At 36.6% G+C, this 72089-nt stretch overlaps 1 protein-coding gene across 1 annotated transcript; it reads left to right on the top strand.

Annotated features, from left to right (window-relative positions):
- Positions 1–38464: 38464 nt before the first annotated feature.
- Positions 38465–71726, top strand: LOC146141665 (uncharacterized). The gene is made up of 22 exons (XM_083390451.1): positions 38465–38475; positions 39234–39351; positions 47150–47304; positions 48185–48359; positions 50272–50480; positions 50912–51175; positions 52495–53058; positions 61752–61864; positions 63431–63544; positions 64140–64875; positions 65380–65624; positions 66245–66470; positions 67551–67791; positions 68409–68566; positions 68866–68947; positions 69100–69256; positions 69338–69491; positions 69710–69857; positions 70105–70269; positions 70535–70702; positions 70921–71151; positions 71580–71726. The coding sequence occupies exons 1-22, from the start codon at positions 38465–38467 to the stop codon at positions 71724–71726; spliced, it is 4581 nt and encodes a 1526-aa protein (XP_083246577.1).
- The last annotated feature ends 363 nt before the right edge of the window (positions 71727–72089 follow it).

Raw genomic sequence — 72089 nt, 5'->3', positions numbered from 1 at the left:
TTTTGAGCTCTTTTAAGGCTTGTTTTTCGTCCGGTTGGAGGTTGGGTTCGATTGTTTTGTGGGATTTTAAACCTGAAATAACTTTACCTCTTACCAGATTAGCTTCACCGGGGGGTAATCTCCAGAGCCCTCCTTCATTTGACGCTAAAATTTGTTGAGTAGGGTACCTTGGCAGGTGCTACGGCAAAATTTAAGCCAAGAGAGAGGACGTTCGTCTGGGCTGGAGTTAGCTGAGTGCTAGATACATTCTTAACCCAATTCTTAATACCTTGGTTGACAGGTCTATTTCTTGGGTCCATTTTAAGTTTTTGTAACTTGTCGTCATGTTGTTTTCTATACTTTTGATAGAGATTTTCCCGATTTACTTCCGCGTAATTAATACATTTTTGCAATGTATCCTGTGAAACAGAGTTTTAGAAAGGTCATTATTATTCGAAAAAACGGGTTCCGATGTGGGCAAAAATCAGCAAGGAAAGTATGGATAAGTTGTTTTGACCTTTCTAACTCTGTTATTTTCAAAAACTTGCCAATCACAAAAACATGAACCAAATTAACCTTTTTTCAGCCGCGCCCCCCTACGAAAATATTTCGACATTTTGCAATTGAGAAAACAGGAAAATAGAGAAAAGGGTGTTGAAACTGCAACCGAAGAGGCGTTTCGCATAGGGCACACAACAAATTGCGCGAGCTCGACACATTGATTTTATCGAGCTGATTTTGACAAACGTGTTGCGAGGGCTTTATACTTCACAGTTGTAAGAGTTATGATGTCAAGCGCAAATATTAAACATTGCGTTTGTTGCAATATAGTTTCGCGCAAAAAAAGTCATATATATAAAATATGAACGAAAAATAGTTCGAAAGGGCGATAGCTTTTATCGTTTCTATAACAGGGCTGCCGCACTCCCCCACTACTTGCTTACACTACGTCAAATAACAGTGATTCTTAGTTATTTAAGAACAACATCAACCTTGGAATAGGGCAAAAATAGGACTAATACTAGTCTTATTACAAGCAGGGCTGGGGAGCCACCGTAAAATAGCATTAGCTCCGGCTCCAGCTCCGGAGTCATCAGGCAATTAATGAATGGCTCCGGCTCCAGCTCCGGAGTCGTAAAACTCAATCCTTTGGCTCCGGCTCCAGCTCCGGAGTCGTAAATCTCAAACCTTTGGCTCCGGCTCCAGCTCCGGAGTCGTAAATCTCATATCCTTTGGACATAACTAACGTTGGAGATGGAACAAAATATAATTTCTTAGCTTTAGCACCACAAATTGAAAAATGGCTCCGGCTCCGGCTCCACAAAAATAATAAAAATGGCTCCGGCTCCGGCTCCGGCTCCAGCTCCACAAAAATAATAACAATGGCTCCGGCTCCGGCTCTGGCTCCAGAGAAAATGCTTATTAGCTCCGGGCTCCAGCTCCGGCTCCGGCTCCCCAGCCCTGATTACAAGACCTAAATGATCAGAACTATAAAACATTTCACAAGTGGTCTACAACACACTAACTCCCCTAATAATTTCAGTTTTTGGAAAGGCTCGGTTCGGGCAAGCGATAGAGAAGGGCACCCCGCTCGATTCAGGTCTTGCCTACCGTCACTTGTTAAAACAAACCAGGGCGGGTCGCGTGGGGAGGAGCTTAAAGAGCGCAGGTAATTAATTGTGATAGCGGGCAAAAGTTTGTTGTTAAAAAAAACGGCAGCAGCAGCCAGATGGAGCGCTTGTTACGTCACAAGGCCAGCCGATTGCCGCAATCCTCCTGGCCAAAAGGATCAGCTAAAAAAATTAATCGTACTTTTAGCCTTTATCGACTGTGTTGTTCGTGTTCGTATATTTTTCGCAGCGTGTGTTGTGTGTTGAAAGTTCCTTATAGAACAAGTGTATACAATTTTCTTTGAGTTGTGAATAGGAAAGAAGACACTTTATTCAGTTCAATTAAGCTAACAAGTTTGAATTTCAGAAAAATCCCATGCGTAACGAGCTCGCTAAGCTACGTGTAGTTTAGGAAATCATGAACCAACCAAGAATGTTCAAATGAGCTGTTGAACTTCGTAAAAATTAGCGCGGATTTCAACTGTTCTTTTGTATATGGAATAATGCCAATTTCTAGGTTCCGATGAGTATGTGCGTGATTGGTGCGTTGTCGCACTCTGGTTGGCTCAAGTTAATGCGTTAATAAATCACGGGGATTTGTACACTGAACTGTCGCTGTCATGCGCTGTGGTCTCAATTTTTTTAGTCTCTCTCAAATCTCAAAATCTTGCGATTGGCTGCTGTTCTTAAACCGATGAACAATTGCAACATCATTTCGCAGAAAAGTTGCAAACTGAGTCAAGCTCTCGATTAAACAAATTGCCGTGGCAGACTTACCTCAATAATCTGGAAAACATCGATTTGACTCGAAACATACAAGTGTATATGATCTCCTCCCTCCTTTAATACCAACTGACCTTTCCTGCCGAGCTAAATCGTCCCAACCCCATGTCATTCCAAAACCTTAGGTCCTCCCTCCCACTTATTTACACCGTATATTTTCTATTTTTGTTTGTTATTGTTTCCTTTTTTGCTTTTTTTCCTTTTGGCTCTCTTGTGGACTCCAGCCATAAGACCGAGATACGACCAACACCAACGTCAGAATAAAATACAATTCGGAATAAGGCCAAACTAGGACTAATAGCTCTAATGGTGTTAGAGTACCGTCTAAATCTGAAGAACTTATAAATGACTGATTTTGACTAAGACAACAAAGTCGACAGTTTGCATTGGCCATACGACAAGATATCCCCCTCAGAGCGTGAGCATGGAATACAAGCAGTGCCAACACTATCTACGTGTGAGAGAAAGAATAATTCTCCTTAAGCGTTGTTTACGTGAAAATGTGACCAACGCAGACGTTTGGATTTCGATCTTCTCCTAATTCAACAACAGAGGAAAATTACTAGACCATATTGGAACTGTAATCCATAAAACGTTCTCTTGCAACCTAAAGGCCAGGGGGGTTTATTCGAAAATTTAACCGCCTTCAAAACCAACAGAGGAATTTTGGTACCATTATGCTTACCGACAACAGCAATATTTTAAAGCAAAAGAACAAGAAAGAAACCAATCTGCCAATTTTACACCGCATCAAGCAGAAAAGCTCATGTTAACAAACAAACGATTGTCGTGCCCACGCCTATGGTCGTCAGATAAGATTGAAGACCAGGAATGGATAAACGCAATCCAACATTTTCGTCGGGTTGAATGGAAGTTTGTCTTGACGATTTAAATGACAACGTTATCAACCTCCCGGATAAGTTAAAAATTCCAAAATATTGGAGGTACTTGACGAAGGAACAATTGCGTACGGACAAAACTAGTTTTAGCTAAACTTTGGAATGTTGGACCTACAGTAAATGCCGTGATGGACCGCACGCGCAACAACCTTGGGCGCGATTTGAGACGTAGCGTAGTGAAACTTCGACATCTAACGTTCACACGCAAAATCGTTATTTGAAAAGCAAATTAAGGACGGGAGAAATCATCATCTTGTATCTAAAAATAATGAAAAAAGAACTTTCCCGATTTGAACAACTGCCGTTTAACACCGACACGTATTCTAAACACATCGCACAAGTGCGACAAAGGTGTAATCTTTGTATTTTGTTGCATAAAAAGGGCATAATTGACGATACGTATCTTTTGCATATTGTTGGTATCAAGCATAGTCCAGCGATAAGGCTTACACCACCATGTAACAGGAGCTAAAGCTAAATTATTTGTTTGCAACACCCTGCCTTACCCTTTTTTTAAGACACATAAAATGACGGCCGAACAATTTTGCCCAAGATAATGAGAATAACTGCATTTTTGGAGTATGTCTTTAAACCAGTGAGTGTTGCCTACTGCTCAAAAGGAGTTGCCGAGTATTGCAGGGACAGCTCGGAAAAACGAAAATGCTGCTACTACAATCGGTTCTAAACTATGCAAGTCCGATTTGTTTATTGTAACGGCAGATATCGCTTTATCCTAACTATTCGCACATAGCTGGTCAAATATTACACTTGAAAATAACATATTAAAATATGGTGTATGTTTTTCACACAAAAGCAAGGTCTCCACAGGTGTGATGACCACCATTTCGTTTCACTTGCCAATATTGCCATGCACTATGTTATTCTTCAGGCTGCCAGCGCCATTAATGGAATGGAAGTTTTTAAACGGTTTATTGACTGGAAATGTTATTAAAACGCTGAACGCCACCTTCAGTCTATATGGGCTTAAACTAACTAATACCCAAAGCATTGATAGTCAAGTAGTAATTTCTAGATGTGAAACATCAGATCACAGATTCCATGTTCCGTTTCAAGACCATCAACCACGTAAAGAAGACGGCGATTGGTCGGTGTTTCCTACATGGTTCGTATCCACCTTCGGTGATTAAAAGTCAATTGTTCATGGAGAAGCCGTCCGCATGAGACGACTTAACCACACTAACCAGGAGCAAACCGACTACAACATGAGCCTGCTTGACTTAAAGAATAAAGCTCGCAGGTCAGGGTTTCCTGATCCGATGACGGAAGAGGCATAATTGTTACGCCAAGTGGACCGAAAGATTTCAACCCAAAACCCGACAGAACAACGCTGTCTGGTCTACGAGTTTTGTAGACCTACTCAAACCGTCGCAAAAGGAGCGGTTGTTACTGACAGTAAGCCTCTACATGAGCGAAATAAGTGAGCTAGTGCGCTTGTCTGACACTTAAAATGACCCACGGCGACGTCGCCTCGCTTGACTGGTTTTAATCGTGCTAAAGCGCGTTAAGTATCTAGCACGCTCGTAAGAGGTAGGTTAGTCGCTTATTAAGTGTGTTAAGAAAGTTGCGATTTGTTTTACCTTTGCGATTTGTTGAAAGTCATTATTAAAAGTTTAAGATGAAAAAAAGTTTGTAGTTTGGAATGACGAGAATGCCATGATTCTAATCGATGTAATCGCAGAAAAATATATACTGCGACAAATCACAAAGAAATAAAATAATTTTTGATAATTTGGCAGAACAATTAAAAAATCAGCATGGTTTAAATTTCACTGGGTAAGAAGGCAAAAGGTCGTAGAATATATATATGTTTAATTTAGCCCTAATTTTCAAACTATACCAGGATTTATTAGCATATATATTTGAGAACTATATTTAGTTTTACTTGAAATAATGTTTCCATTTGCAACCCACCAAAGTCATTATGTTATGTTTTAACTTATTCAAGGTAGTGAGAACAACTATTTATTTATGAAAAGTTAGACTTGTTATCGATGTTTAGAACAATATTGACCTAGTTTATGAAATATGCAGAATTATTACAAGATGTTGGATAAGAATTCTTTGCATATCTTACATTATATGATGTAGAATACAAATAGGACAAAAGTGGAAAAATCTTAGAAAAGAAAGAATATAGAGAGAAATTATAACAAGACTTAAAGTTTCTGGGGCTGATACTGCTTTTTTACCATCGCCCTAATTAACTTCTTTATATATGAATTATTTCTGAGGTTTAGAAAATCACAACAAGTTTTAAAAGATTTAGTTTAATTTTAATATATTTACAATTGTTGTTTAGGCTATTGAAAGTGAAAGAGGCATTGCCGGAGCCCCAGAAAGCTGCTGGTCCTAGTATGTATTTCTTTTAATTTTGTTTAAAAATGAAATAGCTTTTGTTATTAAACATAGTACCGAACTGTTTGGTTAGCACTGCCGAAGGAGTGCAGCGTTTTTTATCATTATCATTTTTTAACATAGTTTTTTTTATTTAATATGGATGTTAATAACCTTATTATTATTAAAGTTGATATACTCAGAAATAAATAGCTGTAAGCTGCAATGAGCCACCATACAAGACTATATTACTGCTGTACCTGTGTGCATAAGAGTGGGCGCATCAGCTTTTTTGATTATTTACTTACACATAATAAAAATAATAATATGCATCACAAGTTTGCACTGGTGCACTGTCATTTGCCTTAAACATTACTTTAACATATATATTTACTATTGAATCCGGAAATTTCGGCAAGTTTGTCGAAGTTTACAATGAAAATTGTGAAAAAGACAGACAATTAATGAGAGAGGATCGGGCAATGATGAGGGAACTTCTGGATGAAATAAGAAATGAATTCAGGACTGCCATAACAGGACAGGGACCACCAGTATATGTTGTGCCCGAACAAGAGAAGAAGGAAAGATTTAGATTATTAATTAATTGTATTTTTTATTTGTGTTTTAGTTTTTTTACCTTATAGCAATTCATTATTTTGTTTTTAATTTTCGGGACATATCTCTTGTTTTTGCCGCTTTCGGGACATATCTTGTTTTTGCCGTTATTATATGGGCCGAAAATTTATTTTCGGGACATATCTTGTTTTTGCCGTTATTCTTTTTTGGTTTCCTATGGTTTGTTTCAGACCGAGTTTTGTCCGAAGCTTTATAGAAAAAGTAGACATCGTAGAACCTTCAAATTTTCAGACATGGCGTAGAGTGGTATGTAGGTGCTTTGTAAAAGTTTATGAGGCTGCACTCCCAGGGGCCTTTGCTTGGGGGGTAAAAACCTGAAATATTGCGTTTTAGCACTTTGTAGCTAACGACAGCCATCTAGCAGCAGAAAAACTTTCATACAGAATTCGTTCATATTCGCTTGCTTTGTCCAGCTCGCGTCGCGACGAGGCGGCTGCCGGCATCCCTGCTGCGCCCTATTGTCCCGCGCGTGCAACATTTGTGTTGGAAGTGGCTTGCCTAGTAAAACTATGCACATGCGACTTGCCTTTCATAAAGAGGCCTCTCTAAGTCAAAAAACCTATTGCTCTTACAACACAAAATATTTTACCACCGCAAATTTAAATGCGAATCCTACAGGCAGTGTACACATCTCTGTTAGCACATGTTGTAATTGTTGCACCATTCAAACATATCAACACCAGGTCTAAGCAAATATAATTATACAAGGGCCGCAACAACAAAAAGCTTAAGTTTAACGCATTCTTAACGACGACGTTACAAAGCTACGTCATAACATGGCGTCATAAATAAATAAATCTTGCGTTTATTGGATTTAAATTGGCAAAACTTTCAATATAAAACGTGGCTTATTAGGCACATAAACGTGTTTGCATATTGCTCTAAACTACAGATTTAAACTCTGTTTCAACAGTGATTGCTCAGACCAAGGCATGGTAAAAATTTACACAGTAAAAGTTGGAAAAAGTATAGCAAACCATAGACGTTAAATCATTTAGAGAGAATGAAAATATTGACTTTTTAAACATGCTAGCTGACCAAAATGTAATAACATGGCCGTAAGCATTATCTACGTAAATTTTTATTGATCAAATTTATGTTTCGATCATTTGCCAAAATCTACGACATATTTGAACCCCCTTCGCTTCAAAGCCATAAGTTATTATATTATTATACACAACTTATAATTGTGTGTAGATATGTTGGATTGGAGTAACATACAGAACAGGTGCAAATAGCAAATATTCTCCAAATACGATGTTTCCAATATTCTCCAAATCGTATTTCATCGTATTGTCGCGGTAATACACAAAGAGGTAAGGCCGTGAATAAAGTTTCACCCACCGTACAATTAACGGAGGGAAGCATTTCGAGTAGGGATGTTCAAGGCAGAATATCGGCGACACATTTATAATGCTTGCTTTAAATGCGGCGTCAGCATTTTTTGGGGAGACCAATTACTTCGCGATAAGCTTCGCCTAATAATCAAGTGTCAATAGAGTGTATTTACCGCCGCAAGTTTAAATGCGAAATCTTAAGGCAGTCTACGCCTCTCTGCTAGCACCTGTTGTGCATCTTGCTCCGACCAGCATACCAACATCAGGCCTAAACTTATCTAGCAAAACTTTCGATTTAATAGTTTGCGTATTAGGCACGCAATAGTGTTTTTCATATTGTTTAAAACGACAGATTTAAAGCCTGTTTTAACAGTGATTGCTCGGACCAAGCTATGGTAAAAAATTACCTAGTGAAAGTTTGCAAAAGTATAGCAAACCATAGGCGTTAAACCATTTTTAGTCTTTAAGAGAATGATAATATTTAATTTTCAAACACGTAAGCTGGTCAAAATTTAATAAAATAGCCATATGCATTATCTAAGTAAATTCTATTTATCAAATATATGTTTCGATCATTCCCCAAATTCTACGCCATATTTGAACCCCTTTCGCATCAAAGGCATATTTTAAGTGGGGAAGTTTTCGGCCCATATCTGTTTTTGCTTGCAGAAACAAGTTAAGGAAAATGAAAAACAAAATATATAATATAAAGTACACAATACAAAATATTAAAAAAAAAAATTAAAAAAAAAAAAATTAAAATAAAGTAAAAATTGAAAATAAACACTAAGCCCTGAAAATATATCCCCTGACAAAATATACAACAACCGCACCCCCGTCTAGTTCTTTTTTGGTTTCCTATGGTATGTTTCAGACCGATTTTTGTCCGAAGCTTTATAGAAAAAGTAGACATCGTAGAACCTTCAAATTTTCAGACATGGCGTAGAGTATTATGTAGGTGCTTTGTAAAAGTTTATGAGGCTGCACCCCCAGGGGCCTTTGCTTGGGGGGTAAAAACCTAAAATATTGCGTTTTAGCTCTTGATAGCTAACGACTGCCATCTAGCAGCAGAAAAACTTTCATACAGAATTCGTTCATATTCGCTTGCTTTGTCCAGCTTGTGAAGTGACGAAGCGACTCACCGCCTGCTGCGCTTTATTGTCCCGCGCGTGAGACTTTCATTGTGCGAAGTGGCACGTCCAAAATTGGGCTCGTGCGACTTTAAAAAAAAAAGAGGCTTCTCTTTAGTAAAATTACTTAATGGTCTTAAGAAACAACTTATTTTACCGCCGCAAATTTAAATGCGAAATCTGGTGGCAACTCCAATCCAATATATCAACACCAGGCCTACACAACTTAAAATTGTGTGTTGATATGTATATACTTGGTTTTTCAGTTTCCTTAACTGGTTTCTGCAAGCAAAAACAGATATGGGCCGAAAACTTCCCCACTTAACTTATGCCTTTGATGCGAAAGGGGTTCAAATATGGCGTATATTTTGGGTAATGATCGAAACATATATTTGATCAATAGAAATTACGTAGATAATGCGTATGGCCATTTTATTACATTTTGACCAGCTTACGTGTTTGAAAAGCAAATATTATCATTCTTTTAAAGACTTAAAATGGTTTAACGCCCATGGTTTGCTATACTTTTGTAAACTTTTACTCGGTAATTTTTTACCATGGCTTTGTAGCAATCACTGTTAAAACAGGCTTTAAATCTGTAGTTTCAAACAATATGAAAAACACTATTATGTGCCTAATACGCAAACTATTAAATCGAAAGTTCTGCTAGTTGTTTAGGCCTGATATTGGTATGTTGGTTGGAGCAACTTTTACAACAGGTGCTAACAGAGAGGCGTAGACTGCCTTAAGATTTCGCATTTAAATTTGCGGCAGTAAACACACCCTATTGACACTTGATTATTAGGCGAAGCTTATCGCGATGTAATTGGTCCCCCGAAAAAAAGCTGACGCCGCATTGAAAGCAAGCATTATAAATGAGTCGCCGATATTCTGCTTTGAACATTTCTACTCGCAATGCTTCTTCCCTCCGTTAATTGTACGGTGAGTGAAACTTTATTCACAGCCTTACCTCTTTGTGTATTACCGCGACAATACGATGAAGTGCAATTTGGAGAATATTTGAAAAAATCGTATTTGGAGAATATTTGCTATTTACACCTGTTCTGGTATGTTACTCCAATCCAACATATCAACACACAATTATAAGTTGTGTATAATAATATATAACTTATGGCTTTGAAGCGAAAGGGAAAAAATATGGCGTAGATTTTGGGAAATGATCGAAACATATATTTGATAAATAAAAATTTACGTAGATAATGCTTACGGACATGTTATTACATTTTGGTCAGCTAGCATGTTTAAAAAGCAAATCTGTTCATTCTCTCTAAATGATTTAACGTCTATGGTTTGCTATACTTTTTCCAACTTTTACTGGGTAAATTTTTACCATGCCTTGGTCTGAGCAATCACTGTTGAAACAGAGTTTAAATCTGTAATTATGAGCAATATGCAAACACGTTTATGTGCCTAATAAGCCACCTTTTATACTGAAAGTTTTGCCAATTTAAATCCAATAAACGCAATATTTATATATTTATGATGCCATGTTATGACGTACGTAGCTTTGTAACGTCGTCGTTAAGAATGCGTTAAACTTAAGCTTTTGTTGTTGCGGCCCTTGTATAATTATATTTGTTTAGGCCTGGTGTTGAAATGTTTAAATGGTGCAACAATTACAACAGGTGCTAACAGAAATGTGTCCACTGCCTCCAGGATTCGCATTTAAATTTGCGGTGGTAAAATATTTTTGTGTTGTAAGAGCAATAGGTTTTTTTACTTAGATAGGCCTCTTTATGAAAGGCAAGTCGCATGCGCCTAGTGTTACTAGGCAAGCCACTTCGAACAAAAACGTTGCACGCGCAGGACAATGAGGTACAGCAGGGATGCCAACGTTCATTGTTCGAACTGGCTGCGTTAGTAAAACTGGGCGCGTGCGACTTACATTTAAGAAAGAGGCTTTCCTTAGTAAAATAACTTGCTACTCTTACAAAACAACATATTTTACTGCCGCAAATATAAATGCGAAATCTGGTGGCAGTGTACACCTCTCCATTTGCACCTGTTGCGCATGTTACTGTAATCAAACATATCAACACCAGGCCTAAACAAATTAAAATTATATAAGGGCCGCAGCAAGCAAACCACAAAGTTGAATACATTATTAGGGAAGACGTTACAAAGCTACGTTATAACATGGCGTCCTACAAAAATAAATCTTAAGAACACTGCGTTTATTTGATTTAAATTGACAAAATTTTCGATTTAAAAGGTGGAGTATTAGGCTCATAAAAGAGTTTTGCATATTGCTCGAACAACAGAATTGTGCGGACCAAGCCAGGGTAAAACATTATCGAGTAAAATTGACAAAAAACCTAAAATATTGTGACGTCATCGTTTTAGCTCTCTGTAGTTATCGACTCCCATCTTGCGGTTGAAAAACGTCAGGACAGGATGCGTTCATATTTGCTTGCTTTGTTGAGTTTGCGAAGCACGAAGACAGACACCATGCTGCACCTCTTATTGTCACCGTGAAATAACTCGCGCGTGCGACTTGGCTTTCATAAAGAGGCTACATTTGGAAAATAAATTATTGCTGCTACAAAACGACATATTTTACCGCTGTAAATTTAAATGCGAAATGTGGTGGTAACGTAGACCTCTTGTTAACACCTGTCGTGCATGTTGCCTTAACCCACATATCAACACCAGGCCTAAACAACTAGCAAAACTTTAAATTAAGTAGGTTGCGCATAAGGCACATGAAAGTGTTTTGCATGTTGCTCGAAACTACAGATTTAAATTGTGCTTTAACAGTGATTACACGGACCAGGGTATGGCAAAATTCTGAAGAACTTCCATTCCCGGTTTTTAGTGTTTTTCGCTCATGTGAAAAGGAGAGCGCAAGTTAATAGTTAATATTATCCATGAGTTATTGTGCGGCAGTCAAACGCAACCCGACCTGTTCAGTCGACGCTACAATTGAAGTTGCTGAGCCTTGTGTAGCAGCCAAGCGCAGCCGCACGTGAACCTTACTATAACAAAGAGGGATAATATATTTTGTATGGGCTTGTCAAGGGATATATTTTTGGGGGATATTTTGTTCCCTTCGGCAGAGAATGAAATGAGACGCTATTCTGCGGAAGACAAACTTCATATTTGTCAACCCTAACTCGCCTGTGTGCTGACTCAATTTAGGTTAATTGTGTTTCGTACTTGCAGCTTTTGCAGGATAAATATTTATGATTTATGAACAACTCAGTTTAAATCTAGCGAATGTAGTTTGCTGTAGAATACGTTTTGTTTCTTCTTCTTATTTATATTCGAAGTTTGTCTAAACTAAACAGAAACAATTTCTATCTTTAAATTTAATTAGTACGAAATGTTTTCTAGTTACATTTAAACAGCAAACACTTTATTTGCAAACGTTAAGTTAGAACGATGTGAGTTTCATAGAGTAACTATGTAAACGCTAAGACATAGAAAGACAGGTTTAGTCGTTGGCGAAAAACAAATGGTAGAACAAAAATTCGCAGACGGTGTGTAATGTCTTTGGCAAATGTTATTTTGTTTGGGTTAGTGCTGATTGGAGAGCGCAAATAATAGGTAATATTAACCCTGGGTCAGAGGCGTAGCCAGGTATTTGGGGGCAAACTATTAAATTTTCGCCTCTCCTCCATGTTTAACCACATTTTCTATTACATTAACATAATATACTTCACGGGGGAAAAAATCAAATTTTAATGAAACAATTGTTTTTAAAGAAGGAGCAGTCTTATTTTGCCATTTGTAAGCCTTATTTTGGCGCCCCTATACCGTGGCGCTTGGGGATATATGTACCTAACCGACTCCGTAGCTACGCCTCTGTCCTGGGTTATAGTCCGGCAGTCAACCACAACCAGACCTGTTCAGTTTTCTCAATAATTGAATGGGCGCGGTTTATGGGTGATCTTAAATCAGTCAGACGTTATTAGATGACACCATGTGTGAATAGGGTTGTTGTGCAGCAGCCGAGCACAGCCAAACGTGAACTTTACCGTAACAAAGAAGAATAGGATATTTTGTAGGAGCTTGTCGAGGGATATATTTTCCTCTCGCTCGACCCTCGTGATATTTTGTTTCGCTCCGGCAGAGAATGAAAGGAGGAAATGTTCTGTGTAAGTTAAATTTAGTTCTGTAATTTCAGATAAGACAGAAGTAAATTTACGATTTGCTGTTAACTCGATTTAAATATACCGAATGTAGGAGACGGGGATACAAACGTTTTTTTGTACAATGTGCGCAAAAAAAGGCACGCGAAAATCTGCAAAACAATGTGCGCACTTTTTTTATAACGTGTGCACATTTTTTAATTAACAATTTTGGAAATAAAAATGTGAAAATGTGCGCACATTTTGAGATAGGTAATGCGGGCACAATTTGATAAGAAAACTGTTGGTTGTACTTTTAGATAAAAACAATGATCAAAATGTTTGGAGATTTTTGTGGTTTGGGTATTTTTTTTTTTATTAATAGGGTGAAAATAAATTGTTGTTTTCACTTGGTTTGAGGGGAAGGGAAGAGGTTAAAACAATAAGCGTTTTTTGAGTTTGCGAAGCACGAAGCGACAGACACTATGCTGCGCCTCTTATTGTCACCGTGAAATAACTTGCGCGTGCGACTTGGCTTTCAGAACGAGGCTTCATTTGGAAAATAACTTATTGGTGCTACAAAACGACATATTTTACCGCGCTGTAAATTTAAATGCGTAATTTGGTGGTAACGTAGACCTCTTTGTTAACACCTGTCGTGCATGTTGCCTTAACCAACATATCAACACCAGGCCTAAACAATTAGCAAAACTTTCGATTAAATAGGTTGCGCATTAGGCACATAAAAGTGTTTTGCATATTACTCGAAACTACAGATTTAAATTGTGCTTTAACAGTGATTACACAGACCAAGGTATGGTAAAAATTTACCTAGTAAAAGTTGGCAAAAGTATAGCAAATCATAGGCATTAAACTATTTTAAGAGAATGATAATATTTGTTTTTTAAACATGTTAGCTGGTCTAAATATAATAACATGGTCGTACGCATTATCTACGGAAGTTCAATTTATTTAATATATGTTTCGATTATCACCCAAATACCTTGCCGTATTTAAACACGTTTCGCATCTAAGCCATAAGTTAAATGGGAAGTTTTCGGCCCATATGTGTTTTTGCTTGCAGAAACAAGTTAAGGAATATAAAAAATAAACAAAATATAAAATAGACAATACAAAATATAACATGTTAAAAAAAATTAAATCAAGTAACAATATTAAAAAAATAATAAATTAAAAAAAATTAAAATAAAAAAATCACTAAGCCCTGAAAATATACACCCAGACAAAATATACAACAACCACACCCCCGTCTAGTTCTTTTTTGGTTTCCTATGGTTTCCTATGGTATGTTTCAGACCGAGTTTTGTCCGAAGCTTTATAGAAAAAGTAGACATCGTAGAACCTTCAAATTTTCAGACATGGCGTAGAGTGGTATGTAGGTGCTTTGTAAAAGTTTATGAGGCTGCACTCCCAGGGGCCTTTGCTTGGGGGGTAAAAACCTGAAATATTGCGTTTTAGCACTTTGTAGCTAACGACAGCCATCTAGCAGCAGAAAAACTTTCATACAGAATTCGTTCATATTCGCTTGCTTTGTCCAGCTCGCGTCGCGACGAGGCGGCTGCTGGCATCCCTGCTGCGCCCTATTGTCCCGCGCGTGCAACATTTGTGTTGGAAGTGGCTTGCCTAGTAAAACTATGCACATGCGACTTGCCTTTCATAAAGAGGCCTCTCTAAGTAAAAAAACCTATTGCTCTTACAACACAAAATATTTTACCACCGCAAATTTAAATGCGAATCCTACAGGCAGTGTACACATCTCTGTTAGCACATGTTGTTTGTAATTGTTGCACCATTCAAACATATCAACACCAGGTCTAAGCAAATATAATTATACAAGGGCCGCAACAACAAAAAGCTTAAGTTTAACGCATTCTTAACGACGACGTTACAAAGCTACGTCATAACATGGCGTCATAAATAAATAAATCTTGCGTTTATTGGATTTAAATTGGCAAAACTTTCAATATAAAACGTGGCTTATTAGGCACATAAACGTGTTTGCATATTGCTCAAAACTACAGATTTAAACTCTGTTTCAACAGTGATTGCTCAGACCAAGGCATGGTAAAAATTTACACAGTAAAAGTTGGAAAAAGTATAGCAAACCATGGACGTTAAATCATTTAGAGAGAATGAAAATATTGACTTTTTAAACATGCTAGCTGACCAAAATGTAATAACATGGCCGTAAGCATTATCTACGTAAATTTTTATTGATCAAATGTATGTTTCGATCATTTGCCAAAATCTACGCCATATTTGAACCCCCTTCGCTTCAAAGCCATAAGTTATTATATTATTATACACAACTTATAATTGTGTGTAGATATGTTGGATTGGAGTAACATACAGAACAGGTGCAAATAGCAAATATTCTCCAAATACGATGTTTCCAATATTCTCCAAATCGTATTTCATCGTATTGTCGCGGTAATACACAAAGAGGTCAGGCCGTGAATAAAGTTTCACCCACCGTACAATTAACGGAGGGAAGCATTTCGAGTAGGGATGTTCAAGGCAGAATATCGGCGACACATTTATAATGCTTGCTTTAAATGCGGCGTCAGCATTTTTTTGGGGCGACCAATTACTTAGCGATAAGCTTCGCCTAATAATTAAGTGTCAATAGGGTGTATTTACCGCCGCAAGTTTAAATGCGAAATCTTAAGGCAGTCTACGCCTCTCTGTTAGCACCTGTTGTGCATCTTGCTCCAACCAGCATACCAACATCAGGCCTAAACTTATCTAGCAAAACTTTCGATTTAATAGTTTGCGTATTACGCACGTAATAGTGTTTTTCATATTGTTTGAAACGACAGATTTAAAGCCTGTTTTAACAGTGATTGCTCGGACCAAGCTATGGTAAAAAATTACCTAGTGAAAGTTTGCAAAAGTATAGCAAACCATAGGCGTTAAACCATTTTTAGTCTTTAAGAGAATGATAATATTTGATTTTCAAACACGTAAGCTGGTCAAAATTTAATAAAATAGCCATATGCATTATCTAAGTAAATTCTATTTATCAAATATATGTTTCGATCATTCCCCAAATTCTACGCCATATTTGAACCCCTTTCGCATCAAAGGCATATTTTAAGTGGGGAAGTTTTCGGCCCATATCTGTTTTTGCTTGCAGAAACAAGTTAAGGAAAATGAAAAACAAAATATATAATATAAAGTACACAATACAAAATATTAAAAAAAAAATTAAAAAAAAAAAAAATTAAAATAAAGTAAAAATTGAAAATAAACACTAAGCCCTGAAAATATATCCCCTGACAAAATATACAACAACCGCACCCCCGTCTAGTTCTTTTTTGGTTTCCGATGGTTTCCTATGGTTTCCTATGGTATGTTTCAGACCGATTTTTGTCCGAAGCTTTATAGAAAAAGTAGACATCGTAGAACCTTCAAATTTTCAGACATGGCGTAGAGTGGTATGTAGGTGCTTTGTAAAAGTTTATGAGGCTGCACCCCCAGGGGCCTTTGCTTGGGGGGCAAAAACCTGAAATATTGCGTTTTAGCACTTTGTAGCTAATGACTGCCATCTAGCAGCAGAAAAACTTTCATACAGAATTTGTTCATATTCGCTTGCTTTGTCCAGCTTGTGAAGTGACGAAGCGGCTTACCGCCTGCTGGGCTTTATTGTCCCGCGCGTGAGACTTTCATTGTGCGAAGTGGCACGTCCTAAACTGGGCTCGTGCGACTTGCATTTTAAAACGAGGCTTCTCTTTAGTAAAATTACTTAATGCTGTTAAGAAACAACTTACTTTACCGCCGCAAATTTAAATGCGAAATCTGGTGGCAACTCTAATCCAACATATCAACACCAGGCCTACACAACTTAAAATTGTGTGTCGATATGTTGGATTGGAGTAACATACTATACAGGTGCAAATAGCAAATATTCTCCAAATACGATTTTTCCAATATTCTTCAAATCGTATTTCATCGTATTGTCGCGGTAATACACAATAAGGCCGTGAATAAAATTTCACCCACCGTACAATTAACGGAGGGAAGCATTGCGAGTAGAGATGTTCAAAGCAGAATATCGGCGAATCATTTATAATGCTTGCTTTCAATGCGGCGTTAGTTTTTTTTCGGGCGACCAATTACTTCGCGATAATCTTCGCCTAATAATTAAGTGTGAATAGGGTGTATTTACCGCCGCAAGTTTAAATGCGAAATCTTAAGGCAGTCTACGCCTCTCTCTTAGCACCTGTCGTGCATCTTGCTCCAACCAGCATACTACCAACATCAGGCCTAAACATCTAGAGCAAAACTTTCGATTTAATAGTTTGCGTATTGAGAACATAATAGTGTTTTTCATATTGTTTAAAACTACAGTTTTAAAGCCTGTTTTAACAGTGATTGCTCGGACCAAGCCATGGTAAAAAATTACCGAGTAAAAGTTTGCAAAAGTATAGCAAACCGTAGGCGTTAAACCATTTTTAGTCTTTAAGAGAATAATAATATTTCTGGTCAAAATTTATTAAAATGACCATACGCATTATCTACGTAAATTCTATTTATCAAATATATGTTTCGATCATTCCCCGAATTCTACGCCATATTTGAACCCCTTTCGCATCAAAGGCATAAGTTAAGTGGGGAAGTTTTCGGCCCATATCTGTTTTTGCTTGCAGAAACAAGTTAAGGAAAATAAAAAACAAAATATATAATATAAAGTACACAATACAAAATATTAAAAAAAAAATAAATAAAATGAAATAAAAAAAATAAAATAAAGTAAAAATTGAAAATAATCACTAAGCCCTGAAAATATACCCCCTGGCTCGTGCGACTTGCATTTTAAACAGAGGCTTCTCTTTAGTAAAATTACTTCATACTCTTAAGAAACAACATATTTTACCGCCGCAAATTTAAATGCGAGATCTGGTAGCAACTCCAATCCAACATATCAACACCAGGCCTACACAACTTAAAATTGTGTGTTGATATGTTGGATTGGAATAACATACGAAACAGGTGCATATAGCAAATATTCTCCAAATACGATTTTTTCAAATATTCCCCAAATCGTATTTCATCGTATTGTCGCGGTAATACACAAAGAGGTAAGGCCGTGAATAAACTTTCACCCACCGTACAATTAACGCAGGGAAGCGTTGCGAGTAGAGATGTTCAAAGCAGAATATCAGCGACTCATTTATAATGCTTGATTTAAATGCGGTGTCACCGTTTTTTCGGGCGACCAATTACTTCGCGAAAAGCTTCGCCTAATAATCAAGTGTGAATAGGGTGTATTTACCGCCGCAAATTTAAATGCGAAATCTTGAGGCAGTCTACGCCTCTGTTAGCACCTGTTGCACATCTTGCTCCAACCAGCATACCAACATCAGGCCTAAACATCTAGCAAAACTTTCGATTTAATAGTTTGCGTACTGAGCACATAATAGTGTTTCTCATATTGTTTGAAACTACAGATTTAAAGCCTGTTTTAACAGTGATTGCTCGGACCAAGCCATGGTAAAAAATTACCGAGTAAAAGTTTGCAAAAGCATAGCAAACCATAGGCGTTAAACCATTTTTAGTCTTTAAGAGAATGAGAAAATATTTGATTTTCAAACACGTAATCTGGTCAAAATTTAATAAAATAGCCATATGCATTATCTAAGTAAATTCTATTTATCAAATATATGTTTCGATCATTCCCCAAATTCTACGCCATATTTGAACCCCTTTCGCATCAAAGGCATATTTTAAGCGGGGAAGTTTTCGGCCCATATCTGTTTTTGCTTGCAGAAACAAGTTAAGGAAAATGAAAAACAAAATATATAATATAAAGTACACAATACAAAATATTAAAAAAAAAAAAATTAAAATAAAGTAAAAATTGAAAATAAACACTAAGCCCTGAAAATATATCCCCTGACAAAATATACAACAACCGCACCCCCGTCTAGTCTTATTTGGTTTTTATGGTTTGCTTGGTATGTTTCAGACCGATTTTTGTCCAGAGCGTTATAGAAAAAGTGAACATCGTACAACTTTCAAATTTTCAGACATGGCGTAGACTGGTATGAAGGTGCTATGTAGAGGTTTATGCGCGACCTGCTGGCATCCCTGCTGTGCCTTTTATTAGTAAGACTCTGAAAAGATCATCCCGACACCAATAAATGAAGCAGTCGAAAAAAAAACAAATGCATATATACCAGGAAGTAAACTATATCAAATACTAATGCTAAAGAAAAAACAAATATTACTGGAGTAGTGAAATAGCAAGTTAGAATAATTTTAAATTGGTGAAATGACAACGATTTTAAGTTGATATCAATATTTCCCCATACCACTGGTCCTCGATATCCAAGTGATCTCTGCCCTAGTGATGTGTTTGTGCGAGGTAAAAATAATTGCCTAGTATCCTTTAATCTAGTTTAATGATTATTATGTATATCAGAAATTTTAGTAAAGTAAAGGCTAAATGTGGGAGTCAAAAAACAAAACCTATTGCTCTTACAACACAAAATATTTATCACCGCAAATTTAAATGCGAATCCTTGAGGCAGTGGACACATCATCTCTCTGTTAGCACCTGTTGTAATTGATGCACCATTCCAACATATCAACACCAGGCCTAAACAAATATATACAAGGGCCGCAACAACAAAAAGCTTAAGTTTAACACATTCTTAACGACGACGTTACAAAGCTACGTCATAACATGGCGTCATAAATGAATAAATATTGCGTTTATTGGATTTAATGAAAAACTTTCAATATAAAACGTGGCTTATTAGGCACAAACGTGTTTGCATATTGCTCAAAACTATAAAAATATAAAGATTACTGTGCAATATTTACAACTTTAAATCAGGGAGTCGAACCGTAACCGAACCTTCATGAACCGGTGTTGGGCTATTTTTTCCCGAACCGTGGAGTCGAACCGAAACTGAACCGTAAATTTGGAAACAACTCGAACCTTAACCGAACCCAATCAATAAAGCGGTTCGCTCCAGTATATGTTTTTCATATTTGGTTTGCCCAAAGTCATATATTGTTTCTATGTCGCAATTCCTCCTACTATGACATCATAAAGGTTAAGAGAAAATTCAGAAGAGATCGTTGTTTAAATAAGATGGGGACTTAAGCTAGATGCGGAAAGAGTTTTTCGGGACTGGACTTTAAATCCCAACACAGTTTCGTCCAGGGGTTCTCATATTGTTAACATTAGTTGAGTTAGGGTGATTCTTACATATTTATATGCCTTCTTGCTATTTTAACTTTGGAAACTCGTGTCGTTACTGTTAATATAAATATACCGGTAGTAGGACCATGGAAAATAACGTTGAAATGTTTTAGATTAGTAGCCTAAAAATATACAGTGATGGTGCACTGACTTGTTATAGACAACAAGTCTGTTTGTAAATTGCGAAAATGTCTCAAGCTGCCATTAACAAACCCGGATCTTTATATAGAAGAATCTGACTGGAACACGTTTTCTTCTTTCAGTTTTGGAGCCTGCAAAAATTGCCAAAAAAGAAAAAGAAAAAAAAAATTGCCACGAAATCGTTACAGTGTGAGCAGCTTATATTTGGTGACTTTTTGGGAATTTTGGTAAACTGCAAATTACAAATTGCAAAATTAAGAACTTCGCCTCTCGCACAATTGTTGCTGTCTGCCATGGAAAAAAAGAGAAGTTGACCTACTAAAGAATTGTATTTTTTTGGGTTCCCTGTACACTATTAGACCCAAGGTACAAAATGTTCCTTTCAGAAAGCGAACAAAGTGTTGCGACTCAGCATTTGCAAAGAGCATGAGATATCGTCTAAAATTCTGTGCAGCAAGAGCCTACCGTAGATTTGACTAGGTTAGAAACAGATTCGTCTGAAACATCAAGTGCCGATGACGATTTAGACTTGCTTATTAAGGCTCGGAAGAAAGAAGCAGAACAGCGTCGAGGAGAATTTAACAAAAATAAAACAGGACAAGCCTCAATTGCTGCGCTGCTCACCTCCTATCTCAACGAACCAAGACTTAAAAAACGAAGACATACTGCAATACTGGAAATCATCTAAAGATAACAAGCCAGAACTGTACCAGCTTTCACAAGTATTTATGGCAGTTCCAGCAACCCCAGTCAGCGTGGAGAGAGCATTTTCTGTTTTAGAAATTTGCGATACAGACTAAAATCGAATTTGCGATACAGACTAAAATCGATGCGCAAAATGTGTCTAAATGCGCTCCGCTTTTTCTTTCAGTCTTCACAGAGTTTGCTAACGTCGATATCACGTTCGCGGCAGTTGACCTATCGGCACATCTTTGTATAGCAATTTATTTTAATAACCGTTTACACATGACATCTGTATAGACGTTTCTATAAAAGTTGGCAGACGATAAATTATAAGTACACAAACGTTGTTGTTTGCTGTTGTAAAATGCATATTAATATGACCATTCGTTGATTTTATAAAATTCTCTTGCCTGCATACACTTGCTCGTCCTGCCAATTTATTACTTTGGTTGAATACCTTGGTAAAGTTTTGTGGGAGAGAACCGTGCTGTAGCGGAGTTGAAGAAAGATGGGGTTACGGTGGGTGGTCGCCGGTATTTTATTAGTCTGTACGAAGTGAGGAGTCTCACGATCATTTTTTACTTTGATTTCAGTGCAAAAATATTAGCATAACGAACGCAGAGAAAAAAACAAAGGCCATTCCACAAACTCGTTTTTCAAATATAGGCTTCCAACTGACGCAAATCGTTTGTTGCGCGGTGTTTATATCGCGTTAACATTTAGGGATGGATTTGTGAAAACAAACCCTTTGCCGACATTCTCTTGAAAAATGCTTTTTACCCTGCATACCTGTTGATTCTATAATTTTTGAATTTATTTTGAACCTACTTTTTATCGCAGATAAACTAATAGAAATTAAACTTAGTGTATTTACAAATTAAGTGTTGAATACATACATAAAAACAGTTTATCTGATATTTTTGTAAGTATTCGACTTAGGAAGATTCACACATTTTTTAATTGCAGTTTGTACTGATAATAAACAAAACAAACTAAAACAAAAAAGTAAATACTGTATCTGTATCTCACTTTCTAAACCTTTATTGATACAAGATCAACGTAACCAATAACCATATATTTTATTTTTCTCATTAGACAAGAAAGCCCTAACAATAGCAACGATCAATAATGGAAACGAACAACGAGGCAATAGTTTAAAGGTACAGTATCGCATATTCACACAAACAAAGGTTCTTGAACAAATGTTGCAAAGAAACAAAAACAATTCCTGATGAATTTTCCTAAATATTTACAATGTGAATTTGAACATTTTACAGTTTAATTATCATGCGATAATCGAGACTTGACAGGCTATAACTTTTTTTCCTTTTCCACGATTTTCCTAAAAATTACTGTTAAACTACCTAGTTAGTCACTAACTCATGCCATTAAGATTTTTGCAGAAAAATAACTTTTTCGAAGGCCTCTCTACGAAAACAATGCTATAATTTACGTGCGAAACCTCCCAGATTGTCGGGTTATAACTTTTTTCCCTGCCCATGATTTTCCTAAAAATTACTGTTAAATTACCTACTAATACAACACTTAATAACATAACGTTAGTCACCAACTCATGCCATTAAAAGATTTTTGCAGAAAAATAACTTTTTCGAAGGCTTCTCTACGAAAAAAATGCTATAATTTACGTGCGAAACCTCCCAGTTTGGCGGGTTATAACTTTTTTCCCTGCCCATGATTTTCCTAAAAATTACTGTTAAACTACCTACTAATACAACACTTAATAACATAACGTTAGTCACTAACTCATGCAATTAAAATTTTTGCAGAAAAAAACTTTTTCGAAGGCCTCTCTACGAACAAATTACTATATTTTACGTGCGAAACCTCCCAGTTTGGCGGGTTATAACTTTTTTTCCCTGCCCATGATTTTCCTAAAAATTACTGTTAAACTACCTAATACAATACTAAATAACATAACGTTAGTCTAACTCATGCCATTAAGATTTTTGCAGAAAAATAACTTTTTCGAAGGCCTCTCTACGAAAAAAATGCTATAATTTACGTGCGAAACCTCCCAGTTTGGCGGGTTATAACTTTTTTCCCTGCCCATGATTTTCCTAAAAAATACTGTTAAACTACCTAATACAACACTTAATAACATAACGTTAGTCACTAACTCATGCCATTAAGATTTTTGCAGAAAAATAACTTTTTCGAAGGCCTCTCTACGAAAACAATGCTATAATTTCGTGCGAAACCTCCCAGTTTGGCGGGTTATAACTTTTTTTCCCTGCCCATACATGATTTTCCTAAAAACTTCTGTTTAACTCATGCCATTAAGATTTTTGCCGGAAAATACCTTTTTCGAAGGCCTCTCTACGAAAAAAATACTATATTTTACGTGCGAAACCTCCCAGTTTGGCGGGTTATAACTTTTTTTCCCTGCTCATGGTTTTCCTAAAAATTACTGTTAAACTACCTAATACAATACTAAATAACATAACGTTAGTCACCGCTAACTCATGCCATTAAGATTTTTGCAGAAAAATAACTTTTTCGAAGGCCTCTCTACGAAAAAAATGCTATAATTTACGTGCGAAACCTCCCAGTTTGGGGGGTTATAACTTTTTTTTCCTGCCCATGATTTTCCTAAAAATTACTGTTAAACTACCTAATACAACACTTAATAACATAACGTTAGTCACTAACTCATGCCATTAAGATTTTTGCAGAAAAATGACTTTTTCGAAGGCCTCTCTACGAAGCATTTAATTAACTACAACGCTTGTTATTATATCGACGTTAAGCTGTTTATTTGCTTGTGTTTTTTAATTGTGTAGAATACAAACAAAATAAAGAGTTTATCATAATGAAAGAGATCGCAAGGTAATGAAGTTAATTTTGGAGCGGGTTGAAACCTAATTTCGGTAACATAAAAAGTATAACGAAAAAATAACAAATTCAACACAAAAATTGAAATAATATTGCCAGCGTATTTGCGTAAAAAGATTCTTTTAAGTTGGATCGAGTGTAATAGACTATTTTATTGCAATAAATTTCAACAGCCTTACTAGAGTACTAGAAAATTGTTACTGGACGAAACTGTAGGTTTTAAAGGCAAATATTTATAAATAAGCGGAACTTTCTAGATGGCGAGCTGGTTTAAAGTCTCTTAATATTATGGTATTTTTTCTACATTTCTACTTGGTTTTGCCAATTCAAAACAAGTAAACCGGATACTACATTATTTACGTCACAGTGGGCTTTCAACGGTTTGTAAACTTAAGGTTGCGCAATTAACACAACGTCGTACCATTAGTTACAAGTTGTTAGTTTAGTGCAGGGATGTTTCAGGCTTGTTGTTTCATGATATTTAGATGATATTTTCGATAAATTAGAGTTTAGTTGGAAAATAGAAAACTGTTTGCGTTTACTGTGAGTGAACTGACTTTTTAAAAACATGTCAATTTTGCATAAACACGTGTTTCTAGATCAAGGGTCGGTTAATTTTAAACTCCAAATAACCTTTTTAGCTAAGGGACCCATATAAGCCGAATATTCTTGGTTGTTTTTCCATAAAGAGCCATATAATACTTTTTTATCATCTAGTTAAAGCTTGGCAAAAAATAGTGAATTTAGCAGAGCCGTTTATTTAGTTCTAATTTAAAGGACATAACATGCTATGCACCAAAAATTAATTAGCTAATTGTGCGCAACTTTGATTACGGATTTCCGTTATAAGAATAGTTTTTTGGATATTAAGAGATTCCTTCAAACGGAATAGCAGTTTCGAAAAACAAATAGAATTCGCGCGAATTGCCGAAAATTAGTATGTTAAAAAGGGGAAAATAAAGTTAGGAGGAAAGCCACGAGTGCAATTTTAGTTTAGATCATGCTGAAAAATGTTAGCTTAGATTTTTCTGCAAGCAAGTCTTTTTCATCAATAGAGCCATATGGTGGTCACAGTCCCAATTTTTTGGCATTAATTGGCTGAGCGTTCTATGCTGTTTTATTTTCAACCCTAATCAAGGATAACTAGTTGTTTTCGCGTAAACTTTGGCAGAAAAAAATAAACATTAAAGCACCGGCCACCTGACAAAAAAAGATTTTATGGGATGAATAAAGTAATGCTGTTTGTCTTACATATTGGGTACACATATATTTATAAACTTTAAAAGAACAAAAAAACGAGTTTTATATTGTAAACTTAACTAATATTCTTTACATTTTGTGTTTGTTAATTTAGCATTGTCAATCGTCTTTTTGAATAATCTTAAAACATTGTGTACTGAATTTGTAAGTGAAACTAGACGTATATAATTACGGTTCAAAGCCTCGTTTTCTTTCAAAATAAGTATTTTCACGTTTTAGGTCAACGTAAGTATTTTGGTAAGTACACAGAGCGTTCCGCAAGTAATTGATTGACTTCATTAATAATATCAGGTTTTAGTCAGTCATTTCGGATCACTTGAAGATGCGGCGAGACAGAGGGTTCCGGACGAGAGCTGTCACCTACCCCGTCGGTGTGAGCAAGAAGACGACGTTCTACCTTCGTCCGAAGCCGTCCAGCCTGCCCACAGTCCTGCTCGTCACCGACAGCAATGGACGGAACATCGTTCATCCACAGGTAGACATAAAATGAAGCCAAAGCAAATATACAAATTATAAACATGGTCAAATAAAACCGATTATATACAAAAACTGTATGGAACTTTAGTCTTGCATAATTATTAAATGCTCTAGGCTCAAGGCCGCCTCTGTCACTATTAAACGAAATATATTATTTTTGAAAATATTGGATTAGTTCAGTGATCGGCAAACTTGTTTTGTCGCGGCCCAAAGTACTCTTATTAGAGCTATTAAAGGCCCACTATGTAAAACTAGTAGGAAAACAGTGGCGGATTCAGAATATTTGTTTGAAGGTAAAGTATTAAGCGGCGCCTTGATAGACAAAACACTGTCACTGCCATCATAATGTAAAACACACTATGAAACGAAAAATATACGCACCAAGCGCGAAAAATTTTACGTTTACTTATAGTTAATGTTGGTAAAAAAATATAGTTCGACAGGTTGACCTACTCACGACCACATTTGGCACGTGGGTCTGAACACTGAGACAATATAATTTTTTTAAGCCACATGTAATTTTAAAACATAGTGCAATGAATGTACGGCTATCACGCGGCCCACAACATATATTATAACACTAAGCTATTTAAAAGTATTAGGGCCGCGGCCAACAGTTTGCCGACCACTGGATTAGTTCATATATAGGTAAGGTTCTATTCATTTTCTTATTAACAAAAAAAATACCTAAACATAAACAGACAAAAATAATTTGGTCCACAGCATTACTTTTTTGTTCCTAATACTATGTTGACCTAATTCATTTTTCAGGTGGTTAAGTGCGCGAGCGAGGTGTTTTCTCTATCTGCGATTTCGATCCCAGGCGGGGGGATCGACCATGGTGCGATCGAGCTGGCTGATGGGACGCGGTTCGAGAACGTGAGCGCTACATCGTTCTTGCACTTGGCACCAACGAGTTCAGGAGGTGATGGGACAACGACATCGGTGCCAAGTGTAAGAACATCATCGATGTATGCCGGCACTGCTATCCCGGTTCCGAGGTTTGTTTCCTAAAGTAATGAAATCCAAATTACTAAAAAAATGTCCGATACACGTATGTGAATCTATATAAAAGTCATATTTGGAGATACAAAAAAGTGTATGTACATACGAACATCTCTACCTTGACGCAACATATAGCTATAATAATGCAGTAGTACTACACTTAACTTGCAAAATCATGTTACTTAGATCGTACTCGCTGAGATCCTCCCGCAGACCGGTCCCCATGCTGCGCACGTCGATGAGTACAACAACGTTCTTCGAAACGTTGCTCGTCGTGAAAATCTCTCTTTGCTTCACTTCGACATCGGCGAGGAGAGGGAGATGTGGAGCGATGACGTGCATCTCTCTCTGATGCTGGTCTACGGAGGTACATGACCAGCATCGAGGACCACATGGGCGCCCTCATCCAGGCTCGTGTGGTCCAGGAGATAAAGGACGGTTGTTACGGGAATGAAGGTGCGATTTACATTTGGTTTTAAAAAACTTAATATACAACTGTAGTAAAGACGTAAAAAAATATATGTATGCGTATACTGACAATAGTTATTACAGAGCCTTTCTGGGAAGGAAGTGCATCGACATCTGCAGCTCGCAGTGGCAAGCGGCTCAAGCGTTCCTATCGCCCACTCTTCTCTTTTGGATGCTCGGCGACCACCAAGCAAGATGAGCGCTCCACGCCTGCACGCCACCCAAGAACAACTTCTTCTATTTTATCCTCCTCTTCGTCCTCTACTCAGGGCCTTACTAAGAACCCTGATGTCCCTTTATCTTCTTGCTCTCACACTAAGGTCTTCTCTTCTGCCTCCACTGAGAGCCTTGGTAAGAGCCCCGATCTCCCTTTATCTTCTTGCTCTCCCACTAAGGTCCTTCTCTCTTCTTCCTCCACTGAGAGCCTTGGTAAGAGCCCCGATGTCCCTTTATCTGCTTGCTCTCCCACTAAGGTCCTTCTCTCTTCTTCCTCCACTGAGAGCCTTGGCAACAGCCCCGATGTCCCTTTATCTTCTTGCTCTCCCACTAAGGTCCTTCTCTCTTCTTCCTCCACTGAGAGCCTTGGCAAGAGCCCCGATCTCCCTTTATCTTCTTGCTCTCCCACTAAGGTCCTTCTCTCTTCTTCCTCCACTGAGAGCCTTGGTAACCCGATGTCCCTCTTTATCTTCTTGCTCTCCCACTAAGGTCATTCTCTCTTCTTCCTCCACTGAGAGCCTTGGTAAGAGCCCCGATGTCCCTTTATCTTCTTGCTCTCCAACTAAGGTCCTTCTCTCTTCTTCCTCCACTGGAGCCTTGGTAAGTTTTTTAACGTAAAAACAACGAAACCCTCCGTACGCTTCGAATTTACTTTTTATGAAAAAAAAATAAACCGGTGGCTAATAGGACCCAACCTGCATCATAGGTCCCGACTTTTCCCTACATATAATCTAGGAAAATATCTCTCTTATCACTTGGTTTCTAGAAACATTTCCAGCTACGCTGTCCGTCTTAATGACAACTGTTGCAACTTGGTCCTGAACAAATTCTTCATCAAGGATATCATTGTGCTCTTAATTGCCAAATTATGGAGACAGATTGCAGCTATAATAACCGCCAAGTTGTATCACGCCTCTCTGTTTAAAAACACCAAAGCTTCTTTCTATAATTCCCCTAGTTTTAATTTGGGATTTGTTGTATCTTTTTTCAGGCAGGTTTGATGGGCTCCTTAGTGGTGTAAGGAGATAAAGCCTGCATGGATATTCACCATCTCCCAACAGATAGCCATTTGCAGCGAATCAGACTTGTGTCAAAGATCTGTGCATCATGTTGTGTTGATCCTGGCCACCGAGCAACTACATCAGTTATTGACATTCCAGAATCACAAATACATTGTACATTTATTGAAAAATAACCTTTTCGATTTCGAAAAACTTCTGTTTGGTCGCCACCTGGAGATATAATGTATGTGGGTACAATCTAGGGCACCTACTATGCCTGGGAATCCTGCAATTTCTGCAAACTTTCTTTTTGTTTGAATTGTTTCTGATGTAGATTCAGGAAACTTTATAAACAATTTTTTTTACTTGCGATTATGGCGGTTATTTTCTCGACTATTCTACTAACACTTGGTTGACTGCAATTTAGTAGATCCCCATCACTCATTTGCAAATGCCCAATTGCTAAAAATCTAAGTGTAATCAGAAGTTGAGTTGCAGGAGGAATAGCATCCCAGCAAACACAAAACGTTATACAACCATTTTACAACGTTACCAATTTTGGTTGTAAAGTGGTAATACGTCGAAACACAACAGAGTAAATCTTATATATTGGTTTTTCCCGAACGTTGTTCTGTTTACCAAGCTAAAACTAATGTTCCAACGTTATTATAACGTAAACATGATGTTTTTAAAAACCGAAAAATACAAACGTTGATGTAACGTTAAAACAAGCGTTTAAAAATCGCCGTCCTGAACATTTTATTAGGACGTTAACGTTGCGTTTTTTATGACGTTATTGTTACTTTAATAGGCAACATTTAAATGCAAATTTTTTAACATTTTTTTTTAATATACAATATAGGGTGTATCTTTATAGAATCGAAAACCATCGGCGGCAGGTTTTAGCCAGTCGATCACTGCTCCGCTGACGCGTATATTTACAAGTAAAACTCATAGTTAAAAACATGAGTAAAAACAGGATCAGACGTTTTGTTTAAAGGAAAATATATTTCGCCAAAGTGGCATCATCAGTTCCTGTAAGAGTACAAATAAATAAAATCAGAGCGCAGCCATCAACAAACCAATACAAGCGTCGCCTACTCATTTATCCCAGTCGTGTTGCCTGCGAGGCTGTAGTGCTTTTCATTGCGTTTTTAGTCTATTATAATGTTTTAATATTTTATTGTTTACTTTTATTGGTTTGTTGATGGCTGCGCTCTGATTTTATTTATTTGTACTCTTACAGGAACTGATGATGCCACTTTGGCGAAATATATTTTCCTTTAAACAAAACGTCTGATCCTGTTTTTACTCATGTTTTTAACTATGAGTTTTACTTGTTAAACGTTTATATGTAACTTATACATTTATAAAATAAAGTCACGCTTATATAACGTTTTACTTAAGACCTTATTTTACGTATATCGTTCAACGTTAAAGTTTTGAAAAAAACGGACTTTGATCGAGTAATGTTATAAAATATAATATTATTTTAATTATAAATACGTTTAAAATCCGTACTCTTTCAACGGAGTTATTTAAACGTTTAAGTTGTCAATAAAATACCGTTAGCTAAACGTTTACATGAAATTTATAAATGTATAAAATAAAGTCACTTTTATATAACGTATTACTTGGACTTATTTTACGGATATTATTTTTTTAATTTTTTTGTGCCCGGCGGGAAACGGCGCTGTTTACTGAATATGATGAATTTTGTGATGTTTATGAAAATATTGCAACTAGATCTAACGTTTGAACCAAGCTTTATTATATCTGTGGAAAGTTTGCATATCTGGGATATTGACAATGGATATATCGGCAAAAAGTGTCATTAAATAGAGATTGTTCTGTGGAATTTGAAGACTCCTGGACATTTTCGTGTTCCTAATTAAGTCGGCTGCTAATCAAGGTAACGTTGTAATATTTTTTAATCTTCATTTACCTAAATAGCATACTTAATAAATTTAATTACATAACATGTGTGATTTTTATTCATTTTATATGGGCAACAGATTTTTAACACTTTTAATTGTGCCCAAACCGCTATTATAAGACACATGTTCATTGCCTTTCAGAATTTTGCACGTCCAAAATTCATTTTTAGTAACAGGCACAAAATCACCAGGATAGAAATCATGGGATGCCTTCACAAACTATGACAAATTACTTCAGTTAAAATATTTTTAATGTAAGCGTGAAGGATGCCACATTTGTTTAACTTTTACACACAAGTAAACATTAGGATTTTTGAATATTATATTTACATGCAGTTTAAATATTGAAAAATATACACATTAAAAGCAATTTTGTATTGCAATATATATTATAGATTTTAACTAAAATTTAAGGCAGATTTACAGGACTGCTTAGATTACGTTTCTTACCAAGCAGCACAAAAGGCTTAAACAAAAAAATGTGTTAATTGTGTTGTGTGGCACTGTCTGAATAGGACAAATTATAGTTGACAAAACCTAGTTATTTTTTTGTGTATTTATCAGATCATATGGCTTAAAACTGCATTTTAGTATTTTAACATTTATCCCCCCATTGACCCTATCATTTAACATTTTTTTCTAGGCAAATAAATCGTAATCATATAGAAATGTATATCTAAAAGATATATATTTCTGAATTTCGTTATTTTATTTGCATTATAACACAGAGTTATTTTTAGGAACATCAAGATGCCAGTATCCAGCAGCGAAATGCCATTGGATTTCGTTGGGCGAGATTTTCGATTCGTTGGGCGAGACTAATATTTTTTTAGTTTACGTCAGATGTCACCTAATATGCCATCCAAACACGAATAATACCTCGGGTTCTACTGTTTCGTTACTTTTCTCAACTTTGATTTGTAATAAAATTTTAAAGCAAACACAGCGTTGTGAGTACGTTTCTGGTAGTCTACAATTTACACATTACAACATTTTCGTACAACGTTATAGGAAAGTCAGTAATAAACGTTTGCGTTTCACGTTTGTAATATTTATCGTTTTACAAACGGTAGTTAGAGTCTACACAATTACATACAACATTTCCGTACAATGTTATAGGAAAGTCAGTAATAAATGTTTTTAGAAAGGTAGAATTGATATAAATTTATCGTTTTAGAAACGGTAATTAGCGTCTACACAATAACGACATTTTTGTGCAACGTTATAGGAAAGTCAGAATTGACGTAATATATGGCGTTTTAAAAACGGGGAACAACGTTATTGGTAGTTTAAATAGGTCAATAAAAAACGTTTTCGCAACGGTAAATTGTTTGCTGGGATGCTGTCGTTGATGGCCCATGTCAACTTTTAATATCGAGCAAAAAAGTAAACGTAACTTTTGTTAAACGAAATCTAGCCTTGAATTTCATCCTTAATTGTGCGGCGTGGTTGTAGCGTACTTATGTTGCTAGAAACCGTAATTATGACTTTGCCAAAATGTTTATTTGAGCTCGAGCCAATACTAGGAATTATTTGCGAATTTATTAAATTAGGTTACCAACTTGGCCAGAAATAGAATTGTTAGCGTGATGACTTTGCTAAATTGTGTTGCTTTTTGTGCTATATATTTGAGAACGATTCGGTTCTAATATGCCAGTTTTGATTCGTGGTTATTGCAGTAACATGTTATGATTTGACAATAATATTGTAAGTAGCTTTGTGTAATGCCGATATTAATGCGCTAACTCTTGTTCGTGATAGTTATTAACGCTCATCTTTTACACTTAATTATTCCTAAGGACAGAATAGAACTTATAATTACCCGGATAGGACTGGGAACACACAATAAGACCTAAAAAGCAACAATACATAAAGCCCAAAAAACTATAAAACCATAGTATTAAGACAAACGACATAATAAAGCCAAATACGCAGTAATATCCCGTACAGCATACGATCAAAATCGTCTGACTAAGACCTAAATCTGTCGGAATAAGGTCTAAATTCATCAGAATTAGTTCTAAATTCATCGGAATAAGGCCTAAATTCAACGGAATAAGGCCTAAATTCATCGGAATAAGTTCTAATTTCATCGGAATAAGGCCTAAATTCATCGAAAGAAGGCCTAAATGGCCAGAATAACGCCCGAACCTGTAAGTAGAGGGTATGGGACGATCGGGGGCCATCGGTCTGGCATCGGCCGTTTTGGTGACTACGTTTGGACGCCCTAGTCTGACCGGCGCCGTCAGGGCGCCGCTGTTTCGGCACCGGATTTTTTGTCCTGTTTGGGGTTATTGGTGGGTAATGGGTGGGGTTAGAAAATGGGTTAGTGTTGAAACTTTTAGGAGAGTTAGTGATGTACTTAGGGGTGGGGTTTGGGGTTAGTTAAAGTGCTGTTTAGGCCTGATTTAGGTCTTATTCCGACGGATTTAGGACTTATTACGATTTAGACGGTACTAATACCATAGGTATTATTCCTATTTTGGTCTTATTCCGAATTGTGTTTTATTCTGACGTTGGTGTTGTTCTTATCTTGGTCTTATGGCTGGAGTCCATAGGACTCACTAGCGACTTTAGGTTTTGTTACTTATTAAACGAATATAGGATACTACCATAAGTTTCTCAACATAACTAAAAAGTCGTTACAGTGGTATTGGAACACTTCCTTCGAATCTTTCCAACACCTCATCAATTAATCTTAGGGTAGGCAGTTGTGACATAGTAGCTAATATTTATTATGACCTGTAAGTCGTACTTAGGGCGCAGTATAAAGCAAAAAAAGTGTTTATCTGGCTGCAGTTTGAGCCGGTCAAAACGCACGTTAAAGCGTGAACATAGTAAGAAAATAGGGCCACCAGTGCAGGCTATTATTATTAAAGAGTAAACATCGCTAATATGACTAAAGCTTATCTATGACATTTTGTCGTGATTATTGTCTGATAAATACGTAAATTATATACCATTTGGCATTTTTTTGCCTTTAAGCTGCAGATCTGTACAATCAACGATTAAGCTTACAGACGCAATAAAACTACCGTAGGCTATACTTGAACACAAATATGTTTTTTGTCATTCCTGTCTAATTTGAACTGATACCGCTCTAATAATCACTAGGGTTAGGATCGCCCAATATCGGCCGATCAACAAATCAAATGAAAAGTGGTGATCGTAGTTCAAGGATCGCACGTAATCGGACTTTATGAAACAGAGGATATCCATGGATCAAGCTGATCCGAGATCGAGTGATCCACCGTTTTATCCGACTTTCTGAAAGCCAACAGTGGATCAGATCCGATCCGTGATCCGACTTTATGAATACCACCCTTAAAGAAAATTAGATTAGGGATATTGTAATATATATTCAATTATTCTTTAGTTTTGGTGTTAAGGAGTATTAACATTACACATTTTGGTACCAGTTTAGTGGATAGGGTTCGGTGAACACAAACTTAGTGTGTAATATTGTACATTTTAAAAAGGAAAGCACCAGATTATGCAGCTTTGTAATCTGTTGAAATTAAATGTAATAGTAAAACCTTTATTCTTTTACAACCAGTTATCCAATCAAGTTTAAACTGAATAAAGATATATATATTTAGGCTGTTTACAAGATGTCATTGTCACCTACTTCTATACATGGGCTTTGATATTCATTCAACTACAACCTCCAGCAGTTAAGCTCCAAACTTTTGTTATCAGCTATTAGGGAGAAAAGATGAGAAGAACTCAAGGTAAAAAATACTTTTTGGAAACTTAAATTGAAAATGACAAAAAATATCTATTTCAAACAGGGCTGCGGAGTCGGTTAAAAATAACCCGAGTCCGACTCCGGTTAAATGTGGCATCTCCGGCCCTGACTAAACACAGCCTGTATTCCGTCAATTTACGTAACCAAAATAACATGGATATTTAGCTATCCACTTATACGGGTGTCGTATAATTCACTCACTCATATACATGGTTGGAAAATATTCCACCACATGCTATTCCAAATTTACAATTTTCAGTTGGCGGTCATATTAGTTTACTGCGCATGTCAGACTCGGGACTCGGGTAGTTTTACATGGTCTTACCCGAGTAGGACTCTAGCAAAACAAACCGAATCCTCGAGGCCGACTCATCAGTCCTGATTTCAAACCTGTACAATATGCTACCTAGTTCTGTGTGGATTTTTTTATTTACTCTAGATTAAGCCACTATACTTTTAGAGTCTATAATTTATTTCCTGCAGACGCTGTTGACCAGGTACCACTACACAAAAGAATACAATACTGAAGTGGCCTCTGGAATCTGGAGTCAATAAAGAACTTAATTTATTCTTTAAATTGATTGATTCTTACCATGTTTAACCAAATAAATTTTAAATAAACATTATTTTGTTTTGCTTGCCTGAGTTTGCATATAAGGTGTACCAAGAAGTAGGAAAGTAATGCCACTTTTAACAAAAATTGATTACTTAAGGCAGGGTGGTCCAAAACCCAGACCCGACATCTTTGTTTGTGGCCCGCGAAGCATTGAATTATTGTAATGCGTACAGGGTTTATTTTAAAGAAATATAAGTGACCAACAATCAGCGAGTGTATGTGTCAGACAGGTTTGCGCATTGCGTCCTATATGGAACTTTCTAAAATGGCTGCTTTGCATTGCACGTTTATATTTGTGTTCACTTATAAATGCAGTCTTTTTCGAAATTAAGTATTGTCAAATATGCAATTTTGCGTGTTTGGATCGCACCATTCTGCCAGTCTGATTATTATCGCTCGATTTTATTTGTGCACAATTTGGTGATAGCAGAAAGTTTGTGCAGCTTATATATCTTTCGACAGTTACTTTTTAACAATGCTTTGTGCCGTCATCTTCAAACACTTCATGTTCCGACTAGGGTTCCTTTCCGGGAATGTTTCGACGGGAAATTCATTTTTTAACCCCGGTTATTCGGCAACATAGCAAAACTTTAAAAAAATTGTCGTTTTGGACTGATATAAAGAAAAAAATATTACCAACCCTGTTAAAGTCGTTGTGCCTGAGTTGCTTTATTTGCGCTTACCAGCGGAAAAACTTAATTAAATTTATTCTACCAAAAAAATGCGCTTTTTTTTAAATAAAAACAAAAAAGGGTGGAAAATTTTAAGGAATTTATTGTGTTTTACTCTTTAAATAATCTGCACATTCTGTGACCAGAACTTTTTAAGTGGGGGTTCCAAATCAGTTTTCCAACCTGTATAATAGAAAAATAGTGTAACATGCTACATTTAAAAAAAGATTTTAAATAAATAAATACTTAAAATATGCTAGGGCTGAATATAACTACAATATTGTTTCAACTAATTATGTGTAACAAAAAATGTTTTAAAAAATTCCTTAATCAATGATTAAAGTTATTTTGTTACAATAGATGAAGTGACTGAGATGTTAATATATATATATAGTAAAGTAACCATAAAACTTTTACAGTACTTCAAAAAAGTGATTTTAGATCTCAAGTAGTGCATGATTACTGGTTGAGCAAAATAAACTTCATATACCAGGTTTCATTTCATTCCACAAGGTTAAAACCAGTTGGTCAAAGGTATTTTTGGTCATTCTAAAATGAGCAATCCAGTCCCCGTCTGTGAAACTTAACATGTTTTTTTTCCCAGAAAAGTCTTGACCTTTAGAAAAAGCGTATAAACATAAAATACGTGTAATAAATATAATTTGATTTTATAAGGCAATACCTCTCTTTTATCCAAACTGTTCTCGTAGTTCTTCTTTGGTGAGATATCATTCTTATTGCCAACATTAGTTTTCTGTCACTTGCCCTCTTTTTAAAATACATTAATAAAAAAATAACTCTAATAAGGTACTTGTACAGCAGAATAAAATGACGCCAGTTCATATTTAATAATATCTGTAACAATGCTAACATATAAACAACCGTTATAATTGAGTAATAATAATATTGTGGAACAACTTCAACACAGTTAAATAGCATACATCTGTAACCCGCTTGTATGCGGGTTAAGTCCATGTGAATCGAAGCCCTTAGCGCGGATAGAAGAGAAATCCCGTTTTTCTTTTTTCATGCGCGTCAACCCGCATGACATAACCCGATAATGTAAAAAGGCTTAATAAGAAGCTAACAATTAACACCGCCATACAGTTGAGAGTTCGGCACCTTGAGATGTACAACAAAATAAGTGGTATTAATTTAATTTATAAGGCAATTCCTCACATAAATCTTAGCGCCTAAAAGTGGAAACCAAGGCGCTCCATCGATTTGGTACGTAGAAAGTAACGCAAAAAACGGTCAACAAATACCGCAACGCACATTATTTGGGTTACGGTGCGGGTTTGAGTTTGGGTTGGTAGAGCATTATTATTAATAATAAAGTAATGATGTGCGTTGCGTTATGCGGCATTTGTAGACCGTTTTTTGCGTTACTTTCTACGTGCCAAATGGAAAGAGCCCCGAAATCAACGACATAGCTCAATCGCACATTTTAACAGTAATACACCTTTCAAAAATGTCCAGTAGGGTCCTAATAAAGGGTCACGCAACTTGTGATAACCTTGCCTGTCCTACCAAGTCATTACGCCAAAAGCGTACATTTTTGCAACAGGCTTAATTGGGAAAAGATGATGTTTTATTGTGAATCAGACCGTGACGGCTGTCGAAAGTAGAATGCATTGCTTAAAGGCAAAAGTAAGAGTTTGTCATCATGGTTATACTCTTTGGTTGAATAATTGATCATTGCTGCGCACAGCAAAGCCATTTTTTTTTCGAATAAACAGATGAAGTCATTGTTTAAGATCAACATTTTTTTCAATAACTTTTAGATCTAAAAACTACTTTGCCGTCCGTTATCAGCAGCTAGTTGCCTTAAACATAGAAGACATGGATATCATCATTGTTTTCGCGGTGGTCATGTTTTTTGCAGCTGGCAGTGCTGGAGCTGAAAAAGAATATGCAGTCGTTACCATAAAAGACTAAGCACGTAAATTTCTATGGTAATTTAACCGTTGAACTTTTATCTTTCAGAAATCCACTTGAACTACTGCAGTTTTTAGATGGGTTTGTCAAAGAGGTGAGGGGGGGACATTTTAAACAACGACGCCTACAGGAAATGGTCTCTCTAAAAACACAGTTTTGAAGGTATTTTATGTGTTCGTTATAATTGCTCTTCTTGAGATGTCTCTTGTTGATATCTTTAAACTCGAGTAGATTTTATGTTACCTTCCTGAAAAAATAACTTACATGTTAGAAGAGTGTTAGACCTTGCCCTGGAACTTGCATATTTTCCCATACATTTTATCAGAATCGTGTAAATAACACTTTGATTAACAAACATTGTTTATAGCGAGAGGTTCATTAATATATTTTCTTCACTCGTTACGTTAGTTTGAATCGCCATACTTATTTATTTGCTGTACATACAATGAGTTACTCGTTAACTTTTGCTCGCCCCTGTTTCACCCAACTTGGCGGCTGTTCTTTGTTTACACCAGCTTTAGGTCTTACGAAACGCTTATAGTGGTTAGGATAAACAATTGACTGATGGAATTCGTGGTTTCCTTTGTTATGCTAAAAGTAGATTTATTATTTGGCCCAACAATGGTAAAAAACAAGCATTTCACAGCTCTTTTGATTCACAACTTCAAATACATTACAGGTATTTTAATTTAAGGCCGGAATATAGTTAGTGTATAATTTGTAACAGCTTTTACTGTGATACATTTTTTTTTGTTTTTACCGTAACTAATAATTCATTTTAAAAATTCGAGTTTGTGAGAAAAACACAGACCTTAAGTTGTTTCCAAAGCGGGTTTATTTTCATAAAAAACTATAATAATGAAGTTCTTGATGAACGGTCAATTATCAGGTAACTACGTTGGCGATCACGTGACAAATTAGTTTGTCGTAAAAATAACGATCCAATTTTATTCGCAAGTGTTCTCTCGAGAACAACAAGTGTTTTAAGATCAAGTTTTATGTCGTCACGTCATAGCGAGAAACATTATGACGTCATACCTCCAGAACTTTACATGTCCATTTTATAACGAATAAAGGCCATAAATGCTCTTGATAGAATGTTTTGACAAACATGTGCACGTCAAAAATATCGAACATCCGCAATCAATAATATTATTACTTCTCATATATTTTAGTCCAAAAACTAAGATTTTGTACGTCTGAGTTCTGTGTTAATTAGAACTGTTCAATATCACTCAGTCAGAGTTGGGGCGTGAAAATTACATGGCAAGCACATACAAAAAGACCCAAGTGCGTTGCTTATCGTGGTCCTAGAGACGAGAGGGAAAGCTTTGGTAAACACGGGAAAGCTTTGGTAAACACGATTCAGCGGTGATTGACAGATTCGTAAACACTATGGCAGCCAGGTATGATGATATATTGCAGAACCCCAAGCTTGTTGTTTGGGTTGCAGGTAATTACGAAACATGTGTGGAAATTACTTTTATTACTAATGTGGTTTGTGTTAATAGATATTGTTAAGGAGCATTCAGTACTCGCCTTTCTTATTCGGTTTTTGTATGAACAGACTCCAGCCTTTTTAAGTGTGTGTTCTGAACGTCGATAAGTAGGTCTCTAGTGACAGTAGTAAACCAATCTTGATAGAACAGTAAGACGCGTTTTAATAAGGAGGATTTCGTAAGTAATAGTACAGCCATGAAAATCTGTTTGATTAAATTTTATCTTAACAAAATAATGTGCATTTATGAATATTTTGAGTGCAAAAATTTATTTCCAAGTTTGCAACGTTGCAAAGAATTCAAGTTATATTTCTGGTGAATCCGCAAATTTTTGAGGATTCTATGCTATATAATATTTAGTTCTTTAACAATCACATTTAGGAACAAATATATTTTAGAGCAGTAAATTTTGTCCGTTAATGCCCGGTTCATTAATATTTGTACTTTAGCGAGTATATAGCTTTGCTTGATTTTATGTGCAAGTTCGTGTCAAGTGCCTTTTTGTAAATAATTTAAGTAATAAAAGTATCGTAAATCAACTTAAAGAATAGACAAACTATCCTATTTTGTTTCATATGTATTCCCATTCGCCAGGTAGGATATTATTTAAAGAAATTTAGTTTGAAATTGCTCTCAAAGGAAGTAAACGGAATCACTTTGTTCAGGTTTGCTACTGACGTAATCCACGCCGAAAACGAGCCAGAACAATGGAAGTCGCTGATGGTGGTTCCTCCGATTACGCTATCAACCACATTCAAGCAGCACAATCCTGGAAATCACAGGGTGAGTCTACTGCGTCAAAACATCCGAAAAATGTTGTTGCTTTTAATATTAACTGAGATAAACGTTCAAGTAAAATATTAAAATTTTTTAGTAGTGTCTTGCTGAAAAGTAATTATCACACTTAGCCAAGGCTACTTGATCACTGGCATTGCTTTAGGGCTTTGAATACGGACGAGGCGGCAATCCAACTCGCAAGTGTTTGGAGACCTGCGTGGCAGCCCTAGATGGCGGCAAGTGTGGTAAGCCCGTCAGTTAAACTTTATATTAAAACTCTACTTAAAAACCGTTTGTGAAAATTGTGAATGATATTCCTTTTTTGTAACTAAGATATATTTTTGTTTTATAATACATTTTAATTGAAATATAACTGTTTTAAATTGTTTTTTTTACCCAAGTAATCGCGTGTGTTTTGTACATATCAGATATAACATTCCGTTATTTTTATTATGTCGATATCCTTTTTTTTTATTTTAAACAGTTTGTTGCAGACTTGTCGCAGCAAAGTTAGGTCGTTAGCGTCCGTTAAAAACCGCCGCTCTCTGTATGCTCTGGCGCACTTTTATTAATCGCCATTCAGGTTCGTCGTTTTCGAAATAGATGGCCCTAACGACCAGTTTGCCAAGCCACAGGAATTCAGCCTTTCAATACACATTACTATTATTTATGCACGTTTAGTCATATAACTGTCGTAAAACTGAAAAGCTGATTTATGTACAACCTTATTTTGGGTGTAGTGGTATCCCGATTCTGTTCATTCAACACGTAACATAAGACGTTCTGCAAACGTGACCCCTTGCCGTCACCTAGCCGCGTACAATTACTCCCCGAGAAAAAACAAAAAATGCGGTCGACGAGCGAACTGTGGATGTGTAAAAAAACGTTCAGTAGTCGTTGATGTCGCGAATGCAAAATTGTTCGGCGACAAACTTCTGCGTCGGATTGAAGCGAAATTGTGGCGGCAAACCCTAAGTTCAGTCTACAGCTAATAAACACTACGCATTATTGCTAAGTTGTGGTAATATAATAGTTTTGTAAAAACAACTGAAGTCCGAGCCAAGTCATAATTAGAGTAAGGCAATTACAAGTCAAGTCATTGTCTTAAAAATTGAACATTAACCTAATAAATTAAGTAAACTAGTCCGAATATGAGCAATACCTTCCAAAAAAAATATATATGATTATTGAGAACACTTCATTACAACCCAAGTCATTTGTTTAAAAGACTTAAAAAGTCAAGTCATTCAAAAACAGTGACTTAAGTCATCACAACACTGTAAACTTCTGGTGACAGCATCACATTCGAAACCGTTTTCGCCCATCCGTGTTTACCAAAAATCAGCATTATCAGAAGAAAGTTGTGTCACGACAAGTAGGCAGCCCGTAATTATCTGTGAAAAAATATAATGACTTTTTGGTTACAATTAAGTTGTCTGGTTTTATGAAGTGCTGAGGAATTAGAATTGAAGTTGTTGAAGTTGTTTTTAAAGGGTCATTTCAGTTCATGTATATTCAACTCATCGTGTTTTTGTTGGAAAAAAACTTGCCTTGTGTGTTTACATTTATGTTCATCAAAACAAATGTTATATCTGTTTGGTAAGATAACATTCATATAAAAGGCCGTTAAAAACTCTGACTAAACACGCCATATATAAAAACGAGGTAGTTTGCCCACCAGACGCTTTTACGACCATCATAACGACGATATATGAGCCAAGGTACACATAAGTTGGCACAATGGAAGCCAACTGGAAACCATACGTATGTATTAAGGGGGCGGTTGTAGTATTGACAGAAGCATGTATTTAGCCGAGCTGGGAATGATGCCTCGGGCAGTTCAGTAAATGGAGCCTAACTGTGAGAAATTGGCAGTTCGATGTGTTTTATTATATGTTATTCTGAACTAACACGTATACCTGTAATATAATCTCTACTTAGGGTGGGCAACTTTTTTCCAGTCAATGGCTTCTACTTAGCGCGCGAGAATCCCAACGTGTTATCGTTGTTATTGTACTTTGAAGTAAAGATTTTTATTGAATAGAGGTTGGTTATAACTTCCACCAGATTTGTATATTTTTGCAGCGATCCTAAGGTCAGTTTTAGGAAGCGCTTCGGTATGAAAATTATTCGACTTTTACCCGTGGTTTTAAGGTATGAGAATTATTAGATGATCACGAAACAATAACCCACGTTACCTATATTCCGGTTGAACTGCTCTATATAAATTAGTTTTAAGTTATTTTTTTGACACTTTTAGGCTACTTGTATATATTAAAATGACAATTACCAAAATCCAGTTGGGTTTATTTTTTGTTCTTATTTGTTTAACCACTAATAGTAATGTGGTTCGCGTGAACCAGGGTCAGCCTGACATTTTAGAATTGGTTAATTTGGTTGGGTTGCTGACTGCAGCAGTTCACATGGTTAGATTTATTAATATCGGTTCTGAGAAGGATTTCTCGAAATTTGAGAAAATTACAAAACATGGCTTATTAATTAAATTCGAATTCATTGACTATGTTCGTCTTGTGTTTCGTTCGCGCACGAAAAGCTGAGTGAAGAGGAATAAGTCTCCAAAGATTCGCTGTTGTATTTACGCTTAGAATTCGAATCGCCGCCAAAAAGGGTTGAGAAACGCGGGCTTAAATCCACAGGTAGTTGTTTTTCACTAACTATAAAAAGGCCAAATATGAGGGAAAGTTTATCAAGTTGCACTTAAATAGGAAAATAAAGTTTTTGGTCACCAGAGGGCGGCAGGGCATTTTTTAAAATGACGTCATAATTGACGACATAAAACAAGTAAACTTAGAAAAACCGCTGTTTTGGTCCAACAATTATGATAACATTCGGTCGAAATCAGACCTGGATTAACCATTAAGCAAAATAAGCACGTATTTAGAGCAGGCTTGGACAACTAGATTTATTTTGGCTTCTCAAAATTAGACTAGAACTAGACGGGGGTGCGGTTGTTGTATATTTATACTTATTAGGATTGCTTTTAAATATTATTTATTTGACTTTGGTTTGTGGTGTAGTAGTATAAACGTTGCCTGTTCTTTTATTTCCTTAACTTCTGCAAGCAAAAACAGATATGAGCCGAAAATCACCCGCCTTAACTTATGTCTTACATACGAAAGGGGTACTTGCCAGGGTTTAATTTTCTTATACGTTAGTTTGGTAAAGACTATGCAAAATTAATTTTAGAATCATTTTGCCATCAAAATATTTTATTCATTTATTTTTTTTATTTTTGCCGCTTCAAAAAAAATTCCATTTCCAGAGACAGTGACAAACTGGCACTTGACGCCTGAAAGCTTTACTTTCAGGAACATTTTCAGGCTTTTTTAACTTATGATTCAATCTGGCGACCGAGTTCACGAACGTCATATAAATGAAGCTTCTAGCAATGCCTCCCTGCTTTACGATGGGTGAAAATTTATTTTATACTGGTCTTGCCTCTTTATGTAATACCGCGATAATAAATTAAAATACGACAAAGGAAAACTACATGCCCACCCATGCGTTCGACGCTCGCTCGCCCAATTACACCCTATTGACACTTGATTATTAGGCGAAGCTTATCGCGAAGTAATTGGTCGCCCGAAAAAATGCTGACGCCGCATTTAAAGCAAGCATTATAAACAAGTCGCCGATATTCTGCTTTGAACATCCCTACTCGCAATGCTTCCATGCGTTAATTGTACGGTGGGTTAAAGTTTATTCACGGCCTTACCTCTTTGTGTATTACCGCGACAATAAAAATGAAAATCGTATTTGGAGAATATTTGCTATTTGCACCTGTTTCGTATGTTACTCGATTCCAACATATCAATATACAATTTTAAGTTGTGTAGGCCTGGTGGTAATATGTTGGATTGGAGTAACAGGCGAAACAGAGAGGTGTATATTGCCACCAGATTTCGCATTTATATTTGCTGCAGTAAAATATGTTGTTTTGTAAGAGCATTAAGTAATTTTACTAAAGAGAAGCCTCTTTTTAAAATGCAAGTAGCACGCGCCCAGTGTTGGACGAGTCACGATGAAAGTCTCACGCGCGGGACAATAAAGCGCAGCAGGCGTCTAGTCGCTTCTTCACTTCACAAGCTGGACAAAGCAAGCGAATATGAACGAATTCTGTATGGAAGTATTTTTGCTGCTAGATGGCAGTCGTTAGCTAAAGAGATCAGGTTTTTGCCCCCCCCCCCCCCACCCCCAAACAAAGAGAGGAGCGAGTCGAGAAACAACCATACGCCAATGCTTGCTTCATCTGTTAGTACAAGCAACTTCATATTGAAGGGGATCCACTGTGTGATTTTGACTAAAAAATCAATACTTCTTATTTGTTTTTATATGTAAAGCCGTATAACTCGTTATTATGCGTAGCCATGCAAATAAATATGATTGTGGATATATTGACCAAGGAAACATAAGGCAAAATAATTATTACCAATTTCCGTTCTTATGCTTCCGTTATAGGTTCGGTGGGTTAGGGAGAGAACTAAGTCAACTTCAGAAGAGTAATGCAGGGTCCAGGCATCGATACATGCAGTCGCCTTGGATTATTACGAGTCGCATTGTTACTTGTTATTTGTGGCGGCCTCGGCGTTCTAGCTTTACTCTCGAAGAACTTAAATGTTTTAAAAATGGAACACAGCTTCGCTCGATTGCTACTTTTTAATTTCAGCAGCGTCCGTGACCTTGAGAAACACAATAGGACGACGGTCACTTGGTCAAACAGAACACATGTCAGTAGCAACGATGACCAAGTGAGCATGTACCCTACTACATCTGGTAAGTGAATAAAGTACATAATTGGCTCCTAAAACTTACATTTATTAGATGTACACTGTGTATGCTTCAGTTCCTCTTTTGAAAGCAACACGCGACTCGTAATTTAGTAATCCAGGGTTACTTTCTTGATTGGCATTAATAGAAATTTCTGGCGTAGATAGAAACTTTCTATAGTCATTTGGAAAACAATCGTCCAACTGAAGCCATTATACGGGCACAAGCAATACCTTTCAAGGTCGCCTGTGTTAAAATTTAACAATTTTCTTTTTCCTTCATGGCCTAGCATAAATTATTGCACGAAACGCAAATGTAGGCTGATAAAATCGGTTTTAGTATATACGACACATACTTGTTGGAGGCACCTGGTTTTCTGATAAACCAGGTCTATAGTTGGGAAACGCAAAGTTAGGCTACTGTTTGAATTTCGACAAATATGTTTGGTTAAAAAAAGTTTTAACAAGGCAAAAGAGGGTTATGACAGCAAACATGAATGACATTTTTTTAAATATTTTTTACCTATAGCAAAACACGAGCGCACTTAATTTAAGTGGACCTAAAAGCGTATATTTCATGGCAATTGCATTGTTTTAGGTTATTTTGCTTGGTGCTATTTCTAATGTTCAATGGTTCCGAAAGATATTTGTTAATTGGTAAACTTCCTACAATTCATTCTGTACGATCGGATTATGATAAAAAAATTGTCTTTTCCTACATTGTGTATAGAGTGGATTGTCCAGTTTCCTTTGTGACATTATAGTGAAAAAAAAATCTTGTAACGAAAACAAATTAGGAGTGTCGCAGTCGATCTACTATTTTCGAGGTTTGCCACAAGCCATAAAATGTTTAGAGCCACTGGCAAAGGAAGTAGTTCATCGTATAATAAAATAGTTCGTTTTATCCCCATGCACCAAATAACAAAGTAGGAAAGTCCGATGTATTTTAAACATTTTCTTACATTGGACGGAAACAAATTATCCCATCAAAGCCCCGAAAAGCGGAGGAACAAATACTACTATGACGTCACAAAATACACCGAGTTCCGCTCTATTGGGTCAACACAGGGAGGTATGTATCTGTTGTTTGCCTGGCGAATATCTACGACTAAAAAAATTAGCTCGGCCCATCACCGTGTTTTTGCTTGACAGCTGGTCACTGACTTAAGACTAGCGATGTCTGGTACTATGGTGTTCCGATACCCGATATTTTAGGCATAATGTATCGCGATACGATAACGATGACGTAATTATTGCTGTAAAAATAGAATTGATATTGACGCAAACGTAATGTTTTCCAGGTGCTAAGGTAAAACAAATGCTTAGATGGGGGCCCTATAGTTATTTTTGTTAACAGTTTTTTTAAAAACCTTTTAAAGTAGAAAACGCTCAGTTAGACCGCGAAGCAAAAAATCCTTAAATTACCTTAGAATCGGTTCGACACCGATAACACCATAGTATCGGACGAATACCGATAATCCTACCTGGCATACGGTATCGGCTCCAATCTGATATCATCGTACATCCCTTATTTAAAACACCACTTATACGGTAATAAAAAGTACAAAAGTAATTTATGACAGTTTCTGAATCATGTGCCTTTAAATACGGAGGTTGGGTGAAGTGTAATTGGAGATTTCAAGGCATAACGAGTCGGTCTGTTCAAATAAACTTCGTTTTTGTGTGACGTTTAATACCGTCCATTTATTCGGGAATTTTAGAATCATGGCGTCAAACCAGTTTTCAATGATTTACCAGCATCGTAAATCACTTGAATACATGGTTTACCGCATATTAAAGTTTATCGCATTTATAAATTGTTTTGTATTTACTGAGTGTTTTATATTGTTGATTTGATTGGGACTTGGAAATGAAATTGTTAAACCGGTAATTGAAATAAATTTTAGAGTATCACGAAGTCAGAGTTATATTTCATCGGTCTGCAAAATTGACTTTCAATCGATTTTGGATTTAGTTTTATGTTTAGTTTTCTAAATTTATTTATAAAATGAACCGGGAAGGCGTCTAACCGGCAGTTAAAATGCCTTTTTGATACCATTATATCAGGGCTCTCTATCATTCTATTAAAATCAACTTCCATTCCGATTAGAGTCCCTTTTGTTGGTATTAAGATGAAAATGGCAAAATGCTAATTTGTCCAACGGCATTTTAAGTCTCTCGGTCAAAACCTAAGAATTTAAATTACAACTTTTGGTCTCAACGACTTAGGTGAGTTTTACAGTTTGAAAACCAAAGCGTATAAAAATAGCACAGGAAATTGCATTTTACATTCTGATCAGAATAAATTGCAATTTAAAGTAAATTAATTGCGAATAATTAAAGTAATTCTACTTTAAATTTTTGTTTATACTGTTTTTTTCAAGAATTCAGTAATTATAATTAAAATCGAATTTAAAAAAAAAAAACTAACGTGATCTAATTCTTATTTTTATCTAACTTAGAAAAACTGAAATATCTAATTTTAAAGAGCCAAATTAAATCTGGTTGTCCAAATCTGCTCAGTAATGGTAAATATGTTTTTAATAAACTTTTATTTTTTTCTGTTGTTTCTGGGCCGTATTTAAACCAGACAAAGGTCATCAAACTGTTTTTTTTTTATAACGGGCTACATATTAAGATATGACCATCGCGGGCCGGATATAAAATTTTTGTGAAAAGTATCTTTAAAAAAATAAATAACTATGCAAAAAAATAGTAGTTAGCCTTAATTAATTGTCGTTCAGGTTAAATTTTTGTCAGAATTTAGTTTGGAATTACGCCCGACAACATTTCAACAGTACCCATTCATAAAGGAAATATGACGCGAGCCGAATTAATTGGGCCGTAGTTTGATAATTTAGGCTAAGAATTCAGCAGCATATTTGCGAACGATATCGAACTATAACCTCGGAGCTTTTAATGTTAGTTGTTTGATGACACAACTGTGTGATGATTGTTCTGGAAACAGTTTAATTCTACTTTCACCCCACATATGACCTTTCCTTACAAAAACACAGGACTGTGGCCTGGACGATTATGAAGCTGTAAGGACCCTGCGGCCAAGGGTACGACTGGACCCGGACAAGATACTTTACCCCGCCTTGCTCTGGGGCCCCAACAACCAGTTGGAGGGTCTTCGGGAATCGATATATATGGCAATTAAGCTTAACAGGTGGAGGAAGCAGTCTTGGACAACTAGATAATTCTAATCTATTGTGTTAGTGTGCCCTAATTCTAGTTTTAATCTAATAATTTTGCGAAAAATGCTTCTTTGTACAACGGCATTTTTAGGCACTCATTCTACAACAAAGAATTTAAATTGATACCCGTCGGAAGGGCTTCAAGGTGAATTTTACAATCTAAAAAGCATAGTCCATGCTAAAACATATATAACACAAAATATTACCATTCACTAAAATAAATTGATTATAAATAATTAGATGTGAATCAAAGTTTGGTTGGAAGTAACGGCGTTTGCAAGCATGCCATGAAAGGAATGCCCCTTTGCACCAGGCCATTTCCTTGACTGTATTTAGCAGTGTTGTAATGACTTAAGTCAATGACTTGACTTGGGTCATCGTTTTCAAATGACTTGACTTTGGCGTTTCTATTGAAACTAAAACAGCATATGTGTAAGGTATAATATATTTAAGTTTTTACCATTGGTAACAGTTTATAAATGTTCCGCTGACGCGTATACATACAATAAAACTCGAAGGTTAAAAACCCGAGTAAAATATCATCTATAAGTATGTTAATATAGCAATTTTGTTGTCGTTACCATGGGATGGCTATGTATTGCGAAACCATTAAAGTAGGCTCTAGTTGTTTCTGTCCTTCTAAACAGTTTAAAACAAACACTGTCATCGAAACCTTCTGTATTATATAGAACCCATGTCAGCTAAATGTTGGTGTACGCTTGACCAAACATAATTTACGTCTCACATACAGATAAATCGAAATGTAAGCCGCAAAAAAAGTTTGAGAACCCCCGGGTACAGGATTTCGGTTCCGATAAGATAAAAAAATCAGGCATCCCTATTCCTTTGCAGAACCCTGGTCCTACCTTACTTCTACCCACAACACAACGACAGAAGCGGACCACCAGTGGCGAAAATATCGCCGTTCAATCGAATCGACGTGAAAAGCCTCGCCAGATTCGTGTCAGTCATCGACGTTGAACAAATGCGAGAGAAATGCAATGGAACCTTTAACGTTGCCTTTCAGGTGGGTTAAAATGACTGAAGGCCCAGTCAAATTTATTGTAAGTCCAAGTCAAGTCATTTGTGAAGTATAGTAGGATCCAGGCAAGGCATTTGCAAAATATCTTGAGTCCATGTTAAGACATTTATAGAAACTAGCAAATTTAGTCACAGCCTAATTCAAGTCATTTGCGAAACACATATCAAGTCCAGTCAATTCATTTTCAAAACATATTAGGAGGTCCCAGTCAAGTCATTTGTAAAATATCTTAAGTCCTAGTCAAGTAATTTGCGAAATATATTAGTTCCCAGTCAATTCATTTTTAAAATATATTAGGTTCCAGTCAAGTCATTTCAGAAATTAGCAAATTCTATCACAGTCTATGAAGTCATTTTTTTGCGAAATATATTAAGTCCCAGTCAAGTCATTTTCAAAACATATTAGGACTCAGCCAAGGCATGTTCAAAACAAAATATATTAGGTCCCACTCAAGTCATTTGCGAAACATTTGCAAAATGTCTTAATTCCCAGTCAAGTCATTTATAGAAACTAGCAAATTTAGTCACAGCCCAAGTCACGTCATTTGCGAAATTTTGTGAAATATATACTACGTCCCAGTCAAGTTTTTTTTTAATTTGTTCAGTACAAGTCAAGTCATTTTCAGAAAGGAGCAAATCTAGCCACAGTCCAAGTCAAATCAAAAACTAAACTCATTCCCAGCCCGTTGGCATAAATAAAACCATATACTATTGCAATTAATAAATTCATGCAAAAAAATGTTTCGCGTACCAAACTGCAAAAACGAAGCAAACAACTTGCCAATTTGTTCATCTTAAAACTGAGGTAAAACAACATTTTGTACGAAAAACGTTTATTCAAACCCTTAAAACGAGGGTAATTTGTCCGAATAACTTAGCAAGTCAAGTCATTGCAACACTGCTGCAAAGCAATTTTACAATACTATATCACTTTGCATCACATATCGGCTCCGATCCGATATTATCGAACATCCTAAGGCAGGGCTGCAAAGTCGGTTGAAAGTAACCCGTTCTGACTCTGGCCGAAAAATAAAAAACGTGAGTCCGATTCTGGTCGAAAAACAAACCCGAGTCCGACTCTGGCCAAAAATTTAACCCGAGTCCATGAGCTTATGTGCCGTTCAAAAAGAGGTCGTGGGCCGGATTTAGTTGGTTTTGAATGGTTATCTCGCAGTAAAGCACACATAGATATATTTATGGATGAACGTTGTGGTATATATAAATTGCACGTTCTGGATTTACAAATCTTGGATTTGATGACACCCCCAATGGCATTACTTTGAAACAAAATGTCGTCAGCTTAGGGTACAAACCAAACTTCACCGTTTGAGAGCTCTTTCCGTGACAACTTAAGGAAAGTGCTTCATGGTCGATGTTCTCTTCCGTCCATATCCGCTCCTCGTGCTACACAAATCGGTCTTAATAGCCAAGCACATAGTGCCATAAATAACAACCCGCGGGCTAAAAATTTAAAAATACCAAAAGCAAAAATCCACACAAAACCCACGCCCCCCAAAAAAGTTAATAAAAAACCCTGTTTCAAACCATTTAATTTGAGCTTTGCACTTTTAGGAAACCTTTCTACTGGATAATTTTTAAATATATAATATCCAAGGAACCTGGTTTATTGGAAAACAATAGAGAAAACTAAAAGTTCTGGAGGGTATTGTCGTCAAAATATTCCAAAAACTGTGTAATAGTGCCTGCCCATCTTTTTTGGCCATTTCAAAATATGATTCATGTTGAGACTAAACTAGGAAATGGATTCAATTTACGAACCTGCATTTCAAATTATTGTCACATCTGATTGAAATACAAAATGTGTAATGTTTGCTTACAATTCAAAATAGGTTTTTGACCCCTGGTTATTTGATTAATTTATTAAAATGTCGCCACAGTCCCGTCGATATTGGTGCGAGAGTGTTCAGAAGATCCAGGTCGACACAGTTATGGAAATAATGAACGCAACAGCGATGCCTGAGCACCCTGGAAGGTTCAAGATGTACGAGAAGCCTGGGCCCAAATGCTGGCAGCCCCAAATCTCAGCCATTCCCAGCATAATGGGGAATACGAAACACAACATAAATCGTCTGCCGGAAATATTCAAGTGGGTTAACGTGTTTGTTAGTCTAGCTCAGAGGTCGCCAAACTGCGACAAACATCAAATCTTGTGTTTACCTTATTCAATTTGGGCAATATAAAAAAAGTGAAACGACCAGTTATCAAAATTTATATTTAATTCAATAAAATTGTAGTTTAGTATGAAATATCATCAAAATTTAATTTGGCATCACTTTAGACATGCATTGGGCCTTCGGCAGGCCGGCTTAGGTCGCAGGCCCATTATTACTCAAAGCAATTCTTATTTTTTTCTCAAAAATATTAATAAAATGTTGATATTCATATTTAAAAATAAAATCAAAAAGGGAATATTCAGTCATATTTTGCCCTAAAAATTTCGCGTGCAGAAGTAACGCACATAAAGAACATCTAAATCAAGCAGAGGGCCTCACTAATCATTTATTTTATTTCGTCCAGTACCACAGCCAAGTGCGCCGTTGTGCTCTTTCCCTACCTATCGCTCTCGGCCAGTTTTATGCATCGATCCCGAGACACGCGTCACCCGAACCCGGAAGAGCTCGCGAGCGCCACCAGCGACAAAACGGTGGCCGGCGCCCCTCTAGCGCTCCTGGTGGAAGCGATCGAGCACGCCACAGAGAGACCCCCGTATGTGAAAAGAATGGCTGAGCGCTTTGTACGTGAAATTATCAACACGAGCTCGTTTGTGGCTGTGCATTGGAGGTACATATTAAAGCGCGTCTTTAGACTACTTTTACCCAAACTTGGACAACCAGATTTATTTTAGCTTTTTGAAATAAGATTAAAATTGAGCATTTCAGTTTTTCCAAATTAGATTAGAATAAGATTTACCGAATTTTTTAAAATACGAATTTGAACTAGAATTACATTTAATTATTACTCGCAATCAATTTTCTAATCGCGAAATATCATAATAAGAATATGAATGGTAAATATGTGTGTGCTACATTTTATGCCATTTTTGCTTAGCACAGGGTGGTCCAAGGTTAACAGCATCGCGGGCCACAATATGTCTTGCATATTCTTTGCGGGCCACAAAAAAGTCCTACATGCGTGCCATTAATAAATTTCGTTTTTGTCGGGGCATGAAATATTTAAATATGGTGCCGCTATGCATCGTCAAAAGTAACGTTGAAAGACATATAAGTTTCATAAACTTGCTGCTCTCATCAAACATGTACGCAAAAAAAATTGAGTGATAATTTGAGACTAGCAAAATGTTGCGCGCGTAGCGCGAAAAATTGCGTATTTGACAAATCTTTTAATTTGGAAGACTGTATTGTATAAGCGTAGAATGTTTTTTGAGTAGATCAACTTTGCTGAAATTGAATCATGGAAAGGGTCAGGGCGTTCCTTTAGTCACAGTGAAACCCTGTAAAACAATACTTTCCAGAAGCGCGATATAGTTTATCATTCATTTACATCCATTTAAAGTTTCGAAAATTGTCTTTTATAGAGGGTCGAACTTCATATGTTATGTTCGTATTAAAAGACGGAAAACGCACATATATACCTTATAAGCAGGGCTACGGACCCCGAGTCGGTTAAAAATAACTTAGCATATGCTTTTCAGTATGTACAAATCACATACAAGTCGTTCCAACCACATAGTTTTAATTCTAATATTTGTTTTGACTAGAAGAATAAAAAGTCTTTTGTCAAAGTCGCATTTTTGGTAAAACCCGAATAAGATTGGAACCAGAATTAGAGCACACAAGCAATTTACAAGTTAGATTAGAGTTAGAATTAGCCGCATTTTGCTCTAACTCTTTAAATGAGAAAACTAGAATTACCCAGTTGTCCGCTCTTACCAGTGTTAACTAAATTCTTAACGTTCACGTAATGCAACCTACTTCTGAATGAGTTTTAATATTTTTACGTCTAACAAAAAGCTTCAGCCATTATGTTCCAAAGTTTACTGTATATCTAATACGAGTTTTCTAACCAATTTGGTTTAATACCAACGCATCTTTCCCGCTTTCTACTTCTTCGCAAGTTTCGCAAACTTATTTTTTCGCCAGGTTCGACTCGGAAATGATGCCCACCATTTGCCATAATAAACCCAGCCTTTGCGGAATAAAACCCAGCCCGGCAGAGGTCGCCCGAGCACTTGCCTCGGTTCAGCGCGATTTGGCCGCGAGCCAAAATTCCCCGGCACCCATTTACATCGCCGCACCCCCAACCATACCGGACTTTATCGAGGAGGTGCGCAAAATCCTGCTGCGGCCCGCGAAAATGGTGACGTCACGATTCAATCCGTCGCAACCAAACTCATTGCAAATGAAAAAAGTATCAGCAGCTCAAGTGACGTCACCACAAATTACGTCGTCGCCCGTATTCTACTTGAGGGACCTGACCGTGTTCCTAGAAGGCCACTACCCCCCTGGGGGATGCCCTGGCGCCAGGCCGACTCCCAACGAACTCGTTTCCCTCTTGGAGATGGAAATTGCCGCTAGGAGTCGCGCTTTTCTGTTCTCTAGCTTCTCCACATGGTCGGCCATGCTTCGCCGGCCCCGGCCCCCCGAATTGTACCCACTGGACCGATCCATCATGCACCTGATTATTGAGCAGAGAAACAAACAGAGGTAATCGTATTGTGACTCTGTATGAAGAGGTGTTAATAATAACCTCCTTAAGTATCGTATAGTGTTAATAATTCCTAAGTATTGTATACTGTAGTACAAGGTGCCACAGTTCAACCATTCGATGGTGGCGAGCAAATACTGTGGTTTTGTTTAACTTCAGGGATTTCCATATGACTTCAGTTACCTACCTTGTGACGTTGAGTGGCTTATTTTGGTGAAGCGTGAAGCCACCTATGTAAAATTACATGAAAGGAGCTGGCCGAAAAATGTGGAATTTTGGCACTTTCCCACTAAACTAAGCAACTTTAATTCCGGGGAATACTGCCTACCACCCAGTGTTTTTTTAAGGTGTTTTGGTGACCAAAACGGTCCAAATTTCTCCAGCGGTTTCCCAAACTTGCAACTTTTTGGTATTTAAATGAAACACTTGCGGTCTCTTAAAACTACTTAGCGGTCACCCAAACCAAACCTTAAAAAAAACCTGCTACCACCATCGGGTATCCGGCTCCGATCCAATATTATCGGGCATCCCTAACACATACACCAAAACGATGGCCCGACTAAATCATTCGATACCAAAAAATGTAAATAAGGAGAAAAGAAATATTTAGAAAAGCAAAGTTATAGGTTTTCTTGGCGTTCGTTTAGCATAGCTAAACTTTTAATTTTCGTGTTTTTTCATGCAAATCAAACGCCGTCTCTTGCTGGTTTTCCCTTGTATTGCTTTTTTGTATGTTTCACCCTCTTTCGATATGCGAAGCCATTAAATTGCTTTTATGTGGTGGATTTTTATTCGTCGTTCTTCACTTCGATTATATTGCTGTTACCATGTTATGCAGTTTTAAAAAAAAATTATTTAATTGTTTTGTTATCCAGAAAGGACCACTTAAAAAGTTTTATTAATGCGGAGTATTAAAGTTATTGTGAGTGGCGTGGACAAGGTTTGGCGTAAAAATCTAGAGCTAACGTCACAAATTGACGCCATAAAAGAAGTGTACATAATCAAAACCTTTTCGGTCCAAATAACGTGAGATCTAAATAGAGTTTTGGTGCATTAACAAAAAGGCACCGAAGCGTTTTTTTTTCAATTACACTCTCTTCTTTTGAAAACCTCGGTCCATTTTGTTAGTAATACACTAACTATTTGGCCCTAATGGACACTCTAAATGTCTAAAACTGGTCAACGTACTCCCAAAGGGATCATCCATAAACTCCAGTTTAAAAGTGTGTGTGTGTATGTGTGCTTGCGTGTGTACGAATTGAGCGTCAGTCACGATAGGGTTTGCAAATGGACTTGTGGGGCTTTATAGAGCTGACCAAACACTTTAAGAGATTTGGAATGTCTGTATTCCACCTGTAGAAATCAAGCTTTGCAATACACGGCACTTCTTTTTATTATTGCTCGCGAATTCAATAGCAATTGAGAACATACAATTTTCGCACAGTAGAAAGCAAAATCAGTATAGAAATGGTGCAGGTTTTCCGTAAGATGAACAATGAAATGTTTATAGCCCACAATACTTCATAATTATACAAACAAAAAGGTTGCGAAAAATAAAACATACCAAAGTTTGATGTCTGGCGAGTATAGTGTCTTCGTAGTGATGCTGGTGCCGACTGCACCATGCACCGAAAAACAAGAGCTTTAAATAGCAACTAAATGGGCCCAAAGGCTAGAAGCTAATTGCATTCTTTACGTGGAAGCCGCGCACTACCGCGCCTAATTAAGTGATTGTGCTTATGCGATGGGTCGCGCCATTATGCGCCCGCAAAAACGAAAAATGGAGCAATAGTAAAAAGGCAAAAAACCTACACCACCAAAAATTAAGATGAATTTAAACCACTGACTTCAGACCACGTTATGAGCATGTAGTGGAAAGAGTCAACTACATTCGTACAGCTGCGCTAAATCCCCGACAGTGAAGAACCTTAGCACTGAGTTAGAGCAGAATCTTCAAACTGACCTGTCACTGCATGCAATGGATGTGAAAAAGTCAGGTAGTTTATCGCTTCTTTTAACTTTTATATGTCGTAAAACTGTTCTTGTTACAGTATTAAAGATTTCGCTTATGTCAGATATCAATAAGTTGGGAAATTGTGCTTAAGCTGTTGTTAGATTTAGCAAGGAGACCTATACTGCAAAATGCCCCAATGCGTGTTTCACTTTCTCCTCATGGAAGTCTTGAATTCTCCCTGATAAAGTTGAAGATGTTGGTAAATTGAGTTAATAAGACAAAACATAAGTTCAAAACCAATTCTGTTTTTCAGACAGATTTATACAGCTCGTATTAGGATTAAAATACAACAACTTGCTTGACATTAATGTAGTAATAGGACAACGGAAATAAAACTTAGACAACCTACAGTAGATGTTCCTTTTTGGTACAACAGCCTTGCTACCAACTGCATGACTAAGAGACTAAAATCCAATGAGAAAAACTGTAAGTGGCTCATACCACAAACGTTACGCCCCTTAAAAGTATTTTTGCTCTAGGAATAGAAAAGGGGAGTTTTATGTTTAGGATTTCTCTACAAAAAGTTTTCATAGCTAAGGTAAGCAAAATGTAAGGATTCTTAACTTCAAAGTATGCCCAATGTGAAAAGGCGAAATTACGCGCTTGGCTGGCTTTGAGCGACTGTGTGCTAACGTTTTAGAAAATGCAAACTGCCCAATTTTCCGGTCGGTGTTGATGATCTGCTCAGTTTAGCATATAGATGGGTTATGCATGCCACTCAAACTGCTTTTTCTGCACTCTTTGTTAAACTTCTTTCCAGAAAACCTGGGTTTAGTTAGTGACCAAAAAAGCGACATTCGTAGCAATGAAACCCCGTCACCAAGGATTTTATAAAGAGGAATAGTTAAAATTTCCATCATAGAAGTTCTATTGTGGTGAATCGAGTTATGTGTTTAAAAAAGTTATTTGTCAGACGTTTTTAAGGCCATGTATCACAACTGCGCGTTGTTTCCAAAGCGTTTTTTTTTTCGGAAAACTTAAATTTGACGATATCTAAAAATGTAATGTGATAGAGAAAAACTAAAGGTATATTCGGAATCATCGTGAAAAAATACATCTAAGATAAAATACTCACATCCTCGTTTACAAAATAGTTAAAATTTGTTGACCAGTGTAATCAAAATCAATGAAAAGGTGCAATGCTAATGATTTCAAGGTTATTAGGCCAAAATTTGTTTTGTGTTTTTTAATTTTTATTAAAGTATAGTTTCATGGGAGTTTACCTTTTAAAGTTGAAACTCTACGATTGGTCTTCTCGGATTAAATTAGAAATGTCAGTTAGTATCGGATCGGCACCACCCGAGTAAATATAAAACTGCTGGTTCTAATGAAAATATAAAAGCAGGAATTCGTTTGTTTTCCAGGGGTAAATAGCTTATGCCATCGTTTTTTTGTAAAAATCATGTGAAAAGTTAAGTTGTGGAAAAATATATGTCGAATTTATCAAACTTTCTGACGTATTTTTATTGAAATAGATTATGAAAGCCTTTTTAGGAAAAGCAGTTATAAAAAGGCATCATCAGTTTTCTGTACTAAAAGCAAACATACTACTATTTTTGGCATTTTTAACATATTTGTTTTTGTGCGAATATATAAATCTGTAATAATTTTAAATGATTTTATGTTTTATATCTGTTTTTATAAACGGTCTTAACATCGTGTGATGCGAAAGCAAGATTATTTTTAGTAGGAGATTTATTCTGCATACGAAAGTATTTTTGCTTTTATTGGAAAAGTTTGGAAACCCGTGCATTGTGTTCTATTGTTTCACCTTATGTACACAATATGTCCATGTGGTCGGAACATCGCTGTTATTTGCTTCGGTAAAGGGAAAACATAAAATGCGATATTCAAGAAAGCGGGAATAAAACAGCTATATCCAGCCGACAATGTAGTTTGATTTATTTTTAAGTATTTAACCGTGTTTTTAAACTTGGTAATTATTTATAGGACCGACATGAATAAGAAAATGTATCTTTATTTTGGTGGAAAGCCGTTTATATCAGGCTTTTGAAAAAAATTAAAATATGCAAACGAAACTTATCAATTAATTATTTCTCATTCTTACTATAGACTCTGTTTCTTAAAAATATTTTTTCTACTACATTTACAAACTCGCAGAAAGACACAAAATATTTTCAAACGACTGAAATCAACTGTTTGACGTCATACTACTGTGACGTAACACTGTTTTACCGCGGCTTGTTTATGACGTATGATCGACGTGCAGGGATGTCCGATACTTGACATTTCATTCTGATAACCGATATTTTGAAAGAAATCAAAAGCGTGCAATGTCGAAATAACTTAATTGCAAATAGCTAAAATTAAACAAACGCAAATTTTCCAACTTGTAAACTAATTTTTGAGTTTAGTTACTTAGAGTTGTTAACCCACTAGTTTATGATAAATTTACCTTTAAAGCTGCATTTGATCGCAAATCATTGCTAAAATAGCTATATTAATTTAATAGCAGATCGGCACGATACCAACCTAGTATCGGACGACTACCGATACTACCACATGGCATCCGGTATCGGCTTCCATCCGACATTATCAGGCATCCCTAGTGACGTAATTGACTAAAAATTTGCACAATCTCGGTTTTATTAACTTAATACTGAGTCCGTAAAGTTACCCAAGATTTTTCGCGTGTTTTTTTATCGTTGCATTGTTTTGCAAAAACCTCGCTTGTGACTAAATAAAAGCCAATCTGAGACTCGTGATTCGGCTGCCTGTGACGTCACGCAGTAATATTGTCACGTTTATTATGCGGCAGACACTGTGTGGCGTCATAATAGGAAGTGGGGCGTGATCAATAAGCGGTTTCCTTAAGGAGTTGCAAAGCAGCTTGAAGCAGTTGCTGATCATGGTTGTAGCTGGACAAAAAGATGGATGAATTTACTCTTTGGAGCATAATGGTTGGAGGTTTTAGTTAGATTCAATAGGGATATAAAAGCCCATACAGAAGTAGGTAGAATATTTGGTCATATCTAGTGTATCCTTGCCAATTTTCAACGTCTTATATATCTTACATAGGCTTTAATATCCCTCTACGTTTAATTTTACTCTTGTTCGTGTTGAGTTTAACAGAATAAATATATGTATGAATTGAGAGTTAATACCAGTATTATTTCCCCCAATATGTTTCAACTAAAACGTTCAGCAGTAAATTAAAGGCAGTTTCGTATGAACGCAAATTAAATAAAACCAAAGCTGCATGAGTTTATCTAAGATTTGTTTTATTGTAATAATTTACCATAAATTTTATTTGTACATGAATTGAGATTTTAAGCCGACAGTGTTGAAGACAAGCCATTTTCGGCCTCAACTTTTTTTACAGTAACGAAATCTGTCGTCAAAAAAGAAACTGCAAACTGGGAGAATAAATAATATTACTTGACTCACCGAAATCCAAATGCTAACTCCCACCCTAATCCAAATATTGTTAGCAATATGAACCCCCGGACGAAAATGTACTAGCAGCGTCAAGCAGTAAATTAAAACGCATGGTTCGCAGCTACTAATAAGCACAGAAATTAGATAATTCTTTTTTTTGTGTTTGCTATAACACGGCGTAAGACTGAATAAAAAATGTGCCTAAAGTGGGAGCTAATTTAGTATGATTTCACTTACAGCAGCATAAGGTGAAAATTATGGTAAGTTAAGGAGATTATTTAAGCCAGTGTTTCTCCACCCAGGTCGCGAGCCAAAATTGTGTCTGATTTGGTTGTATCGCCAACTGCACTAGTTCACAAGATTTTTTATGATTGATTCTGAGCAAGATTTCACCAGATGTTTGTTTAAAATTGGACATGGCCCATAATTATTAAATTAACTTTTTTATACCATTGTCTTCTGTTATGTTCGCTTATAGCCACTTAATTATAAGATTGTATCGTCAAACCTAACGTGTTGTGCTTACATTTAGTATTTGGGTCGCCAGAAAAAGTGTTAGAAACACTGATTTATGTCTGATAAGAACACAACGAGACATATGTCAAGTATAAAAGGTGGAATTAATTCGTAAAAATCCATTCAAAAAATACAATTCCGCGAAAAACATGTAATTCTGACGTAAAATAAATATTCAGTTATAAATAGCGAAGCGTGATAATGTTCACTTTTGGACGCAGCCTTTTATCTTTGTAACAACAAATAAAAGTAAGTGTTTTAATTGGTCCTATATATCAAGACGCTGGTATTTTTATGAGCGTGGTTTGAGCAAGCTTTACCAGCTAGAGGTATGTTTTACAAAGTTATATTTCAATAGAGTTACCGAATTAGCTCCAAACTCAAATTAGATTTCATTGTACAAGCGAATGTTAGATTAAAACTAGAATTAGCAGACACAAGGATTTAACTACAATTTGTGACACTAGTCAACAAGAATAATCAAGTTGCCCTCATCTGGTTAAAACAAGGAGTATAGTAAGAGGCAACTCTAAGGAAGGTGTTTAATAAGTCTAACTGGAAAACACATTTACATTAATTTGCCGAATTCTTGAAAAACTTTTCCACCTTTTAGCAAAACAAGTTTTGAGTTTTTCATTCAGCTCTAATACTCGGTTCTAGCACTTTTCAAATCGGGCAATTTATATTGGAAACAAGAAAGCTTGTACCTAATTTAGTGTACTACCTTGTAGATTAATTTTTTATTGGCCATTTTTTTGTAACAAGATGCGCGGTGTTGTAAATGTCTTAAGGCAATGACTTGACTTTGTGCACTTAGGTCACTGTTTTCAAATGCCTTGACTTGACTGATATCTTTTGGACAAATAATTTGGATGAAATCAGGTGTTTTTATTAAGCATTTTTTATCGTCTTATTTATCTCAATTTTTGCACATTAAACAATTTAATCGGACAAGTTTACCAATTTTATTAGTTAAACTCAAGTACAATAACCTTCTTGTAAATATCACAGTCTTTACCCTAAAGAGTGAAAGATATACATATGTGTTCATTTCAACAACTGTCAACTAGCCCTTCCGCAGCTGCGTTTTGAACAACGATTACGGCTTACGTATCATAAGTACACCGAATGCAAGCAAGGCAGGCTAAAAAACAAATAGCCTGTAGTGAGGTACGAACTCCGGAAACATAGAGAACATAAATTGTCATGTGTCCAGGCTTTGAGATTTGGTGTACATCTCACGATAAACTCCACGTTTATGTAGCCTAAATATTCGCGGCTGAAAATGAGGTATTATACTAAAAACAGTATGCACCCGCCAGTCGGCAAGTGTCTACCAATCAACAATCGCTCGGACAAAATAAAACTCGCCAAAATTATATAATCGAAGGAAAGTCAAAATATTCAAATTGTTGCTTTAAAGTTCAAGATGTCGAGCTCTACTTAAGGTTTATTGTACTGCAGGGGAATTCCCAATTTGGTAGGTATTTTAGAAGCAGCGGAAGTAATTGAAACTTGAGCAAGTAAAGGGAGTTGTTTGTGAATTGTGTGAGTAGATGCTTGCAGAAGGGACCTGCCTTTTGACGACGCATTTTTCTAACATGTGAGCAAAGGGTCACAAAGTGTTGCGAGCCCATTAGAGGTCAAGAACCACCCAGTTAAGGTTGTGAACTACTGGTTAATTTATTGTAACGTCGTTTGTTTTCAGCATGTTTCGTTTAAAATTAAAATATTTATCAAGTACACTGAAATGAAACTTCTTCGAATCACTTAAGAAACAAGTTCGTGAGATGTCTGAAGATATGCTCACTACTCTGTAGAAACGGATTTAAACGGAAATCAACTGTTGGTTGCCTAGCAACGCTTGTTGCTTTGCAACGCACTCGAATTATCGCCACCGGAGCAATGACGACTCTAGCGGTCGTACTGCTGTTTATTGTTTCTATCCAGGGAAAAGTTGTGTTTAGGAAAAAAAACGACCATTGTCCGACGACCACTGGGTGTCAGTAAGTAGCGTTGCCATAGCAATAAATGCAACTAGTGACGTCATAAATGACAGCATTGTCGTAACTGGATAAGTCCGATACTTCATTTTATTCCAATATTTTGGCAAAGTATCGCGATCCAATCTGATACCAAATGACGTCATTACTTGAACAAGTGAAACAAGTAAAGTTAAAACCCTCTTCTCATTATTTCAGTTTATTTGATCTAAACCAGTGGTTCTCAACCTGTGGTAGGCGGTACGCGAAGTCATTTTGGGTGGTACGCAGTATGTTTTAAGTAAAATAACAGTTTTACCAAAAGGGTAAACGTTTTTTCTACTGTAATAAACTATACATTCATCGCAATGATTGTATAGTTAGATATTTTACGCTTCAGTAATGATAGGAATTATTTCTTTCCAGGACATAGCAAAACAACCAAGAATCAAAACTTGACTACCGGTATCTTGCAAAGTTAAAAAAAGACACTTTTTCGAGACTAGTGGGCCGCATTTGTTTCGAAATTTCCGGACTAACTAATTAGCTAATCCGCCCTTGTTAATAATCCTATATACATTTTGAGTAAAGCTAAGTTTTTCGTTAATTTGTTGGTACGCAACAAGATCATAAAACCTCGAGGTGGTACGCCATGAAAAAAAGGTTGAGAACCACTGATCTAAACGCTATAGCGTTAACATTTAATTACCTCAAGTTGTAAACCTACTAATATTTTACAATTTACTTTTCAATGTGGAAGGTAACCATGGTAACCACGCAGGTGCACTCAAGGTTATAAAGCTTCCCAAGGCGAAATAAGTGTTCAATGTTGGGGCGACAATCCGAGCTTGGAGGAACTTTCCTTAAGCAACATCACACACTTTCGCATACGAAGTAAGTGTGACGTAATAAACATATATAGTGTGACGTAACTGTGCTTGGAAGGAACATTTATCGTCAGTTAGGTTAAAACGCAAAGTTGTACTTCGGAATAGATTGCTTACTTCATGTTTTTTTCCAAAGCTATATTGAAGAAAAATCTATAACCAGCGTCTCGTTTTTCTTTGGCATTTTTATAGTCGTTTCAACTAAGCATTTTCATAAGATTTGCATAAACCCAAAGTTCAACCGGTAGTCAGTAAAACATCAAAAACGTGTCGCCACTTCGAACAACATTGGGGTTGTTTAAATCCATATGTTTCCAACAGGTCAAATTTTGTCAAAATTTTTAATTTTTTAGGTCAAAACTTGTGATTTTTTGGTCAAAAAATATTTGCCCTAATATGTGTACTCAATGGCCGAATTACTTTGGTTTGGAACATTTCTACCATGGCTGCGAAATCGGTTAAAGATAACCCAAATCCGGCTCCAACTTTACAACCTGTATTCCGCCAATTTACAAAACAATCCACTCATAGGATGTCATATCATTCATCCACCCACAGTACGTGGTCGGAAAACATTTCATCATATGCCATTCAACTTTTACAATTTTGTGGCCTTATCTGCGTATTTGATACTGCGCATGCACACGTCGGACTATGGTAGTTTTAGGTGGTCTTAATCGAGTCCCGAGTCCGACTCCGCAGATACGTATTTTGTATACAATCTCAATTAGAGGGACAAGTAAAAGTAGCACTAGCTAAAATTTAACAAAACTTTGGCTGTAATTCATGTTTGCTTAAAACATTGCAAATATACGCAACAGATGTTCCCAACTTGTTTTAAGGCACTTACAACTTATTGGGCTAACGAACTCCTTAGGTTAATAATAGGCCTGGGCCAATAACCAACAGTGCTGAAAAAACACACTTACGTGTTAATATGTCCAGAATATTGAGGTCCAACAAAAAGAAATCAAACATAAACTTTTACAAAGAACTCTTGCCTTGCGTAAAACGAAAATTCCATCAATTTGTAGTACATTTGCAGGACACTTGCGAGCTTTAAAATAGTGTTTCTCAAATCATGGGTGGCTGTTTAATTTTGTTGAGTTGCTGACTGCAGTCGTTTTACATCGGGAAATTTATTGAGATTGGTTCTCAGTAAGATTTCTCCGAAATTTGATAAATTTGCGGATCCAATACGAAGATATGGCTCATATAAATCTAATGTTTTGTCACTTAACAAAAAGTTTAGTGAAGTGAATTTGCTTTGCTGTTATACTTACGCTTCACATTTGAGTCGCCGCGAAAAAAAATTGAAAACACTGCTCCAAGGGCATTAAGCCAACTTATTCATCCAACTTATTAACCCAAGTTAATTCAACTCATTCGTCCAACTTATTTCAACTTATCACAACTTATTTTATCCAACCTAACCCAACTTAATCAAAGTTATTACATCCAACTTAATCCAACTGATTCATGCAGCTTATTTAAACCAACTTATTTTATAGAACTTAGTCATCCAACTTAACCCAACTTATTCATCCAACTTAATCAAACTTAATTTATCCAGACTTCAACTTTAGCTCACCGAACCAACTCCGAATAATGCGGAAGATGACCAAGATGGAGACTTTATATATTTACAACAACGGAAGGGACTTATTCAACTGGGACTGGCTGCCTGGTGAGTCTGTCTGTCACCAGTTTTAAAAATTGTTTTTTTTTTAACTCCGTTTGGGATGATATGTTTTAAAGTTGTATTTTCTTTCATGTGAACTAACAAATAATCAATATGGAAACATTATATCTTTACAACAACGGAAGGGACGTGTTTAACTGGGACTGGCTTCCTGGTGTCTCTAACCTTGTCTGTATATTCGGGCCAATATTAATATTTTTAACTGTATTTAAACAATTGTATAAAGCGGGGCACATCTATTTTGATAATTCAAAACAAAAGAATAACTTTATGCTATTTTTGTTCTATATGTGCGATGGGCAATTGTAGTATCTTAATATATTATATATTAGCTATAAACATCAGTCAACGTGTTGATCAATTGTCTTTTTAACTTTTCGAACAGTGCATAAATAGAATAGTTTTTGTCTACAGAACTACTCAGTTTGTGTTACCATTATTTTAGGAAAAGTGAGAATTTTCTAGTCTGTTTCTTGACTTTTGCATCTGCCTAAATTAAGAAATAACAAAATACCGCCATCTAGTGTTTATAGAGCCGCAATGAGAGCTACCACCAGACATCGTTATTTGTTCGTTGCAGATTCCTGTTGGAAAGTGACGATACGGCAAACAAAAGGACTCCCTCGCTTCGTGGCCTCCCCCGACCACCCGCACCCGCCCAACCACTGTGACGTAAGACCTTCCCTCAATGTGACGTCACTGTACTACATTGGCGGCGAATACCCGGGATGTCTCCCCCAAACAATAAGAACGTTGTATTTGAACAAAGTTCCGATGACGCAACTCGCTACGTTACGAGCGATGACGTGGCCGCGAAGTTTAAGGATCCTCAAAATCCAGGGAGGAAACTTCTCGATGATAGTCAGTCATGTTTTTCGTTCCGCTCGACTAACCACCATCTGGATCCACAAATGCAAGGTTCCGCTTCAACGAATTCCCGCATACCTAAACGTCACCACGCTAAAACTATCCTATTGTGACGTTAACGCTAACGTCAGGTTCGACCAAATGACGTCACTGCGCTCTCTTGACTTGTTGGCTAACAATCTGGATCGTGCACCCACCAACTTGCCCCTTCAGCTTGAAAACTTGAGACTGAACTACAACAAGATCCAGCTCGTCAGCGACATCCAGTGGGAAAGGCTCACAAACCTCTCGCATCTGGAGATTTCCCACAACGAGCTACGGGGAATCCCCATGGACCTCCCTCCTTCCCTACTCACTCTAGAGTTGAATTACAACAAAGTGGAGTACATTGACCCCTTGACCTTTGTGCGCCTGGTCAAGCTTGACATACTCACCATTACACACAACAGGTGGGTGAAAGGGCATTCCCAAAACAACAGGTGGTTGAAGGGGCTTTCACAACAACAAGTGGTTGAAGGGGTTTTTCCGGGACTTTTCCACAACAGGTTGGTTAAGGTTCTTTCCCTCAACAGGTGGGTGAGGGGGCTTTCCCACAACAGGTGGGCGAAGGGGCCTTCCCACAACTGAAAAATTACAAATTCACTAAATAAAGTTTAGAAACTAACATTTTAAAATGAGATACTAGGAAAGAATGACACTTTCCGATAGCAATATTTTGGGAAAAAGTATCGCGATCCCATATCAAATTGCTTCATAACGTGACAAATGAAAACGTAAAAAATCGTGGCTAAACTTGGCGCCGATGACCCCCTGGTATCGGACGAGCAGCGATACGATCACAAAATATCGGGCTTTCAATTTTTACCCGATATTATGGCACACCCCTAGCAGCTAACGTCATCACACTTTGCAGTCGAAAATAAAAACAAATTTTTTTAAATAAATTTCGCCAGATTGCTGAACCTACCGTCTGGTGTTTCCCCCAGTGTGCGAACGGTGAGTGTGAACAACAATCGTATTGAGACTATACGATCAGAGTCGGAATACGATTACTGCGCCAATTGTAACTCGTTCAATGTTGATGCGAATCCTTGGGTGTGCAACAAACAGTTTCTCAAGTTCCTGGTCTGGCTCACCGAACATAAACTTCTTTCACAAACTCAAATACTAAAGGAAAGGTGCAAGATGCTACAAGGAGGTAAGCTGTTTGGACGCCATTTCGGGGCATCCGATTTATTGAAAGCCCACGATGCGCTGTTCCACAATATGTTTAATGATGAAGTGAAGTCAACATTTTGGGGCATTTTTTAACAAATAAAGTATTCAAATTGAATTCCTAATAAAATTGAAACGCAATTTTGTAAAAACAAAATCTATTCTATTACAAGCCGGATATGCGCTCTTATAAATTAGGGTTAAGGACTAATGTAGTTTGGTCGATATTTTTTGGTCTAGTGACGAAACAATTCGAAATGTTATATGACTTCGTTAAAATTTCACACTAATATTTTGTTGATTTTAATTAAATATTGCAAAGCACCTAAAAATACCCTTTGTGCTTTTTTTCATTCTATAAACCAAATTAGAAGTATTTAAATTTAAGTTACACAAGTTATCGTTTCAATGATCGCCAGAATTCGGTATTATTCTGATGAGTTAAGGTGATTATTCTGACATGTTTAGATCTCATTCTGTCGTTGATGATAGTGAATAATTGGTTTTATTAAGCCGTTGGTATTAATACTCTACTTATAAATAATTATAAATAATCTTGCTTAGTAAATAAATAATTTATTTCCCTGTAAAATCTCGCGCCAGGTTTCAGTTTAGGGGATGTTTCCAAGCTGTACGCCTACAAGCGAAATCTCAGCCAATCAGAACCGACCTGCGTGTTCAACGTCACAGACCTTTATTGCGTCAACAATAGCATGGGGGCTTTTCCGCCGAGCCCGCCGGTGTCAGTGAAGCGTTACGAAGTTTCATTCAACCGTAACATTACGTGGGTCCCGGATGAGGAATTCACCAATCAAAATCAAATGTTGCTGTGAGTTTGTTTAAATTTGTAAATACTTATACTCGTTTATCAATTGCTATACCGATATTGAGCAAAAAGTATCGCGATCCGATCCGATATCAAATGACGTCATCACTATGCTCAAACAAGCAGAACAGATACAATCAAACATTCAAATACATGTTTTACCATTTTATTAGACAAAAAATTGCTTTAGCATTAAGATGTTTAATTACTTCCAGTTGTAAAATTTATATTTTCATAAGTATTTTACCAAGATTAAATCGCTTCTCAGTATATTTTAACTTGTTTAATATTTTTTTGATTTTCATTACTAAGACCAACTGCTTGCGGGCGAAAAATTTTAATTGGTTGATCAAAATCAAATGCCGTAGTAAATTTTGATTAAAGCATTTTTAAATGTGGTTGTTTGACTAAATAAAAAAATATTGGATCTGTTTATAATATTCAGTAGAAAAAGAGTGGCGTAAATAAATGATGAAAGATTCATTCTTTTATTTGCATACGTTTCCGAGCGTCTATATAATGATTCGCCTTTATCTTAACCTTATTTTACTGAACTGAAGATGGCATACCAACTTGCCGAAACGTATGCAAATAAAAGAATGAATCTTTTATAATTTATTTGGGCCACTCTTTGTCTACTGAAAAAAAATAATAAATTCTTTAAAAAAAATGGAATACAAACAAATCTAATTTTGTTTTATTATTCATTATAACCAGAAATATTAAAGGCTTGAACAAAAAAATTATTTTTATGCCGTTAAACATTTAAACGAACATAAATTAGTCACATCAATGGAAAATTAATGATATTCTAAATATTATTTTGACTTAGTAAAGTTAAAAGATTTTAATTTCCATTATAGTTAACTTAATCATTTTTGTGCGACTAAACCTCCAACTTTAACTCAAAAAGGTCGAATAAATCGACATCATCTTGATTAGGACGTTTCGATACGAGCTTGTATCATCTTCAATTAATGTGAATGAAAATCATTAATTCATACAAGCAACTTTGCAGAGTGTACTATATTAATTGTCAGTTCAAGCAATTCCACTTTTATTTGACCAACGAAATCCTTCCAGACTTTTCCTCGACCACAATTCTATCGCCAACTTTCCCCGGGGATTACCCGCGTCGCTCGAAGTCCTTTCATTACGTCACAATCGAATAAAGGAGATCTCGGCGTCGGTACAGCCAACTTTAAACCGATTGGTCAACCTCAGAAGGCTATTACTTAACGACAATGACATCACAATGATCTACAACTATCAATTGTTGCCGATGACTTCACTAAAGTGGGTCGGTCTCCAAGGCAACCCGATGGTTAGTAAAACTAGCTTCTGTGTCAGAGTATGGTTTAAAAAGAGTTTTTGTTACTTCTTGATATTCTTAGAAATAAGTTCGATACAGGTCGACAAGTTACCGCTTCGCCTTTATGGTTTCTCAACCTTTCTTTGCGGCGACCTGAATATTAAGCGTTAGAGAACTGCCAAGCTTTGGTGCCTATTTATGGTCACTGAATATTAAGACAACAAAACATAAGATATTAGGATAAACGAGTTCGAATTTAATAATTACAAGTCATATCTTTGTATAGCTTCCGCAATTTTCCCTGTCTTCAAAAATCTAACCATATAAACTACTGCAGTTGTCGGCCAAACAAATTTAAATTAAACGGCCACACAATTTTGATTTGCGACCAAATGGTTGAAAAAAAATGGTTTATATATTACACAAATACAGAACGATAATTATTGTAAACATCTCAAATCAATACAATTTCGCAGGGTTTTATTCCTAACATTTGCACAACCATACAAAAAAACATTTGTTTTGTTAGAGATAATATTTATATGGATCTACAGCCGTGCTTCTTTGGTTAAAGCGCGATAAATTGTTTATTCCCCACATTGAAGTTTCTGTTATATTTTTTGTTGCAGCGTTGCGATTGTTCGATCCAGTCCCTGGTGGTTTACTTCCAAGATGTGTTGAGAACACGAAGAGAGAATATTCTCGATGAATTCCACGAGGTGCCGAGATGTGCCACGCCCATAATTGCAAGGAAACGCCCCATCACTCAACTCACCGGACTCTTCGAGTCAGTAGTGCTACTACTACGTCATAACTTTACGACATAGAACTATTAATACGTCACAACACCATTTTTACGCCACTATACCATTACTTTGTCACAAGTCACAACTACGTTATTTACGTCAAATTTAAATATAGCTACGTGACAACTGCCTTATTACGTCACAAGAGGATTATAGACAGCAGTATTACTTATTATTTATAATAGATGGTGTCTAAATCGATGCTGACATGATTGGTTGTAGGTTTTTGCAACTGTATTTATTATATAAATAAGTTGCATTAATATCACGTATGTCGTAGCTACCAGTACAAATGTATTCCCGAAAAGTGCGAATGGAACAGAAGTTTGGCTTTTCTAGATTGCTCACTGCACACTCAAATGGTAAGTGGCTAAGAATACAATAACTACATAAAAACATAAAATATATTGTTCACAATGATCAGAATTATAAAAACAATATTAACCTCCGACCGATTAAATAATCTATTTATCTGAAAATAAGTTGTAATGTTGTTTTTACTTTGATTCTTCAGACAACCAAGACGCGAACACTGGACTATGACATTACAAAGCCGCCATACATTCCTCGCAGCTCATACTGGAGGTCACTGACCTTACGTAACCTCAACCTAACCACCGACGTCATCGACCTACGTAACCTCAGTCGATTGACGTCACTAGATTTGACGGGTGAGAGATTTATGTAACCATTTGAAATCTTGCCCATAAAACAAAAAAATCCTAATTTTTTCGTGTGACGTCATCAACTAGGTAACCGCTTGACGTCCCTTCCCCTTAAACTTCCTCCAACGCTTCGCGACTTACGCGCTTCCAGCAACAGCATGACATCATTGATTACGTCACGCAACATGACGTGGTTTCTCCCCGCACTTGAGAACCTGGATATTCGTTGGAATAATTTCAAGTGAGAAAATGTCTCTTTTTAATGCCTTTAAGAAATTAAAAGTTTTAACTCAACACAAAAATATTGTTATTTTAAAGAAGCCTCAAAACTCATCTTTAGAGAAAATATTTTATTTTAGCTGCAAGAATTATAATTATGATAAAATTGGTTAACTAGTCAGTAATCAAACCAACATTTAGTTAGTCACAAATATCTACACGTAATTAATGATGTTGCAGAACGTTCACGACTAATGACGTCATACTTTTCTCGCGGATCAACCACGTGTCGTTGGTGGGAAACCCCCTCGAGTGCAACTGCCAGTTGCGGAGTTTCATTGTTTGGTTGAACTCGAACAATCGCACGGAGAACAACAAAAACCTAAAGGTGACGTCATTGTAGGGAAATCCAGGTATTACTGCGTGTTTGACATGATTAAGGGGTTTGTTCTGACAAAAAAGTTAGCTGAAACAAAAATGTTTATATAACACGTAAAATCTGTTTTATAAGCTTATACAACCTATTTAATGACGTCACAATGCATTTAGGCGCTTACATTACGTTTTATAACGTCAAGCTGTATCAACGTTTTGCTTTATGACGTCGCAGTGTATTAACGTTTTGTTTTGATTAGAACGTGACGTGTTCCGGGTCGTCAGGTCCTTTTCTCGTTTTGTTCGAAATGGAAAAGGCTGACTACTGCCCCCCAGCGGATATGAGTAGGCTTGTGGTTGCGGCAGTTTGTGGAACTTTAGTTCTTCTGCTCGCTGTGGTGATTGTCAGCTGGAGAGTCAGGAAGGTGAGATTTAAACCGGTTTTATGTTTCTTTACCTTAATGGCAATTTCTAGGAAAAGATTAGTATTCTGTCAAGTTGCTTCCCACTGTTGGAAAAAGGTAAAAGGTGAACTTAAAGTTTTTTCGATTTTAGCCATAAAAATACCTTAAACCTGTTGCGGATAAATATTTTAAGCTTTTATGTGTCGTATGTTGTATTAACAAAACGCAGCGCCTAAAATAAATTGTATAATGACGCACGCGTCATAATGTCCCTATTGTCTCCCAGCGCGCAATCGCGTCACGTGACGAGTTGGTGCTCCAGGATTTACTTTGGCGCCAAAATCAAAAAGACGAAAGAATGAAGAAGCTGGGAAAGCCCCCGGATCGATACCAGTACCACGCCTTTGTGTCCTATTGCAAATCTGATGACGTATTTGCCTTTCAACTAATCGGGGTATGACGTCAATATCTTACTGCAAAGCTGATGAAGTATTTGCCTTTCAGCTAATCGGGGTATGACGTCGTTATCTCATTGCAAAGCTGATGGCAATGACGTCACAAAAGAAGTTAAATTGGTCATTTTCTTACTAGCTTATTTTGAGTTAATTTCAATTGAACTTAACCAAAGTTAGCAATTTAAAATCGCTCCCTGGTTAAAAAAAATTATTTCAGGAACTGGAGGAGAACCACGGAAGGGCGCTGTGCTTCCACGAGCGCGATTTTCAGGTCGGAATAAATATCGCCGATAATATCGTCGATAAAATATCGGCGTCGCGTCATGTCATCTTCATCGTGTCACGTGCCTTCGCGCGATCCGATTGGTGCAAATACGAGGTGTCGGTGACCTTGGCAAGGTCGAACACCACGAGGGACAAGGGCGTCATCATTCCTGTTGTCATAGAGGTGAGACAATCGACCCATTGTTGTGCATTGTGACGTAACAAGAGAATTGTTACAAATTGGAAATTTGATGCTTTGTCAAGAAAAGGTAAATTTTTTTCAAAAGATGTTTTGAATTTGGGAATAAAGTTAAGTACAACATGTTGCTTTAAAAATAATTTGTTTTTTCGATAAATAATAACGAAATTTTATTATTTATTTTAATATTTTCGCTTAAATCAAGTCAAATAGTTAAATATAATTTTTTTTGCAAAACTTGCAAAATAAACAAAGCTGTTGGATGTTAGGAAATATTAATCACAGAAATGGGAGAAAGTTCTGCGGTTCATGTTTTAAGTTTAAGAAGATTTAGTTTTTTAATATTTAGTTGCAGACTCTGTCACATTATACAAAAACCTCATGTGCTCAAGTTTCACGCTACTTAATTCCAGGATATTTCTTACGACCCGGACGTGATTGAAAATCTCGCGACTTTATTCTCAATAAATCCCGGGATAGCAGTGCCGCTGGGTGGCGACAAAGCGTGGAAAAAGTTCTGGCAGATGCTCGCGAGCGCCACTAGTGGCACTATCAATTAGCGCGAGTTTCATGTTCGGTAATTTCCCGTGTTTTTTTATTCATTGCGAACATTTTGTTTAAATTGTGCCAAAATAAAACTTTCTATTGAAACAAGTTGTGCATTTTTTAGAATTTTACTGTTATTGTTTAACACAAACACTTTTCTTACGTCATAATTTTTTTAGAGTAAATTATTTTAATTGCTGATTAGTTTGAAGCATTTGTTTTTATCCTTCTTTATAAAACAATTTAATTCAGGCGGCTTCTTAAAAAAATAGCAGCTAGCCCTTAAAACTAACATATAACTTTTTTTATACGCATAACTCAGGTCATCACCATAGAACTACTAATCAAGTTTTTTCCCATTTCTAAAATCCTTGGTA

This window comes from Ascidiella aspersa, chromosome 5, assembly GCF_963924565.1.
Source record: "Ascidiella aspersa chromosome 5, kaAscAspe10.2, whole genome shotgun sequence".
Classification (NCBI taxonomy): Eukaryota; Metazoa; Chordata; class Ascidiacea; order Phlebobranchia; family Ascidiidae; genus Ascidiella; species Ascidiella aspersa.
This window is presented reverse-complemented; position numbering and strand designations above follow the sequence as displayed.

Coding starts and splice junctions, on each gene's coding strand:
- LOC146141665 (XM_083390451.1), top strand. Junction 67,792..68,408: donor GTCTCCAAGGCAACCCGATG/GTTAGTAAAACT, acceptor TTTTTGTTGCAG/CGTTGCGATTGTTCGATCCA. Junction 70,703..70,920: donor TTGCCTTTCAACTAATCGGG/GTATGACGTCAA, acceptor AAATTATTTCAG/GAACTGGAGGAGAACCACGG.